Source organism: Azolla caroliniana, unplaced genomic scaffold, assembly GCF_043228905.1.
Source record: "Azolla caroliniana isolate FFs.n. ecotype wild unplaced genomic scaffold, voAzoCaro1.0.p SCAF_11, whole genome shotgun sequence".
Lineage (NCBI taxonomy): Eukaryota > Viridiplantae > Streptophyta > Polypodiopsida > Salviniales > Salviniaceae > Azolla > Azolla caroliniana.
In genome coordinates this window covers 6,878,541-6,950,471 of record NW_028230446.1, presented here as the reverse complement: position 1 = coordinate 6,950,471, position 71,931 = coordinate 6,878,541, and the positions used below count along the sequence as shown (strand labels likewise).

Below are 71,931 nucleotides of genomic sequence, written 5' to 3'. Positions count from 1 at the left end.
CGAATCCGGCTGGCGGCGTTGTTGGAATTAGAAGAAAACCGAATAGCCAGCTTACTACAACTCGAACTGGAGCAAAGGAGGAGAAAAGCTTTCGTGGACCGACACCGGCGTGGCAACGAAAAGGAGTTCGAAGTCGGGAAACCAGTGCTACTATTCCAGACACGGATGGGGAACATGCCGGGAAAGTTGCGGTTCCGGTGGACCGGACCGTTCTGGATCACCAAGGAGTACAATGGGTCGTATCAGCTCGGCACGTTGTCTGGAGATGTCATCGGCAAGTGGGCAAATGGGTTTCGGCCAAAGCCGTATAAGGGAAATATGCCAGCCAACCCGTTCAAGGAAAACCCGGAAATCCGGCAACATGAGGAACCGACACCGACAGACGCTGCTGAAGATATTCGGACCGAGGAAGAACCGACACCGATACTGACAAAGACTATCCCGGAAAACCGACAGAAGGATCCGGTATCCACACGAACTGACCCGAACAAATCGCGGGGGACCAGCAAATGACGTGGTCCAAACAAAGAAAGAGAAAAAAAAGAAAAAAAAAAGAAAAAAGAAAAAAAAGACGTGGGCAAAATCGACGCGAATCATAGTAATGATGGGAGATCACAAGAGGTGGGAGCGCCACCATGCAACGAAGAGGCACCATGCATTAAAGAAGGACGTGCGCGTACTTGCTATTTAAAGCATGGAACGTGGGCACCCACACGCGGCAAACAAGAAAGCACATACTAATTATGGCGGGAGAGGAACATGCGCGGGAAACGAAAAAGGGCGGCTCGAGGCAAAAGCCACTATAAAAGACACAGGCCTGCGAAGGACTCACTGTTTACGAATTTTCCTACATACAGGCGCAGAAGCACAGAAGAGCGATCCGACGCACAACGCACACACAGCCCGATCCCGAACAACAGACAGCAGAAGAAGAATTCGAAACAATGGTACTGTCGGAGGAGGCACGCCAATGGATGAGGGAGAACGGGTTAAAAGGATTGCTGCGGATCGCCGACGCTCCACCACACGGAGAACCAGAGCAGGCGGCAGCATCGATCGATTTATCAGAAATCACGGAAGGAGCGGTGCAGGCGCTCACGGGGATAAAAGCAGGAGGGCTTCAAACAATCGAAAACCCTTCAAGTGAAATCCTGTTTGAATATTTCGGTGAGTATTCTATCAGCAGCAAGGCGTACCGAACACAGGGCGGAGAGAACCTGCTATTCGGAGAAGTGGCCCGCGCCATGATGGAATACGGATTCGTGAATCCTCGTCCCCCGGCCATAGCCAGGTACCGGGCAGCGTTCTTAATAGCAGCATACGAAGGATTACAAGTAGACTGGCTCCATTTCATAACCGAAGGATTGAAGGAGGCCATCAAGAATCTTGTGGAAGGAAAAAAGCCATGGGCCGGGATAGCACAATGGCTAACGGTGTTAGTCCCACCGGTGCTCCCCATCACACAAAAGAAAAGAGGTCGGCAGGAGACGACGCCGAAAAAGGTCACAAAGCGCCGACAGATCTTGGAGAAACACACCCCCGGATGGACCCAGCAAGAAGCAGAACAGCGGGGGGAAGGACCATCCCGACAGCAATAGGAATCGGCAACAAAGGCAAAACCGGCAGGAAAAGGCAAAGGGAAATCGGTCGAGGAGGAACCGGTACCGCGCAAACCAATCAATATAACGTTGCGACGGCCGGAACCGGAACCAGAGGTCTTTATACAAAAGGTCCGTCTGGTAGCCGCACCGGAGGAGGAAGCTGAAACTGAAGACTCATCCGAACCACTGGTAAGACTCCCAGCAAAACAAGGTCGGGAGAGACAGGCGAAAGGACCGGCTCCACCAGTTGACAAAACTCAGGAGAGGGCACAAGGACCACCTCCAGTAGCCGAGGCGGAAGCAGTACCGGAACCCGTACCGAGGGAAGCAGCACCGACACCGGTTGTGCCGGACTTCAGAGAACCGGTCATCCCAGAGAAGAAGTATGAACAAGCGCCGAAGCCAGAGAAAAGGCTCGAAAAACAGCCGGAGTTAAGTGAGCAAGGCCACCCCGACACAGGAAGAACAAAGCCACAATGGCTGAGATGGCTTTCAGAGCAGTTATCGGGAGTAGCGAACCAGTTAGAGGAAGAAGAAACGTGTAGGCAACAGCTGACGCATACAACAACTCAGGAGTTGGTCGCGCTCCGAACACAGATCGAGGAAATGCAAGGGGAGCTGTTGCAGGCAAGGGAAGGAATTCAACAAGCACAAGTTGTCACCGAGCCGGTCGGGACAACAAGGAAGCAACCAGAACCGGAACTGGAACCGGTAGCCTTGCAAACCGGCCCTGAGACCAAAAAAATAATAGAAACCTTACGAGAGGAGTTAAAAGCTCAAGAGGCATTAAGGGAAAAAGAAAGGGAGCAGCGGAAAGCGGTGGAGGAGGACAGACGAAAAATGGAAGGCCGCCTACGGAAAGGCCGAGCCACTAATGACCGACTGCAAGAAGAAAAAGAGAAGCTGCAAAAGGAGAAGGACCGACTGCGTCGACATGCCGAGCAGGAGATAGAACGACTGCACGAAGAACTCCGACAACAGAAGGACCGGGACGATCGGTTAAGAGCTCAGGCAAACTGACGCCTGAAGCAGAAGACGGAGGACTTCGACCGTCTCTACCGAGATCACAAGCAGGCCGAGTCGGACAACAAGAAACGGGCAGCAGACTACGACCGGCAAATAAAGAAGTTGAAAGAACAGCTCAAAGAGACCCGATTAGACCTGGCTAAGGCAATGGATGAGGTCAGTGCCAACAAGGAAGCATTGTCGGCGGAAATAGCCCAAGCGACGGACAGAAGGAAGGAATTAGAGGCGCTAAGGCGGGAAAAGCTGGATCTGACCAAGATCAGGAATGAAGAAAAGGAAAAATCGACCTTCACGATCAGCAAACTGCAAAGTACCTATGAAAAGCAGAAAGCGGATTACGAGGCCCAGGCTCAGATAATGGCCGACATTATAAAACGGGCAAGGAAGGAAAAGCAAGAAGCTTATGCGCATGCTAAGGCGGGGGTCGACCGGATCAAGCTCATCATGTCAGGATGGAGTACCCGAGCTCAGGCAAGCATCAACGAAAGTACGGAAAAGCTATGGAAGGAGTGGTCACAACAGGCAGCCGAGCTGCAGACACTCCGAGCGGATGCCGAGAATCGGAGGAAGACCGGTGACAAGTTCTACAAGATGGATGAAGAAAGTATCGTCGCCATTCGGGAAGAATTGTCGGAGGATTTCTACGCTTTAGCGGAAGAACATCTCAAAGAAATCCGAGGGTTGGTAGAGAGGTTGGATGACGGGCAGCTCGCAACTCAGTTGGAGTTGGAGAGATACGAGCAGGACTGGTTACAACAGGAAGCTAAGGGAAGAACGACGCCAATCACTATTAGTGAGGGAGAGAGACCGGCTAAAGTTGAACCAACCGACACCGAACAACCCCGACGAGGAATACCCGATGAAGAACTTCCGTTCGAAGGAGAAAAAGAAGAGCAGGAGCAGACCGATGCCGGAGAAGAAGAAGAGCTGAGACCGGAAGACACCCGAGCAGAGGAAGGAGGCATATCGAGCCGACCAGTCGAGACTGGAGAAAGCGACACTGGTAACAGAACAGAGCCTGGAACGGAGGGAGAACAGGAAGAACCCGGACGAAGCGGTGAGGAAGCACCGGCACCACAGAATCAAGCAGAGTTGGAGCAACAAATTTTTACGGAACAGCCAACCCAACCGGAGGTCGGAGACCAGGCAGAGTGTGCTCGATATTTTGGAGGAAGAATGAGACCGGGAGTGGATTCGAAGTGCAAGGCACTTTCCCACGGGCGTGCCATGTGTTGGCCGGTCAGAAGAGCAAGGACAAGTGGGAAGGCGAAGTCGGATCGGATAATAGGAAGTAAATAATAGTAGAATTATTATTCGGAGGGACGGATCCGGTACAGTTGTACCGATCTGGATTCGGACCGATTCGGATGTCGGTTGCCTAAGCGCACCGATTGTAACCTTGCCGGATGCCTATAAAAGGATCTGTTGAATTGTAAAGGGTTTGACGGAAGTAATACAATAGTAATTATTGCGTGTTTATCTGTATCTTCGTATTGTTTACCGTCTGTGCTTAATTGTAATCATCTTACGCGTGTAACCTAGCATTCAATCCTTACCACCCCTTTGGAGAAGTGTGGATAGACACCTGTGTTGAGGCTAGTCCGGCCATGCAGACAACAACAAGATGAATACCGGCTCTATTGCGACAGTCAAAGTGCCATCGACCTTGCTAAGAATGCGGCCTACCATTCCCGGACGAAGCATATCCAGCAAAGGTATCACTGGATCCGGGAAAGAGTAGATGACCAGGAGTTCGCGCTGACGAAGATCCACACGGCCGAGAACGGGTCAGATATGCTGACCAAAGTGTTGATACCCGACAAGCTGGATGCATGCCGGAAGAGGATCGGACTGGTAAGACACCTCATGCTAGAGTGAAGGGGGAGTTTATTGGGAGATAGGTCCCTCCGGATGGGAAGGGAGAAGAACAATGCCGATGAACAAACTCGGCCGAGGCCGAATCCAGATGACGAGTACCCGACTACGGAGAGCCGGATGATACAGACCCGGTGAAGACCGGATCAGGAGTACCCGGCTACGGAGAGCCGGATGGTACAGACCCGGTGAAGACCGGATGAGGAGTACCCGGCTACGGAGAGCCGGATGGTACAAACCCGGTGAAGACCGGATGAGGAGTACCCGGCTACGGAGAGCCGGATGGTGCAGACCCGGTGAGAACCGGATGAAGAGACATATTCGTAAATATGTTTTCTGAGAGTCCATCATGGCTATATTTGTAAATAGCCGAAAAGTCATATTAGTATAAAAATGACTTAGGGCAAACTTTTAGTTGTAGTTGTCATTCTTGTTTTGCACGAGATTAGTGCGCGTAATAGTGTATAGAGAGAGAGAGAGAGATAGAGGTCGCTGCCTCAGTTGTAACCGCCGCATGTGGTGAAGACTGTGAGCACGAGGTCGTTGCCTCCGTGAACTCACTGTTGTACATTCTTATATAGTGACAGTTTGCAGCCTGTGGGCTGGCGTGGTTTTTCCCTAGTTTGGGGTTTTCCACGTAAACCTCCTGTGTACTCTTCTCTTCTTTGTGTCGTTTATTATTTCCCGTTTTTTGTGTATGATTCTAAGCTCGGTTGTGGCCGAGCGTTGCGGATAAGGAGCGTTGAGTTCTCGTCACGGATCACCTCGATACCCAAAAACTAATGAAGGTCCCCCATGTCCTTCATATCGAATGCGTCCGACAACTGGGACTTGACGCGGTTGATTTCCGGAAGACGTGGGCCGGTGATGACTAAATCATCAACATAGAGTAAGATACATACCGGACCGTTTGAGCCTTGACAGATGAACAGGGAAGAGTTCGACTTAGAGGCAACAAACCCCATCTTTCGCAACCGGTGCGTGATCTTAGCATTCCAAGCACGGGGGGCTTGCTTCAAGTCGTACAACGACTTCCTCAGCCAGCATACCGCCGACTTGTTCACCTCCGACTGAAATCCGGGGGGCTGAGTGTCATGATATGGCAAGACTCGAACCCATGACCTTATACTATATGGGTCGAGCTCTTGACCATTAGACTATACATTGTAATACATAGAATATTATTTTCATTTATATTTTATTATAGAAAATTGATGTATATTCCAGATTTCTCTGGAACATTCTAGAAACTTCAGGAGTATTCCTTAGAACACTATAAAAGGAGGCACAAGGCATTATTTCGAACCAAATTGGTTCAACGCCAGTCTTAAGCCTCCTAGCTACTGTACATTTTCTTCACATAATATATATCTTTTCTTATCATCACTCTCTCTCTCTCTCTCTCTCTCTCACTCTCTCCCTCCCTCTCACTCACTCTTTCCTTCTCTCGAGAGTTCTTCACCTCTCTTAGTACTAATACTTCTTTTAGTACTAATTCCTTCTCTGTCTTAGTACTGTTCTTGACAATTTGAACCGATTTTCCTACCTTCTGTCTCTCTCATTTCCTACTAATCTCTTATTCCTCTTTTCTTTCATCCCATGGCCACTGTTAGGGCTGAAGAATATCAATCTGTTTTCTCGGAATTTCAATGCTTGAAAGAGAAGTTCCATGCTTTGGAACAAGAAAACCAACGGTTGCTGGGGGATCTTCAGCAAATCTCCTTAGAAAAGCAGCAAACGCAACAACAACATGGGGAACTTGCGTTACGCGTGCAACAACTCGAAGCAACCATCGTAGCGATGCAACAACAAGGGCCCGGAACACAAGGGATTCATAAAGAACCCAAGATTGGCCTTCCCACGAAGTTCGATGGAACACGATCGCAGTTTAGAGGTTTCCTTAACCAAGTACGATTAGTTATTCAAATGCATCCTTACCGGTATCCCACCGATGCATCACGAGTGGGTTTAGTAGGCACATTGTTAAGTGGCTCAGCATTGGCATGGTTCGCTCCACTATTAGAAAAAGAATCCCCGTTACTCAACAATTTTGAAGAGTTTCTAGGTGAGTTTAAAGCATGTTTCGGAGATACTGACAGCATCAGGACCGCAATCAACAAAATTCGGCGATTACGCCAAGGTGACCGTCTAGCCTCTGCATATGCTGCAGATTTTCGCCTACTCGCCGCTGATATCCCTTGGGATGATCAAGCGTTGATGGAGCAATTCCGTTATGGTTTACGCAACGACGCCAAGGATTTACTCTTGACCTTCCCCAAAGAGCCAAAGTCCTTAACAGAAGCAATCAATTGCGCGGTGAGATGTGACAACCGCCTCTTTGAGCGACGTTCGAAACGACAACTACAGATACCGAGGGCAAGATCAGAGCCCACCTATGCCTCAATGGTAGCAAGACCTTTTCCGAGGGAGTCATATAATGCGCCTCCAGCGAATACTCCGACTCCGATGGAGATTGACACTACACGTCGTCGAGGGCCATTATCCGAAGAAGAAAAGCAGTGACGTCGTACAAATCGACTATGTCTTTACTGTGGTGGACCAGGACATTGCCCCCATAGGCCAAGAAGACAGGTAAACCAAATAGTTGCTAGTTCTAATTGTACTAAACCCGAGCCTATTTCAGTAGGGATATCTGATAGTCCTAATAGTACTAATAGCCTAGATCTAGCAAACAGATTTGATGTCCTTAGTCAGTTAGAAGAAGAGTTAAACGACTAAGTCCAGCCAAAATAGGAGCCGTTTGGTTGGACAACCCTAGATCTGTGCAACCCATTAGTGGTTCCATTCCCTCTAAGCAAGTTAGTGATGTGTTCGTAGCCCAAGTAATAGTTAGTACTAAAAGTACCCCTCTAGTACATGTCCTAGCACTCCTAGATTCCGGAGCTAAGTCTTGCTTTATGGATAAGAAATTTGCTCAAGCTCATAAGATATCCCTAAGAAAACTCCAGTGTCCAGCCTCTGTAGTAGTCATTGATGGACGTCCCATTGCTTCTAGAAATATCATAGAAGAGTCAGAGCCCATTAATATTGTCCTAGATAACTTAGCATGTGTAGTATCATTTAATATTATTAGTATCCCAGAACATCCCATAGTTTTAGGATTACCGTGGTTCGAGTTACATAACCCAGACATAGATTGGAGAACAAGAGAAATCCGGTGTCGACAAACCCAAGGGTCAACTCAGAAGATGGCAACCATTTCACTACGTCAGTTGCGTAAAGAAGGGCACAAGGAGAAAATGTTCCTCTTTACAATATCAGTAAACCCCTCCAGCACCACTAAAGAAGGATCCACCGTTCAACTTCCTGAGAAGTATCGTCATTACGTCGATGTGTTCGATAAAGTACAAGCCAACACACTTCCTCATCATCGACCGTACGATTGCCCCATCAATTTACAACCGGGAAAAGAGCCGCCATGGGGACCGATCTACAATTTGTCACCAACCGAGCTGGAAGTCCTTCGGGCCTATATAGAGGAGAATTTGGAAAATGGTTTCATCCGGCATTCGAAATCTCCAACCGGCACGCCCATTTTCTTCGTCAAGAAAAAGGATGGATCGCTTCGTCTTGTTGTAGATTACTGTGGCCTGAATAAGGTTACAATCAGGAATAGGTATGCTCTTCCCCTTATCTCAAGTCTTTTAGAACGGATCAATGGTGCCAGGTTCTTCACGAAGATTGACTTATGGGGAGCATATAACCTCGTACGGATCCGACCAGGAGAAGAATGGAAGACCGCGTTTCGCACCAGATATGGGCACTTTGAGTATAAGGTCATGCCGTTCGGCCTCACTAATGCACCGACAGTCTTCTAGCACATGGCTAATGATATATTCCGAGATCTATTGGATGATTGTTTGATCATCTATTTGGATGATCTACTAGTTTATTCAAAGACCCAAGAAGAACATGATTCTCATGTACTATTAGTACTAAAACGACTTCGAGAACATGGTCTGTATGCAAAGCTGGAAAAATGTAGTTTCGGGTGCAACCAAGTGGAATTTCTCGGCTACATCATTTCGTAAAAAGGCATCTCCATGAACCCAGCTAAGGTCAAAACGGTGGTAGAATGGCAGACTCCACGTTCGGTGCGGGATGTGCAATGCTTCCTAGGCTTTGCCAATTTTTACCGGAAGTTCATACAAGATTACTCAAAGATCGTTCTACCTCTCACACAACTTACCAGGAAGGGACAACCGTTCATTTGGTTTGAAGAAACGGACATGGCTTTCGAGAGTCTTAAAAAGGCATTTACATCGGCTCCAATTCTAGCTCATGTTGATCCGGAAAAACCATTTATTATCGAAGCTGACGCATCGGATTTTGCATTGGGGAGCATTCTATCACAACAGGGGAATGATGAGAAGCTACATCCTGTGGCTTTTCACTCACGCAAGTTTGACGCCGCCGAAATCAACTACGAAATTCATGATAAGAAGCTATTGGCAATAGTGGATTTTTTTATGCAATGGAGGCATTTTCTGGAGGGATCCTCTCATCCGGTCACCGTATTTAGTGACCACAAGAACCTTGCCTACTTTCAGGATGCTCGTGTGTTGAATCGACGTCAAGCTCAGTGGGCCCACTTCCTCACGCGTTTCGACTTCAAAATTACATATCGTCCGGGGAAGCACCAAGGGAAGGCCGATGCATTATCACGACGTTCGTACTTAGCACCCCGTCCTGGCGGGCCAGCTTTTGATAACCAAAAACAAGTCATTTTGGGACCGGCACGACTACAAGCAACAAAGATCTTTGACATGCCCATGGATTCCCGCGTTATCGATACCATACGCAAAGACTTGAAGACAGATGCGTTCGCCCAAGCTATACTAGCACAAATTGATCCATCTCGAGCGTCGTGTTCACAGTCGCAACCACCAGGTACGGACTATCGACAATTCAAATACCATGATGGATTACTCTTCTTTAAAGAACTTTTGTATGTTCCTAATGGTTCTTGCCGCCTTCAAGTAGTACAAAACTGTCATGACACATATACAACTGGGCATTTTGGTAGTACTAAAACACTCCATTTAGTACAACGATCATTCTGGTGGCCCTGTATGCGACAATTTGTCGAGGATTTTGTTCGGACTTGTGATACATGCTGCAGAGCGAAAATGCCAAGGCATCATCCATATGGTTTATTAGAATCATTACCAATTCCAAGCAAGCCGTGGCAATCCATTGCTCTAGACTTCATCACAGATCTTCCAGTCTCTAAGGGGTTCAATGCGATTCTAACGGTGGTCGATCGATATACGAAGATGGCTCATTTCTTGCCATGTACTAAGGAGATCTCCAGTGAAGACACTGCCGAAATTGTCATGCGTGAAGTATGCTGGCATCATGGACTTCCCGATAGTATCATCAGCGACCGTGGACCCCAGTTCGTGTCAAAATTCTGGAAGCACCTTTTTAACATGCTCAAGGTCACTTGTAACCTCTCCTCCAGCTACCACCCACAAACCGACGGCCAAGCCGAACGAACCAATCAAACGCTGGAGCAGTATCTGCGGTGCTTTCTCAGCTATCATCAGGATGACTGGGCAGATATTCTCCACTTCGCCGAATTTTCCTATAACAACTCTATCCACGCATCCACGAAAGTTACACCATTTTATGCTTATACGGGATGTCACCCCCGGTGGTGTGTACTTGAAACCCCAGAGGTGTCCACAAGTCCTTGCGCAGAGGATCGTTTGGAGAGGTTACGCAAGATACAAGCGGATTTATCTACTCATCTCCAACAAGCTCAACAAACACACAAGGTTTATGCGGATCGTCATTGACTCCCATCTAGTTTTAACATTGGAGATCGGGTATGGCTACTCCGATGACACATCAAGACTACTCGCCCATGCGAGAAGTTGGATTATCGGCGATTAGGTCCTTTCCATATTATCGGAAAGATTAATGATGTTGCTTTTCGTCTTGATCTACCTCCACAACTTCGGATACATCCGGTGTTTCATAGTTCTCTCCTCGAACCCTATCAAGAAAGCACCATCCCAGGACGTATTACACAGCCTCCACCCCCGATCGAGCTTGAAGATGGACCTGAGTACGAGGTTGCCGCCATCCTTGATTCCAAGCTTGTTCGCAACAAGCTCTACTATCTAGTCGACTAGCTAGGATATAGTCCCAACGAGCATACTTGGGAACCGATAGAGAATGTCACCAATGCTCGTGCTCTTCTTGAAGACTTCCATCGTCAATATCCAGACAAACCGGGTCCTCAATCCAAACTGAATCGTTACACTCGTCGTTTTAAAGGAGGGATAATGTCATGATATGGCAAGACTCAAACCCATGACCTTATACTACATGGGTCGAGCTCTTGACCATTAGACTATACATTGTAATACATAGAATATTATTTTCATTTATATTTTATTATAGAAAATTGATGTATATTCCAGATTTCTCTGGAACATTCTAGAAACTTCAGGAGTATTCCTTAGAACACTATAAAAGGAGGCACAAGGCATTATTTCGAACCAAATCGGTTCAACGCCAGTCTTAAGCCTCCTAGCTACTGTACATTTTCTTCACATAATATATATCTTTTCTTATCATCACTCTCTGTCTCTCTCTCGATCTCTCTCTCCCTCCCTCTCACTCACTCTTTCCTTCTCTCGAGAGTTCTTCACCTCTCTTAGTACTAATACTTCTTTTAGTACTAATTCCTTCTCTGTCTTAGTATTGTTCCTGACACTGAGTCATAAAGACTTATTCTTCAAGATCTCCTTGAAGGAATGCATTCTTCACATCCATCTGATGAAGATGCCACCCCCTTGTTGCAGCAACCGCCAGTACCACACAAACCATCGTCATCTTTGCTACAGGAGTGAAGGTCTCGTCGTAGTTGATTATGTGGGTTTGCGCATATCCCTTCGCCACGAATTGGGCCTTGTACCGGTTAACTGTACCGTCGGCATTGTACTTTATCTTGTACACCCACTTGCATCCGATCGGTTTACAGTGATGGGGAGGGTCAACCAGGTCCCAAGTTCCGTTGGCATCTAGTGCCCGCATTTCTTCCTCCATAGCGGCACGCCAATTTGCGTCCTTTGTCGCTTCTGCGTAGCTCTCCGGCTCACGCACTTCTGCGACCTTGGTCATGTACGCATAATGATATGCCATGTACTCGTTATACCTGTACCGTTTAACAGGATCCTTCTGGTGGGTGGACCGGCGTAACTCACCGTTACCTGGTATGAGACCCTTCTTGGCTGGTTCGGTCTTCGTTCCCGAAGATCTGCCTATGTCCTTGCCGAAGTCAAATACGCACCGATTTGACTCATTATTATCGGTCTCGAATTCAGGCATCTTCTGCTTCCCTTTCTCTTTGCGTGTGAACCGTCTCCTCGGTTCCTTGCGCGGGGAGAGCACGACAGAGTCTCCATTACTCGCCGTCTCATCATCCGACTGGTTGGACTGATCCAGTCTCTCATTCGGTCCGCTTAACCGGAATGATTCCGGACTCTCATCTTGAGTCCCGGCTTCATCTTTCTCTACCTGGGCCGGTTCAGGCTCACTAGCCCCATCCTCCGACATCGGGTCGGGATCGGAAGTCGGAGTTGGTAAAGAATACCACGATGCCGATTCATCAAACTCGACATCTCGGTGGGGAATGGAAGCCGGTGTTGCTTCCCGAGTTGGCAAGCTTCACAAATATGGGCTCTCCGGTCACTAAACTTTGGCAAACCGAAAATGACTTGTTCCGTTTGCAGGTCTTGAAGCCTTCGGTAGTTGACGTGGTTGATCCGCTTGTGCCACAGGTCGATATCCGACTCGACCTTCTGTCCTTTGGCAAACAGTGTGGTGCCGACGTCATTGGTGTTGAGGATAAACATCCTCCCATCTCTGCGCCCTTGCGCAATAACTTCGCTCTCATCCTCAATGAAGCACCCAAGGTGCGTAAACCGCACCTGCATCTCCTGGTTGACAATCTGTTCGACCGACACCAGGTTCTTCGTGATAGTCGGAACATGTAATACATTCATCAGCTTCCCCCTCTCTCTGACGTGGCTCAAAGGGACTTCTTCGACGTGTATGATCTGGTGGGGAGTGTCGTCTCCGGTTTCGACAACTCCCGGTTGATCTGGCTTCTCCAAAAAGGAGAACCACTCCTCGTGGCTCGTCATGTGGTTCGATGCGCCGGAGTCAATGTACCACACTTCCTCCGATTTGGAAGTGGTCTTCTTCATTGAGTTTGTCTTGTGCTTCATCACCAAGGTTGGCCCCTTACCGTTCTTGGATCCTCCTGATCCGTTTGCGTAGTGTGAGCTTTGCCGTCCTTCCTTACCGGTCTTGCCGGATCCGGATTTGTCCGAATCGGCACGCTTTCTCCAGCACTCGCTTTCCCTGTGGCCCTTTTTGCCACAGTACCAGCATTCCGTAGCGGATTTGTCTTGCCGGCCTCCGGCACCACCTTAACTCCCTCTGCTTGTGGAAGTCCCGGAACTGCTGTCGGCACGCTCACTGTGCCTTCCTTCCTACTCTTGTCGGCCGCCTCCATTGCGTACCGACCTGCCTCGTCCACCATGCCCGCGGGACCGATCCGCTCCCATGTACAACATTTGGCTATCTGGGGATGCACTGGTAGATGCACCGGCGTGGTTCTCCTCTACAAGGAGCATTGACTGTAAGTCGAAAAATGAGGGCATATTCTCCCTTGTACAAACCGCAGTCCGGAAAGCTCCGAACTTGGACGCCAGGCCTCCAAGACAGACCTGCACCATCTCGTCTTCCTCTACGGTGACGTTAATAGAGGCAAGCGAGTCGCAAATCCCTTTGATCCGGGCTGTGTAATCTGCCACCGACATGTTCTTCTGTCGAACATTGCTCAACTCTTGTTTGAGTTGCAGCTTCTGGGCAATGGTGCTTGCGGCGAAAACCTTTTTCAAGTTTCCTCAAGCATCCTTTGGTGTCTTGGCGTCACGAATATGGCTGAGCAGCTGGTCACCTACACTGGACGCGAAGCAGTACATCACCTTGCTTGCCGCCTGTTCCCACACTGGGAAGTCCTTGTGTGTCGTCTCCAGTGCTGAATCGTTCACTCCATCGACATAACTCCAGTAGCAATGCCCAAGCCGGTACTGGTGCATCTTGTATGAACAAGATGCATAGTTGGTTCTGTCAAGCTTCTCCACCGGGAGCGACGTAGCCATACCTCTGTCCATTTCTTCTTTTGTGTCTGTTTTCCGATCTGTTAGGGTTTCCTTCACTAGCGTAGATGTCTGCAGCAGAGGTTCTCAACCCACGCGCTCTGATACCATGTCAAAGATTGCTTGCGGAAGCGTTAGAAAGAACAATACACAAAGAGAGGGAGAGAGTAAGCGGGCGAGACAGAGAGAGAGAGAGAGAGAGAGAGAGAGAGAGAGAGAGTAAGACACACTATTTTTCAAAATTATATGAATACTCTGTGCTTTCTGTCTATGTTACAATGCGCTCATCAACGCTATTTATACAAGTCCACATGGGACTGTTAGAAGTACGGTGTATTTCAATGCTCACACGAGCATCTGACACTAACTACGAGACTATAACTGCCTGGTAGTCTAACCTATACTAGGCTTCTGGTTACGGATTGGATCCGGCATACTGGCTCCCCAGCTCACCGGTCCTTACTACTTACCGGCTCGGTTGCTCACTGGCATACCGATTCATCTCGCTTACCGGCTCAGGCTTATTCAGCCGATCCGGCTCCGGTTGAGCTTGCCGCTCAACAAGATAGGTTGTCTTCTTTAGATGAAGTACTGAGTGTCACTAATAAGTTTTCCGAACTATCCGGTAGAGTACATAGCAGTAGTGTGGCCTGCATAACATCATCTAATGGAAACTTCGCTGAGGCTAACTGATTTACCAGTCCCATAAAAGTACTAATGTGCTCTACAATACTCTCCCCATCTACATACTTTAGTCTCACTATCTTCCTCATCAAGAAAGTTTTATTTAAGGCATTTTTCCTTTCATAGAGGGCAGAGAGTTTATGTCATAACTCGAAGGCATTGGTATCACTTGCTACATGTTATAGGACACTAATGTCTACACATTGTCTTATAGTTTCCACTGCCTTTCTATTTAGAATTTTCCACTCTGATTCTATTACCCCTCTTGGTATATCCTTATTCTCTATAGGCTCATATAAGTCTTTGACTATCAAAAGATCTTCCATTTTCATCTTCCAGTCTGAGTAGTTTTGTGAGTTTAGGACAATCATCCCCGGAAAGCCATTCACACCCCCTTCCATCTAAAACCTATGCTCTTATACCAGTTTGATAAGTTTTCACTCAGACAAGGATTACGAAATAACCTTACACACAAACTGAAAGTAAAGAGTAAAACAAGATTTACGTGGAAAACCTTGATTTCAAGGAAAAACCATGGAACAAAATTTCACTATGATCGAAAGACAGAATACAACCACTGAATAAAAGAACCTGTATTGGTCTGAATGTTCTTTGATACCACGATTTCAGATGAGCATACCAAACCCTAATGCGTAGGTGTCTTTCCTTTTCGAAGCTCCCCTAGGCTTCTCAGTTCTCGTCTTTCTTCCCTTTTGTTCTTCACCCTTTTCTTCACACACACTCAACTTTTTCTATTGCGTTCTCACAGCCACTACTGTGTATATACCCAATCGTTCTCTAAGTCATACTTCTCTTCTGCAACTCATTTTTCGCTCTGCACACTCTCGCGCCTAAAACCCACTCATAATAAAAATACCACTCACTTGAGTTTACTATATGTATATAGCTACACTCACTACTTTTACTCTGGGTCATTTATCCCACATACAAAGGCAGTGAATGCCTCTTAGCATATATGTATGCTAACCCACATACACGTAGATGTGAAGAGAAGTGTGTATATATGTGTATCCACATTTGAGTCCCCTTCAACTCTTGGCACGGTTCGGCTTTTCCGCCGAGCCGTGTCTCGGGTCGGCTGTGCACGGGTTGGCTCCTCGCCATGTCTTGGGTTGATTGTGCACGGGTCGGCTCTTCGGCCGTGCCGTGTCTCGAATCGGCTCTTCGGCCGATTTTGGCTTTTTAGCCGACTCCCTTGTAAGGAGGGACAATTTTACACAACAGACTTGACATTGAGATTTATCACGTCCGTAAGCTAGTGAGACATCTCGACCATTTCCGTTCAACCGGTTCATCATGAAGGCCTTGAGGGGGTGAACTTTGGGATAGATAAAGACTATCAGGCCTGGCCGCCATTCAGCCAGCACTGAACCGAAAACGAATCCCTCTCCTCCATGTCACCACCATCATGTCCAGATGCATAGTGTTCTAGTTAACTCCTATCCGGATCCGGTGATTGCGCACGCACGAGGTGAATTCAATGAAGCTATAACTAATTAACCCAGATGAGGGGAGACCTTCATGTCTAGTTTGATGGGCAAGGTGACCTTGACCCTTACAATTATTGTTGTGTTTACTGGAACAAGGATTTCTAGGTTGAACTAGATAATTGCCGATATATACATGACACACCAGTTCTTTACATGAACTGCCGATGATGGCAGGGTAATAGGCCTTAATCTTCATTGTGCGACTTGAAGTTTGACTACATGGGGGAGTCCCTTGGCCTCATATTTCGGTAGAAAAACTCCATGAGGTAAAGTTGAGGCGCCAAAGAGCCAGGTGAGAGAGATCTACTTAAGAGGGGACCCCAACAAAGGTGCAACTAGGCAACGGGAGGATTCCGAAAAGCCCTTTACTACTTCGGTAAAAAGAACCACTCAAGTTAGGTCACTAAATTCTAAGTGAGCGATGCACGGTGACCTGGTCTCGACGAGATCTCTCAATAATCCTTAATTCGGCGCCCCTTGAGATAGCACTGTCAAAACCAAACTAAGAATGGCCGTAGTGGGCCGAAGGCCCAACTGGCTAGAGAGATCCACTTCAAGACATACGCCATCATGCTTACGGGAGTTGGAGAAACTCAAGTTAAAGAACCTCTGCACACCAACGTCGTGGGTGCCGAACTACCCTAACTAAATCTATTGAACAAACTAGGTCAATCCAAAACATAAATATTACAATCCATATTCCTTACTTTGGACAGAGATCCACCATTCATAGCGGTGGGTAACGTCTAATCGCACCGCCCTACCCCAACTATGTTAGGCTAGATGTTAGATAGCACCCCAGCAAACTAGATTAACTAAGTCTAAGAGGAACTGAGAACGGAGAAATTTCCTTATGGACGAGGCCTTCCTCCTCATGGATAGAGCGAATCTTGACCCTTGAACATAATCCCGGATGAGATCGTTCTTGAAGCGCCAAGGATGATTTTGGAAGTGGTATATGAACCGACATTCAGCAAAATGTCACACGGGTTTTAATAAAGAAAATCGTGTCGTACTACACCCAAAAGGATACGCACCAATTTCAAAGCCGCTATGTGGGCAATTAGGGGAGGCACAAGCAACTGCTATGGCACCATCAATTCGCATATACTAACCGAAATCATAGGGAGAAGGATCAGAGACAATAAATTGATGAGACTTATTTGAAGAACACTACGCACGGGCAAATGCAGATTCAACACCACAAAGGCGGCTTGTTGGCTAGGGCCCCGAAGGTGGCCCGAAAGGTTGCCCACTTTGTTCGCAAAAAAAGAGATGGGGAATAACATATCCCCGATACTGGTGAGTATCTACCATAACGAGCTTGATTGAATGGTGATAGAAAAAATACGGAAATTTAACCGTGGCAGAGAAAGGCCCGTAGAATAGGAAATGCGAAGCGTTTTCTGGAAAACAAATAGCAAGTGGATGAAAATCACCTTCAGGCTAAGGTACGCTCAGGAACAAAGACAAGCTTAACAGGTAGCAAAATTGGAAAGTTGATAAAAACAGACACCCACTACGGTAATGAACGAGAAGGACTTCCGATGACTAAAACATGTTCGTCACGTAGACAATCCTATCATCGGAGTAACCGCTCTATTATCAAAGGCAAAGTAGCCGGAAGCAGAGATGGCAGAACTCTTGAGAGAGCGCCCAGAATGGAAGGGAAAAAAAAATACTCACCCGTGCAGCGAAGAAACCTCATTTCTAGGAACAACCATTAGCCTAAAGGGAACTCGTATCGAGCGGGGCTCTGGGCAAAGAATCAGCTCTATTATATGAAAACCAAGAATTGCGTCCGTCTACATGAAAGCTTCTGTAGATAGAGTAATCACCAAACCGTACAAAATACACATTTCGTCATAAGGGGGGCGAAAACCCAAATCTGTAACGACACTAAAGGGTAACAGCCATGACTAAATCATATAGTATCACAACTACGTTATTATGAGATTTTCTCATTATCATTCTCTCGCAGATAACTGGTCAGATTTATCGTCATGTCCTGGGTTGTTTATTTATTCGAGTCGTGTATGTATTTCGGCAGCCAAGCATAAGTCTAGGCTTTGGAAACCCTTCCCCAAATATAGTTAGCGCCTGACAAACACTATAAATATACCGATCAAAGACAAAGAGTTGGGGATCGACCACTTGTCTAAGCTATAGAAAACAGTGGTATGGAGCGCACCAGAGAGGGCAGTCAGGTTGCACCCCTAATATGCAAATACGAGGAAGGCCAGGAAAGAAATCTTAGATACGTACTTTATACTTTAACAGATCGAAGGTAACCTACCAAATTGCTAAGGTCCTTATCTTAAATACCGCTACCAAATCTTTGAAACAGAGGGGCACAAAGTGTTCGGGGTACAATCTCATATCGAATAACATGGACCCGATGAGGTTTCACACGTTTGTTGGGGAGCAGTGACTTCAAGCGTTGTTCAAATTGCACGGTACATGCCCGCCGCCCGAGGGAGAGATCGGCCCCCGGATGGCAAGATTCCACTTGAATTTTACCGAGAACAATAGAATCATAAGAAATTGACGTATTTCCAAATGTTTGGTCGCTTCCGTTTCGTATATTTGTTATTTTGTATGCTTCGTATAGTTTTCTGTGAATTAGCATTAAAAGGTTCTTTAATAAGCATAAACAAGTCGTGTGGGCAGTACAAGCAAGTTGCGGGTCTTTTTCAATCACTAATTCTTATTTTGCCCAAAATCGTTGTTGGTTCACATTTTATGGCATCGCAGAAATTGATTGTAAGGCTTTAGCTTATTTCAAAGGGTGGCCTAAGGTCACCCCCCTTAAATGAGAGTCCCGCCTCTCTTCATTTAAGCGAGAAAAATGTTCTGCTAGCTGGGTAACATAATGGCAATGTATTAGACTGCAAATCCTGGAATGACGGTTCGACTCCGTCCCTAGCCTATTCTTCTTCCAAGCTCTTTTGCCATTTCTGAGTGAAAAGAATGTTGCTTTAAAGTGGAAAGAAAAGTGCAAAGCATCTTCTTGCCAGTGATTCATCAAGATTGCCACCGGCTTGGTTTAAACTGAAAAGAAAAGTGCGGCTTTGCTTTGCTTTATTGGATTCGCAGATTATGGCCAGAAGATGATATTGCCTTCTTACATGATCCTTCTGAATTTTAGCAACGGAATTTCGAAATTTCCGCATTCAATTCTTTCCACAATCTGAGTCGCAGTAAAGATTATCGTATAATAATCCATGAATATTCAGGCCTTCTTGAAAGTTCAAAAGAATAACTTTGGTAGCCATTTTATTACACTTTTTACCGCTTCTTCTTCTTTCATAGTTTTCTTGCGCTTCATGAAGAAAAGGTGTTTCAAATTGTAGCTTGAATCTTATCGGAAAACTAGCTCTAGACCTTCTTGATGAACAATTATGGATAATATGGTGGAAGTTCCTTGCTTGCTTGCTTGCGGGGAAGAACCAAGGTGGTGGATGAACCCGTTGCTTTATCAGTGCGATGAAGAAGATTAACGCTACTTATCGGCTACGATAAAGTCAGACGACCTGATGGGGGAGTTGGTAGCAAAAGCTAGACAATTGCTAGCGGCCCAACAAGAAAAGAAAAGAAGTGGATTGACGTGGCCACAATCATTCGACCTCCCAATGCTATCTAAGTGGATGCACCTTACCCTTCCATTGGCTATGTGGGGACTAGACCAATGTGATCTCGCCTTGACATTGGCGGTCTGGCTTATGGAGAAGAGGCCAACTGTGGTGTGGCCTTCTCCAACCAAGAGTCACACCAAAATTCAAATATTGCACATGAATTCATCAACCTACCTCGTATGGTAGAAATTTACCAAACACCGAATTTTATCCTGGCTCAGAATGAACGCTAGCGATATGCTTAACACATGCAAGTCGAACGTTGTTTTCGTGAATAGAACAGTTGAAGACAAAGTGGCGAACGGGTGTGTAACGCGTGGGAATCTGCCAAACAGTTTGGGCCGAATCTGAAAGAAACGAAAGCAGCTTTGCTGCTTGCTTGCTTGCTTGTTTGCTACTTTTCGATAAAGTTAAAAAGCATTGTTTGATGAGCCTGCCTAGTATTAGGTAGTTGGTTCGTAAAGGCTGACCAAGCCACAGATGCTTAGCTGATCTTTTTGGACGATCAGCCACACTGGGACTGAGACACCGCCCAAACTCCGTGGGGAGGCAGGAGTGGGGAATATTGGACAATAGGCAAAAGGCCGATCCAGCAATATCGCGTGAGTGAGTGAAAAACATCGCGTTAGCAAGGAAGGGCAATGCCGCTTGTAAAGCTCTTTCGTCGAGTACATGATTATGACAAGACTCGAAGAAGAAGCCCCGACTAACTCCGCGCCAACAACAGTAGTAAGACGGGGGGGGGGGGGGGGGGGCAAGTGTTATTCGGAATTACTGGGCGTAAAGGGCACAGAGCTAGTGAATCAGGTTGAAAGTCAAAGGCGCCAACTCAACTGGCGGAATGCTTTCAAAACCAATTTACTCGAGTGGGATAGAACATGGGTTGGCTCAGACCATGTACCAGAATTTCGAAAATATAGCCCGGTTTCGTCGCTAATGCATGTTATGGGATGATGTTCGTTTGCATATTAAGTGCAATACCCCTGTGTGCACTCAGACTAGATTATGGTAGGATGGGCCCTCTCTCGCTGACAACCCACTGTACGCCCCCAAGTGTTGGAAAGGGATAGAGAATCCAACGGAGCGAGCAAGAATGCTATAGAAGATGACAACAAATTCGCCCCGTCCTTTGTCCCGCCAGATTTTGTACCCCTTACGAAGACTTGGGGACGTACACTGGGTCGTCCACAAGGTAGGGTACATATTACCATCATCTCCTCCAATGCACACATGGATATTTCAGTTCATATGTGAACGAGCATCGTCGCATAACATGTATTGGTGACGACACCGGGCCATGTTTTCGACATTCTGGTCCATGGTCCGAACAACTAGTACTCAGCATTATACTATACTTCCTCCAACACCAACATGTCGTTGTAGTATAGTGGTGAGTATTCCCGCCTGTCACGCGGGTGACCCGGGTTTGATCCCCGGCAACGGCGCGAAGTCCGGGGCAAATCTCCTGTCATCTTCTAGGGCATTCTTTCTCGCTCCGCTGGATTCTCTATCCCTTTTGAACACTTGGGGGCGTACAATGGGTCGTCAGCGAGAGAGGGACTATATTACCATGATCTAGTCTAAGTGCACACATGGGTATTCCAGTTCATATGCAGACGAACATCATCACATAACATGGATTGGCGACGAAACCGGGCTATATTTTCGACATTCCAGTAGGTAGTACAGAGGATATACCCTCCAACACCAGCATGTTGTTGTACTATAGTTGTGAGTATTCTCGCTTGTCACGCGGGTGACCTGGGTTCGATCCCCGGCAACGGCGCGAAAGACGGGGCGAATCTCCTGTCATCTTCTAGGGCATTCTTGCTTGCATCATTGTATTCTCTATCCCTTTGAAACACTTGGGGGCGTATAGTGGGTTGTTAGCGAGCCAAGGCCCATATTACCATGATCTCGTCCGACTGCACACATGGGTATTATAGTTCATATGTGGACGAACATTTTCGCACACATGTATTTGCGACGAAACCGGGCTATGTTGTTGACATTCCGGTACATGGTCCGACCAAGTAGTACAGAGGATACTTCCTCCAACATCAACATGTCGTTGTAGTATAGTGGTGAGTATTCCCGCCTGTCACGTGGGTGACCTGGGTTCAATCCCCAGCAACAGCGCGAAGGGCAGGGCAAATCTCCTGTCATCTTCTAGGCCAATCTTTGCTCGCTCCACCAGATTTTGTACCCCTTACGAAGACTTGGGGGCGTACAGTGGTCGTCAGCGAGGCAGGGTGCATATTACCATGATCTCGTTCAAGTGCACACATGGGTATTCCAGTTCATATGTGAACGAACATCGTCACATAACATGTATTGGCGACGACACCGGGCCATGTTTTCAACATTCCGGTAGATGGTCCAAACAAGTAGTACTCACCACTATACTATACTTCCTCTAACACCAACATGTCGTTTGTAAACGATTACTTGCGGAAGCGTTAGAAAACAGAGAAGGTAGGGAATACACAGAGTACACGGGAGAGACAGAGAGAGCAGAACTTCAAGGCTATATTCAAAAAAAAAAAAAAACCTTTGTACATACAAGTATGCTCAGTAGCATTATTTATACAAGTCTTCATGGGACTAACAGAAGTACCGCGCGCTTCAATGCTCACACGAGTATCTGACACTTACTACGAGACTATAATTGCCTAGTAGTCTACGCTAATACTAGGCTTCCGATTACTGATTCGATCCGGCTAACCGGCTCCCAAGCTCACGGGCTCTGTTGCTAGCCGGTTTGGTTGCTCACAGCTTACCGATCCATCTCGCTTGCCGGGTAAGGCTTATTCAACCCCCTTGCTGCAGCAACCACCAGCACCACACGAACCGTCGTCATCTTCACTTCCGAAGCGAAGGTCTCGTCGTAGTCGATTCCGTGGGTCTACGCGTATCCCTTCGCCACTAATCGGGCTTTATATCGGTTAACAGAACCGTCGGCGTTGTACTTTACCTTGTATATCCACTTGCATCCGATCGGTTTACAGTGACGAGGAGGGTCAACCAGGTCCCATGTCTTGTTGACATCAAGTGCCCGCATTTCTTCCTGCATAGTGGCACGCCAATTGGTGTCCTTGGCCCCTTCTGCGTAGCTCTTCGGCTCACGCTCTTCCGCCACCTTAGTCATGTACGCATAGTGATGCGCCATGTACTTATTGTACCCGTACCGCTTGACGGGATCCTTCTCGCGGGTGGACCAACGTAACTCACCGTTAACCGGTTTGAGACCCTTCTTGGCCGGTTCGGTCTTCGTTGCTGAAGATCCGCCTTTCTCCTTGCTAGAGTCGGATGCACACTGATCTGCCTCATCTTTGCCGGTTTCAAATTGTGGCATCTTCATCTTCCCCTTCTCTTTGCGCGTGAACCGTCGCCTCGGTTCCTTGCGCGGGGAGTGCACGACAGAGTCTCCACTACTCGCTGGTTCCTCATCGGACTGGTCAGATTGACTCAGTCTCTTGTTTGGCCCACTCAACCAGAATGATTCCGGACTCTCATCCTGAGTACACGCTTCATCATCCTCTACCTAGGCCGGTTCAGGCTCACTAGCCTCATCCACCGGCACCGGGTCGGATTCGGAAGTCAGAGCCGGTAAGGAGTACCACGATGCCGATTCATCGAACTACCTTGTCACCAATCCGGTTCTGAATGTAGAAAGTTGTTCAGACTGCCTCCGTCTAGTAGAATTTGGGCATGCTCTTCTCCTCCAGCATTACCCTTTCCGCATCAATAACTGACCGGTTCTTCCTTTCTTTCGGCAACACCGTTCTGTTGCGGTGTGTATCTGCAGCTGAACTCTCGCTGAATTCCCTTTTGCTGCAGATAACTGTTGAATTGGCCACAAAATTACTCTTTTCTGCCATCTGACCGCAGGCATTTGATCCTCCTCTCCGATTCCCGTTCCACCATGCTTTGGAGACTCCGGAAACACTCGAAGACTTCACTCTTCCGTTCAATGAGGTAGATCCATGTGTGCCGCGTATAGTCGTCGATGAAAGAGACGAAATATCGACTCCCGCCAAGAGTAACATTCTGTGCCGGTCCCCACACATCCAAATGGATAAGGTCGAGCTTGTTACGGCTCCGTTTATGTTTGGTGGGGAATGGAAGCCTCCGGTAATTGACGTGGCCTATCCGCTTGTGCCACAGGTCAATGTCTGATTCGACCTTCTGTCCTTTTGCAAACAGAGCAGTGCCGACGTCATTGGTGTCGAGGATAAACATCCTCCCGTCTCTACGCCCTTACGCAATAATATGGCCCTCTTCCTCGATGAAGCACCCGAGGTGCGTAAACCGCACCTGCATCCCTTGGTCGACGATCTGTCCGACGGACACCAGGTTCTTCATGATTGTTGGAACATGTAATACGATCATCAGCTTCCCCTTCTGTTAGACGTGGCACAAAGGGACTTCTCCGACATGCATTCTTGGGTGAGGAGTGTCATCTCCGGTTTCGACTACTCCTAGTTGATCCGGTTTCTCCAAAAAGGAGAACCACTCTTTGTGGTTCGTCATGTGCTTCGATGCACCGGAATCAACATACCACACTTCCTCCGATTTGGAAGTGGTTTTCTTCATCAAGTTCGCCTCGTGCATCATCACCAAGGCTGGCCCGTTGCCGTTCTTGGATCCTCCCGATCCCTTCGCGTAGTGCGAGCTTTCTCAGCCAGCCTTGTCAGCCTTGCCGGATCCGGATTTGTCCGAATCGGCTAGTTTTCTCCAGCACTCACTTTCTTTGTGGCCCTTTTTGCCATAGTACCAGCATTTCGTTGCTGACTTCTCTTGGCTTCTTTCGGTGTCGCCATGACTCCCCCTGCCTGTGGGAGTCCCGGAACCGCTGTCGGCAAGTTCTCTATGCCTTCGTTCTTGCTCTTGCCGGCCACCTCCCTTGCATGCCGACCCGCCTCGTTCACCACGCCCAGGGGACCAATCTGCCTCCATGTACAACATCCGGCTGTCATTGGGTGCGCTAGTTGACGCTCAGGCGTGGTTCTCCTCTACAAGGAGCATCGAATGTAAGTCGAAAAATGACGGCGTATTCTCCCTTGTACACACTGTCGTTCGGAACGCTCTGAACTTAGATGCTAGGTCCCCAAGACAGACCTGTACCATCTCTTCTTCCTCTACGGTAACGTTGATAGAGGCAAGCGAGTCACAGATCTCTTTGATCCGGGCCGTGTAATCCGCCACTGACATGTCCTTCTGTCGGACATTGCTCAACTCCTGTCAGAGTTGTAGCTTCCGGGTTGTAGTGCTCGCGGGGAAAACCTTCTTCAAGTTCCCCCAAGCCTCCTTCGGCGTCTTGACATCTCAGATGTGGCTCAGCAGCTAGTCTCCGACACTGGACGCGAAGTAGTACATCACTCTTCTTGCCTATTGTTCCCACACTAGGAAGTCCTTATGTGTCGCATCAGGTGTTGTTTCATTGGCTCTTTCGACGAAACTCCAGTAACCATGCCCAAGCAGGTACTGGCGCATCTTATATGACCAAGATGCATAGTTGGATCTGTCGAGTTTCTCCACAGGGAGCGAGCTACCCATCCCTCTATCCATCACTTCTTTTTTTGTTGTTTTAGAACCTGTTAGGGTTTGCTTTCAAGCGTTTGTCGGCTGTAGAGGTTCTCAACCCTTGCGCTCTGATACCATGTAAACGATTACTTGTGGAAGCGTTAGAAAATAGAGAAGGTAGGGAATACACAGAGTACACGAGAGAGACAGAGAGAGCAGAACTTCAAGGCTATATTCAAAAACTGAAAAAACACTTTGTACATACAACTATGGTCAATAGCATTATTTATACAACTCCTCGTGGGACTAACAGAAGTACCACACACTTCAATGCTCACACGAGCATCTGACACTTACTACGAGACTATAATTGCCTAGTAGACTACGCTAATACTAGGCTTCCGGTTACTGATTTGATCCGGCTAACCGGCTCCCCAGCTCACCAGCTCTGTTGCTTGCCGGCTCTGTTGCTCATAGCATACCGATCCGTCTCGCTTGCCGGCTAAGGATTATTCAGCTTGCCGCTCAACATCGTTGTAGTATAGTATAGGTTGCGGGTGACCCGGGCTCGATCCCCGAAAACGGCGCGAAGGGCGGGGCAAATCTCCTGTCATCTTCTAGGACATTCTTTCTACCTCCGTTGGATTATCTATCCCTTTCAAACACTTGGGGGCTATATTTTCGACATTCCGGTACATGGTCCGAGCAAGTAGTACAAATGATATATCCTCCAACAGCAACATGTCGTTGTAGTATAGTGGTGAGTATTCCCGCCTGTCACGCGGGTGACCCGGGTTCGATCCCCGGCAACGGCGCGAAGGACGGGGAGAATCTCCTATCATCTTCTAGGGCATTCCTGCTCATTCCGTTGGATTCTCCATCCCTTTCAAACACTTGGTGGCATATAGTGGGTTGTCAGTGAGCGAGGGCCTACACTACCATAATCTCGTCCGAGTGCACACATGGGTATTACAGTTCATATGCGGACGAACATATTCGCAAAACATGTATTTGCGATGAAACCGGGCCATGTTTTCAACATTCCGGTACATTCGAGCAAGTAGTATAAGGGATACTTCTTCCAGCACCAACATCTCGTTGTAGTATAGTGGGGAGTATACACGCCTGTCACGCGGGTGAGCTGGGTTCGATACCCGGCAACGACGTGAAGGGCATGGCAAATCTCATGTCATCTTCGAGGCCAAATCTCATGTCCGTTGGATTCTCTATCCCTTTAAAATAGTGGGTCGTCCGCGAGGGAGGGACTATATTACCATGATCTCGTCCGAGTGCACACTTGGGTATTCCAGTTCGTATGCGGACGAACATCGTCACATAACATGCATTTGCGACGAAACCGGGCTATATTTTCGACATTCCGGTACATGGTCGGAGCAAGTAGTACAGAGGATATATCCTCCAACAACAACATTTCGTTGTAGTATAGTGGTGAGTATTCCCGCCTGTCACGGAGGTAACCCGGGTTCGATCCCCGGCAATGGCGTGAAGGACGGGGAAAATCTCCTGTCATCTTCTAGGGCATTGTTGCTCGCTCTATTGAATTCTCTATCCCTTTCAAACACTTGGGGGCATACAGTGGGTTGTCAATGAGAGAGTGTCCATACTACCATGATCCAATCCGAGTGCACACATGGGTATTGCAGTTCATATGCGGACGAACAGCTTTGCATAACATGTATTTGCGACGAAATCGGGCCATGTTTTCTACATTCCAGTACATGGTCTGAGCCACTAGTACAGAGGATACATTCTCCAACACCGACATGTCGTTGTAGTATAGTGGAGAGTATTCCCTCCTGTCACGCGGGTGACCCGGGTTCGATCCCCGACAACGGTACGAAGGGCGGGGCAAATCTCCTGTCATCTTCTAGGCCATTCTTTCTCTTACCACCAGATTTTATACCCCTTACGACAACCTGGGGGCATATAGTGGGTCGTCAGCGAGGCAGGGTACATATTACCGTGATCTCGTCCAGGTGCACACATGGCTATTCCAGTTCATATGAGAATGAACATCGTCACGTACCATCTATTGGCGACGACACCGGGCCATGTTTTCGAAATTCCGGTACATGATCCGAACAAGTATTACTCACCACTATACTAAACTTCCTCCAACACCAACATGGTGTTGTAGTATAGTGGTGAGTATTCCCGCCTGTCACGCGGGTGACCCGGATTCGATCCCCGGCAACGCAGCGAAAGGCGTGGCATATCTCATGTCATCTTCGAGGGCATTCTTTCTCGGTCCGTTGGATTCTCTATCCCTTAGGGGCGTACAGTGGGTCATCAGCGAGGGAGGGATTATACTACCATGATCTCGTCCAAGTGCACACATGGGTATTCCAGTTTATATGCGGACGAACATCGTCACATAACATGCATTGGCAACGAAACCGGGCTATATTTTTAACATTCCGGTACATGGTCGGAGAAAGTAGTACAGAGGATATATTCTCTAACACCAAGATGTCATTGTAGTATAGTGGTGAGTATTCACGCCTGTCACGCGGGTGACCCGGGTTCAATCCCCAGCAACGACGTGAAGGACGGGGCAAATCTCCTGTCATCCTCTTAGGGCATTGTTGCTCGCTCCGTTGGATTCTCTATCCCTTCCAAACTCTTGGGGGCGTACAATGGGTTTTCAACGAGAGAGGGTCCATACTACCATGATCCAGTCCGAGTGCACACATGGGTATTGCAGTTCATATGCGGACGAACAACTTTGCATAACATGTATTTGCAACGAAACCGGGCCATGTTTTCGACAGCTTTGCATAACCTGTATTTGCGACGAAACCGGGCCATGTTTTCGACATTCCAGTACATGGTCCGAGCCAGTAGTACAGAGGATACTTTCTTACTACACCGACATGTCGTTGTAGTATAGTGGTGAGTATTCCCGCCTGTCACGCGGGTGACCCGGGTTCGATCCCCGGCAACGGCGTGAAGGACGGGGCAAATCTCCTATCACATTCTAGGGCATTGTTGCTCGCTCCGTTGGATTCTCTATCCCTTTCAAACACTTGGGGGTGTACAGTGGGTTGTCAACGAGAGAGGGTCCATACTACCATGATCATGAGCACGAGGTCGTTGCCTCCGTCAACTCACTGTTGTACATTCTAACATAGTGATAGTTTGCAACCTGTGGGCTGCCGTGGTTTTTTCCCTAGTTTGTGATTTTCCACGTAAACATCCTGTGTACTCTTCTCTTCTTCGTGTCGTGCATTCTTTCACCGTTTTCTGTGCATGATTCGAAGCTCGGTTCTGGCCGATCGTTGCGTATAGGGAGCTTGTAGTTCCCGTCATTTGCGACGAAACCGGGCCATGTTTTCGACATTCCAGTACATGGTCCGAGCCAGTAGTACAGAGGATACTTTGTCCAACACCGACATGTCGTTGTAGTATAGTGGTGAGTATTCCCCCCTGTCACGCGGGTGACCCGGGTTCGATCCCGACAACGGTGTGAAGGACGGGGCCAATCTCCTATCATCTTCTAGGCCATTCTTTCTGTTACCGCCAGATTTTATACCCCTTACGAAGACTTGGGGGCATACAGTGGGTCGTCAGTGAGGCAGGGTACATATTACCATGATCTAGTCCAAGTGCACACATGGGTATTCCAGTTCATATGGGAACGAACATCGTCACGTACCATGTATTGGCGACGACACCGGGCCATGTTTTCGACATTCCGGTACATGACATACAAGGGATATACCCTTCTCTAGATTTTCTTATTTGATGATTATCGTAGGAATGCAAAGAGGTTCCTGAGCCTTCATATTGCGATTCAACCTATAGTATAGTGGTGAGTATTCCCGCCTGTCACACGGTTGATCCGGGTTCGTTCCCCGGCAACGGCGCGAAAGGCGTGGCAAATCTTATGTCATCTTCGAGGGCATTCTTTCTCGGTCCGTTCGATTCTCTATCCCTTTACAACACTTAGGGGCATACAGTGGGTCCTCAGTGAGGGAGGGACTATAATACCATGATGTCGTCCGAGTGCAGACATGGGTATTCCAGTTCATATGCGGACGAACATCGTCACATAACATTCATTGGCGACGAAACCGGGCCATGTTTTCGACATTCCGGTACATGATCCGACCAAGTAGTACAGAGGATACTTTCTCCAACACCGACATGTCGTTATAGTATAGTGGTGAGTATTCTCGCTTGTCACGCGGGTTCGATCCCCGGCAACGGCGTGAAGGACGAGGCGAATCTCCTGTCATCTTCTAGGGCATTGTTGCTTGTTCTGTTGGATTCTCTATCCCTTTCAAACACTTGGGGGCATATAGGGGGTTGTCAACGAGAGAGTGTCCATACTACCATGATCCAGTCCGAGTGCACACCTGGGTATTGCAGTTCATATGCGGAGTGGGTTGTCAACGAGAGATGGTCCATACTCCGAACAAGTAGTACTCACCACTATACTACGCTTCCTCCAACACCAACATGTCGTTGTAGTATAGTGGTGAGTATTCCCGCCTGTCACGTGGGTGACCCGGGCTCGATCCCCGGCAACAGCGTGGCAAATCTCATGTCATCTTCGAGGGCATTCTTTCTCGGTCCGTTGGATTCTCTATCCCTTTTAAACACTTAGGGGTGTACAGTGTGGGTCGTCAGAGAGGGAGGGACTATATTACCATGATCTCGTCCGAGTGCACACATGGGTATTCCAGTTCATATGCGGACGAACATCGTCACATAACATTCATTGGCGACGAAACCGGGCCATGTTTTCGACATTCCGGTACATGATCCGACCAAGTAGTACAGAGGATACTTTCTCCAACACCGACATGTCGTTGTAGTATAGTGGTGAGTATTCCCGCCTGTCATGCGGGTGACCTGGGTTCGATCCCCGACAACGGCGTGAAGGACGGGGCAAATCTCCTGTCATCTTCTAGGGCATTGTTGCTCGCTCCGTTGGATTCTCTATCCCTTTTGTAAAAATAATGTGCGGAAGCAAGGATGAAGACCGAACAGAAGGAAGGAAACTCAAGTTTAATGGAGAGCTTGAGCTTACGCAGTATACGCGGGAGAGACAGAGAGAGAGTGAGAGAAAACACAAGAACTATATTCAACCTCTATTCTCGACTCTATACATATGTGTGTTCAATGAACACTTTTATACAATTTCTAGAAGGACTGACCGAAGTACTGACAGTACTTCAATGCTCATTGAGAACTCCTACACTAACTCCCAAATATATTCCTCACGGAATATCTTTCCTAACGGCCTCCCGGTTTACGCACCGATCCGGCCCTACCTACGCACCAGTTTGCGTATCGGTTTACGCATTCGGCCTAACCGATTGTTCCCAACCGATCTGTTCCTCGGCTTCTTCAGCCGATCCGGCCGATGTTGAGCTTGTCTCTCAACACTCCCCTTGAAGCTCAACTTGAGGCTCTTCTGGATCTTTGGGCTCACAGCTTCGGTTCCTCCTGGCTTCACGCCTCGCTTGCGCTCCTCGACCTATTCGACTCCGCGCGCTTCTACCCTTCCGGTCGGCTTGTCTGCTCACGTGGCCCTAATCAGCTCTTCTGTTGTTGCAGTGTTGACGCTTCTCCTGCTTCCTTTTCTTCCGCTTGGGCCTCGGTTGATTCAGCGTATCTGAATCAAACATCCGAACCGACGCGGCTACCTCCGATCAGTTTTCGCTCTCGTCCGAGTTGGTTGTCTCCAACTCGTCTTCGGTCTTCTCGCCCTCGATGGCGTCATCTTCCCCATGCATGGTTGGCTTCAGCTTTCTCCTTTGGCTGCTCCCCTTCTGTCCGCTTCCGGACTTTTCCGCGGGTCTGCCCTCGGCTTCTTCAGCCGATCTGAAGTCGAACTCGACAACTGACTCGGTGTCGCGGTCTCCGCTCCTTTCCTGCTGCCTTGTTTGGTCATTTGGGACTGTTCTCCCCCTCAAGTTTGGCACGTCGAGGTGACGCAATCGGAGCGCACCTGAGAATTGCCGCAACTTGTCGAGACCAAGAGGCTTTGTGAAGATGTCGGTAGTCTGCCGATCCGTCGGAACGTAGTGAAGTTCAACCTCACCGGAAAGGACACGCTCACGGATGAAATGGTAGTGCCCTCAATGTGCTTGGTCCGTGCATGGAAAACGGGGTTTTTCGCGAGCTGGATGTTGCTGAGGTTGTCGCAGTAGATCGTCGTCGGATCTGACACCTCCTCCCTCAGGTCCTTAAGTAGCCGTTTCAACCATATGGCCTCGCATGTCGCGACAACCGCTCCTCGGTACTCAGCTTCGGTGCTCGACAGTGCAACTGTCGGCTGCTTCTTACTGCTCCACGCGATCGCGGCACTCCCGAGAGAGAACGCGTATCCGGACGTGGATCGGCGATCGGCGGCGTTGCCAGCCGAATCAGCGTCGGTGTAGCCGACTAACTGCGCGGCTGCATCGGTTCGATATAGCAGTCCCCGGTCCTTAGTGCCATTGACATACCGAAGTATGCGTTGCGCACACTAAAGGTGCTCCTCGGTAGGTCGCGCCATGAACTGACTGATCACTCCGACCGGATAACAGAGGTCGGGTCGGGTGATGGTCAAGTATATGAGGCTTCCGACAATATGTCGGAACCTCTTCGGGTCGCATGCCTTTCCCGTATCGGGATGAAGCTTGACAGTTCTGTCCAGGGGAGTCGAGACGGACTTACAGTCGGCCATCCTCAATTTGAAGAGCATACTCAGAACGTAATGACGTTGGCTGATCAATATGCCTTCGGGGGTACGGATGACTTCGATCCCTAGGAAATAATGAAGGTCCCGCAAGCTGGACCTGCACGCGGTCGATTTCACCGAGGTCGGCGCTGGTGATGACCAAGTCATCAACATATAGTAAAATACTAACCGGTCCAAGTCGACCTTTCCGGATGAACAGGGAAGAGTCTGATTTTGACGTGACGAAGCCCATCCGACGCAGTTGTTGTGTGATCTTCGCGTTCCAGGCACGCGGGGCTTGCTTCAGTCCGTAAAGGGACTTCTTCAGTCGGCATACTACCAAGGAGTACGTTCCGGAGTGAAATCCGGGGGACTGTACCATGTACACCTGTTCCTCAAGGTCACCTTGCAAGGACGTATTCTTTACATCTATCTGATGTAAGTGCCACCCCTTCATCGCAACTACTGCGAGCAAAACACGGACGGTCGTCATTTTCGCGACCGGCGCAAACGTCTCATCGTAGTCGATGCCGTGTTTTTGCGCGTAGCCCTTTGCCACTAGCCGAGCCTCGTACCGATTGACCGAGCCATTGGTGTTGTACTTGACCTTGTACACCCACATACACCGGATCGGTTTAACCCCTTTTGGTGCGTTAACTAGGTCCCAAGTCTCGTTCTCTGCCAATACGTGCATCTCTTCCTCCATCGCGGCACGCCAATTCGCGTCTTTAGCCGCTTCTGTGTTAGCTCGCCTCGTCCTCCACGTCCACGGGGCCTATCTCCCTCCGTGTACAACATTCTGTTGTCGGTGTGCGTGCTTCTAGATGCACCCGCGTGGTTCTCCTCTACTAGGAGCATTGACTGTAAGTCGAAAAAGGATGGCGTATTTTCTCGGTTACACACAGCCGTTCGGAACGCTCCGAAATTCGACGCCAAACCTCCAAGACAGATCTGGACCATCTCTCTCTCCTCGATGTTGACCTCTATGGAGGCGAGCGAGGCGTAGATATCCTTGATCTTCGAGGTATAGTCCGCCACCGACAAGTCGCGTTGTCGTAGGTTGCTCAACTCCTGTCGGAGCTGAAGCTTCCTAGCTGTGGTGCTCGCGGCGAAAATTGTTGACCGGTCAGAAGAGCAAGGACAAGTGGGAAGGCGGAGTCGGATCGGATAATAGGAACTAAATAATAGTATAATTATTATTCGGAGGGACGGATCCGGTACAGTTGTACCGATCCGGATCCGGACCGATTCGGATGCCGGTTGCCTAAGCCCATCGATTGTAACCTTGCCGGATGCCTATAAAAGGATCCGATGATTTGTAAATGCTTTATGGAAGTAATACAAATATAATTATTGCGTGTTTATCTTCATCTTTGTATTGTTTTACCATCTGTGCTTAGTGTAATCATCTTACGCGTGTAACCTAGCATCCAATCCTTACCACCCCTTTGGAGAAGTGTCGGATAGACACCTGTGTTGAGGCTAGTCCAGCCAGGCAGACAACACTATTTTGGCGACCACGATTCCTGCAAAGTGCAGAGGACAACCGGGGGATGGATGTCTAGACCAAACGATGACCACATCACCGAACGAGGGAGACGATACAACGAAGGCGAGCAAAGACGGGAAGCCCTGCAGCAAGCCGTCGACGAGATTCGGCGAGATCGGTCATTCTCCAGAACTCTTCGAAGAGTCGCAGAAGAAGCACTGCAGTTCCGGGTTCTGCATGTCCCCGACGAAGGCAGTAGCATAACAAGCCTGCAAGAGGCGGAAACGATACTACAGACGCTCGCCGGTGGCCTTACGGGACAACACGGCCGCGTCCACGGCAAAGTTCCTGTACGAGTGCATATGGTGCCGGTATGGATGCCCGATCGAGCTTATAAGTGACCAAGGAGGACACTTTCTCGGGCAGGTAGTAGAAAGCCTGACGTCATTTTACGCGGTGGTACATAAAAGGAGTACTCCCTACTACCCTCAAGCCAATGGACTAGCGGAATCGACGAACAAAACTCTGCAGAACATCCTACGAAAAATTGTCAACGAGAACCGGACCGACTGGGATACGAAATTGCAGAGCGCGCTATGGGCGTACCGAACAACGTACAAAACCAGCATCCGGAAAACCCCGTTCCGACTAGCATTCGGTTTAGAAGCGGTCATGCCGGTAGAGTTCCAGATCCCCAGCTTACGGATCCAGGTAAAGGAGCGCTTAAGTGAGAAGGAGTCCGAACGAATCCGGCTGGCGACGTTGTTGGAATTAGAAGAAAACCGAATAGCCAGCTTACTACAACTCGAACTGGACCAAAGGAGGAGAAAAGCTTTCGTGGACCGACACCGGCGTGGCAACGAAAAGGAGTTCGAAGTCAGGAAACCGGTGCTACTGTTCTAGACACGGATGGGGAACATGCCGGGAAAGTTGTGGTTTCGGTGGACCGGACTGTTCTGGATCACCAAGGAGTACAATGGGTCATATCAGCTCGGCACGTTGTCTAGGGAAGTCATCGGTAAGTGGGCAAATGGGTTTCGGCTAAAGCCGTATAAGGGAAATATGCCAGCCAACCCGTTCAAGCAAGACCCGGAAATCCGGCACGATGAGGAACCTACACCGACAGACGCTACTGCAGATATCCGGACCAAGGAAGAACCGACACCGATACTGACGAAGACTATCCCGGAAAACCGACAGAAGGATCCGGTATCAGCTCGAACCGACCCGAACAAATCGGGGGGGACCAGAAAATGACGTGGTACAAACAAACAGAAAAAAAAAAAAAAAAAAAAATCATAATAATGATGGGGAAATCACAGGAGGTGGGAGCGCCACCATGCAACGAAGAGGCGCCATGAAGTAAAGGAGGACGTGCGCGTACTTCCTATTTAAAGCATAGAACGTGGGCACCGATGTACGAGGTATTACTCACATGCAGCAAGCAAAAAAGGACTTACTAATTATGGCGGGAGATAGACATGCGCGGGAAACGAAAAAGGGCGGCTCGAGGCAAAAGCAACTATATAAGATACAGGCCTGCGAAGGACTTACTTTTTACGAATTTTCCTACACACAGGCGCAGAAGCACAGAAGAGCGATCCAACGCATAGCGCACACACATCCCGATCCCGAACAACAGACAGCAGAAGAAGAATTCGAACCAATGGCACTGTCGGAAGAGGCACGCCAATGGATGATGGAGAATGGGTTAGAAGGATTGTTGCGGATCGCCGACGCTCCACCACACGCAGAACCAGAGCAGGCGACAACATTGATTGATTTATCAGAAATCACGGAAGGAGCGGTGCAGGCGCTCACAGGGATAAAAGGAGGAGGACTTCAAACGATCGAAAACCCTTCAAGTCAAATCCTGTTCAAATATTTCGGTGAGTATTCCATCAGCAGCAAGGCGTACCGAACACAGGGCGGAGAGAACCTGCTGTTCGGAGAAGTGGCCCGCGCCATGATGGAATACGGATTCGTGAATTCTCGTCCCCCGGCCATAGCCAGGTACCGGGCAACGTTCCTAATTGCAATGTACGAAGGATTACAAGTGGACTGGGTCCATTTCATAACCGAAGGATTGAAGGAGGCCATCAAGAACCTTGTGGAAGGAAAAAAGCCATGGGCCGGGATAGCACAATGGCTAACGGTGTTAGTCCCACCATTGCTCCCCATCAAACAAAAGAAAAGAGGTCGGTAGGAGACGACGCCGAAAAGGTCACAAAGCGCCGACATATCCTGGAGAAACACACCCCCGGATAGACCCAGAAAGAAGTAGAACAGCGGGAGGAAGGACCATCCCGACAGCAACAGGAACCGGCAACAAAGGCAAAACCGGCATGAAAAGGTAAAGGAAAACCGGCCGAGGAGGAACTGGTAGCGCTCAAACCAATCAATATAACGCTGCGACGGCCAGAACCGGAACCAGAGGTTTTTATACAAAAGGTCCTTCTGGTAGCCGCACCGGAGGAGGAAGCTGAAGCAGAAGACTCATCCGAACCACTAGTAAGACTCCCAGCAAGACAAGGTCGGGAGAGACGGGCGAGAGGACCGGCTCCACCAGTTGACAAAACTCAGCAGCGGGCGCAAGGACCACCTCCAGTAGCCGAGGCGGAAGTAGTACCGGAACCCGTACCGAGGGAAGCAGTACCGACACTGGTTTTGCCGGACTTCAGAGAACCGGTCATTCCAGAGAAGAGGAATGAACAAGCGCCGGAGCCAGAGAAAAGGCCGGAAAAACACCCTGAGATAAGGAGTAGAAGTGAGCAATGCTACTCCGACACAGGAAGCACAAAGCCACAATGGCTGAGATGGCTTTCGGAGCAGGTATCGCGAGTAGCGGACCAGTTAGAGGAAGAAGAAACGTGTAGGCAACACCTAACGCATACAACAACACATGATTTGGTCGCGCTCCGAACACAGATCCAAGAATTGCAAGGGGAGTTGTTGCAGGTAGCCTTGCAAACCGGCCCTGAGACCGAAAAAATAATAGAAACCTTACGAGAGGAGTTAAAAGCTCAGGAGGCATTAAGGGAAAAAGAAAGGGAGCAGCGGAAAGCGGTGGAGGTCGACAGACGGAAAATTGAAGAAGGCCTCCGGAAAGGCCGAGCCACTAATAACCGACTGCAAGAAGAAAAAAAGAAGCTGCAAAAGGAGAAGGACCGACTGCGTCGACAGGCCGAGCAGGAGATAGAACGACTGCAGGAAGAACTCCGACAACAGAAGGACCAGGACGACCGGTTAAGAGCTCAGGTAAGCAGAAGCCTGAAGCAGAAGACGGCGGACTTCGACCGACTCTACCGAGATCACAAGCAGGCCGAGTCGGACAACAAGAAACGGGCAGCAGACTACGACCGGCAAATAGAGAAGCTGAAAGAACAGCTGAAAGAGACCCGATTAGACCTGGCTAAGACAATGGACGAGGTCAGTGCCAAAATGGAAGCATTGTCGGCGGAAATAACCCAAGCGACGGAGAGAAGGAAGGAATTAGAGGTGCTAAGGCGGGAAAAGCTGGATCTGACCAAGATCAGGAATGAAGAAAAGGAAAGATCGACCTTCACGATCAACAAGCTGCAAAGTGCCTATGAAAAGAAAAAAGCGGATTACGAAGCCCAGGCTCAGATAATGGCCAACATTATAAAACGGGCAAGGAAGGAAAAGCAAGAAGCTTATGCGCATGCTAAGGCGGGGGTGACCGGATCAAGCTCATCATGTCATGTTGGAGTACCCGAGCTCAGGGAAGCATCAACGAAAGTACGGAAAAGCTATGGAAGGAGTGGTCACAACAGGCAGCCGAGCTGCAGACACTCCGAGCTGATGCCGAGAATCGGAGGAAGACCGGTGACAAGTTCTACAAGATGGATGAAGAAAGTATCGTCGCCATTCGGGAAGAATTGTCGGAGGTTTTCTACGCTTTAGCGGAAGAACATCTCAAAGAAATCCGAGGGTTGGTAGAGAGGTTGGATGACGGGCAGCTCGCAACTCAGTTGGAGTTGGAGAAATACGAGCAGGACCGGTTACGACAGGAAGCCAAGGGAAGAACGACGCCAATCACTATGAGTGAGGGAGAGCGACCGGCTGAAGCTGAACCAACCGACACCGAACAACCCCGACAAGGAATACCCGAAGAAGAACTTCCGTTCCAAAAAAATCAAGAAGAGCAGGTGCCGACCGATGTCGGGGAAGACGAAGAGCTGAGACCAGAAAACACCGGAGCAGAGGAAGAAGGCGCACCGAACCGACCAGTCGAGACCGGAGAAAGCGACACTGGTAACAGAACAGAGCCTGGAACGGAGGAAGAACAGGAAGAACCCGGACGGAGTGATGAGGAAGCACCGGCACCACAGAATCAAGCAGAGCCGAAGCAGCAAATTTTTACGAAACAGCCAAACCAACCGGAGGTCGGAGACCAGGCAGGCAAGGAACAGGAATTGGAGGAAGAAGCACCACTTGACACCTTCGAGCGGAGTGTGCTCGATATTTTGGAGGAAGAATGAGGCCGGGAGTGGATTCGAAGTGTAAGGCACTTTCCCACGGGCGTGCCATGTGTTGACCGGTCAGAAGAGCAAGGACAAGTGGGAAGGCGGAGTCGGATCGGATAATAGGAAGTAAATAATAGTATAATTATTATTCGGAGGGACGGATCCAGATCCGGATCCGTCCCGATTTGGATGCCGGTTGCCTAAGCGCACCGATTATAACCTTGCCAGAAGCCTATAAAAGGATCCAATGATTTGTAAATGCTTTACGGAAGTAATTCAAATATAATTATTGCGTGTTTATCTTCATCTTTGTATTGTTTTACCGTCTGTGCTTAGTGTAATCATCTTACGCGTGTAACCTAGCATCCAATCCTTACCACCCCTTTGGAGAAGTGTCGGATAGACACCTGTGTTGAGGCCAGTCCGGCCAGGCAGACAACAAAAATCTTATTCAGATTTTCCCACGCAGCCTTCAGCGTCTTTGCATCCCGAACATAGCTCAATAGTTGTTTGCCCACACACGATGCGAAGCAGTATAATACCCTGCTCGCTGATTGCTCCCACGACGGGAAGTCTCTGTGTGTCGATTCGGGTGCCGCGTCATTAGCTCCTTCAACATAACTCCAGTAGCCGTGCCCGAGCAGGTATTGGTGCATCTTGTAAGACCAAGACACGTAGTTGGTTCTGTCGAGCTTCTCTGTTGGAAGCGAGCTCGCCATGCCTCTATCCATCGTTCTTCTTGTTCTTCTTCGTCAAGCTCTGTCGGCTGCAGAGAGGTTCTCAACCCTCGCGCTCTGATACCATGTAAAAATAACGTGCCGAAGCAAGTATGAAGACCAGAAGGAAGAGGAAGAAAACTCAGGTTTAATGGAGAGCTTGAGCTTACGCAGTATACGCAGGAGAGACAGAGAGAGAGTGAGAGAAAACACAAGAACTATATTCAACCTCTATTCTCGACTCTATACATATGTGTGATCAATGAACACTTTTATACAAGTCCTAGAAGGACTCACCGAAGTACTGACAATACTTCAATGCTCATTGAGAACTCCTACACTAACTCCCAAATATATTCCTCACGGAATATCTTTCCTAACAGCGTCCCGGTTTACGCACCGATCCGGCCCTACATACGCATCGGTCTGCGTACCAGTTTACGCATTCAGCCTAACCGATCAGTCCCAACCGATCCGGTCCTCGGCTTCTTCAGCCGATCCCGCCGATGTTGAGCTTGTCTCTCAACACCTTTCAAACAATTGGGGGCGTACAGTGGGTTGTCAACAAGAGAGGGTCCATACTACCATAATCTAGTCTGAGAGCACACATGGATATTGCAGTTCATAAGCGGAGTGAGTTGTCAACGAGAGAGGGTCCATACTCCGAACAAGTAGTACTCACCACTATACTACACTTCCTCCACCACCAACATGTCGTTGTAGTATAGCGCTGAGTATTCTCTCCTGTCACGCGGGTGACCCGAGTTCGATCCCCGGCAACGGAGTGAAAGGCGTGGCAAATCTCATTCCGTTGGATTCTCTATCCTTTTAAAACACTTAGGGGCGTACAATGGGTCGTCAGCGAGGGAGGGGATATAATACCATGATCATGTCCGACTGCACACATCGGTATTCCAGTTCATATGCGAACGAACATTGTCACATAACATGCATTGGCGACGAAACCGAGCCATGTTTTCGACATTCCGGTACATGATCTGAACAAGTAGTAGAGAAAGGATACTTTCTCCAACACCGACTTGTCGTTATAGTATAGTGGTGAGTATTCCCGCCTGTCACGCGGGTGACCCGGGTTCGATCCACGGAACCAGAGCAAAAGACGTGGCAAATCTCATGTCATCTTCAAGGGCATTCTTTCTCGGTATGTTGGATTCTCTATCCCCTTAAAACACTTAGGGGCGTAAAGTGGGTCGTCAGCGAGGGAGGGACTATATTACCATGATCTCGTCCGAGTGCACACATGGGTATTCCAGTTCATATGCGGACGAACATCGTCACGTACCATGTATTGGCAACGACACCGGGCCATGTTTTCGACATTCCGGTACATGATCCGAACTACTACTCACCACTATACTATACTTTCACCAACACCAACATGTCGTAGTATAGTGGTGAGTATTCCCGCGTGTCACGGGGGTGACCCGGGTTCAATCCCTGGAAATGGCGTGAAGGACGGGGCAAATCTCCTGTCATCTTCTAGGACATTGTTGCTCGCTCCATTGGATTCTCTATCACTTTCAAACGCTTGGGGGCGTACAGTGGGTTGTAAAGGAGAGAGGGTCCATACCACCATGAGGCAGTCCGACTGCACACCTGGGAATTACAGTACATATGCCGAATGGCTTGTTAATGAGAGAGGGTCCCTACTCCAAACAAGTAGTACTCACCACTATACTAATCTTCCTCCAACCCCAACATGTCGTTGTAGTATAGTGGTGAGTATTCCCGCCTGTCACGCGGGTGACCCGGGTTCGATCCCCGGCAACGACGTGAAAGGCGTGGCAAATCTCATGTCATCTTCGAGGGCATTCTTTCTCGGTCCGTTGGATTCTCTATCCCTTTAAAACACTTAGCGGCGTATAGTGGGTCGTCAGCGAGGGAGGGACTATATTACCATGATCTCGTCCGATTGCACACATGGGTATTCCAGTTCATATGCGGACGAACATCGTCACGTACCATGTATTGGTGACGACACCGGGCCATGTTTTCGACATTCCGGTACATGATCCGAACTATTACTCATCACTATACTATATTTTCACCAACACCAACATGTCGTTGTAGTATAGTGGTGAGTATTCTCCCCTCTCACGCGGGTGACCCGGGTTCGATCCCCGGCAACGGCGTGAAGGACGGGGCAAATCTCCTATCAACTTCTAGGGCATTGTTGCTCGCTCCGTTCGATTCTCTATCACTTTCAAATGCTTGGGGGTGTATAATGGGTTGTGAATGAGAGAGGGTCCATACTAGCATGAGGCAGTCCGGGTGCACACCTGGGTGTTGGAGTTCATATGCGGAATGGCTTGTTAACGAGAGAGGGTCCATACTCCAAACAAGTAGTACTCACCACTATAGTACACTTCCTCCAACACCAACATGTCGTTGTAGTATATTGGTGAGTGTTCTCGCCTGTCACGCGGGTGACCCGGGTTCGATCCCCGGAACCAGAGCGAAAGGCGTGGCAAATGTCAAGTCATCTTCGAGGGCATTCTTTCTGGGTATGTTGCATTCTCTATCCCCTTAAAACACTTAGGGGCGTAAAGTGGGTCGTCCGCGAGGGATGGACTATATAACCAAGATCTCGTCCGAGTGCACACATGGGTATTCCAGTTCATATGCGGACGAACATCGTCACGTACCATGTATTGGCGACGACACCGGGCCATGTTTTCGACATTACGGTACATGATCCGAACTAGTACTCACCACTATACTATACTTTAACCAACACCAACATGTCGTTGTAGTATAGTGGTGAGTATTCCCGCCTGTCACGCGGGTGACCCGGGTTCGATCCCCGGCAACGGCGCGAAAGGTGTGGCAAATCTCATGTCATTTTTGAGGGCATATTTTCTTGGTCCGTTGGATTCTCAATCCCTTTAAAACACTTAGGGGCGTACAGTGGGTCGTCAGCGAGGGAGGGACTATATTATCATGATCTTGTCCGAGTGCACACATGGGTATTCCAGTTCATATGCGGACGAACTTGTCACGTACCATGTATTGGCGACGACACCGGGCCATGTTTTCGACATTCCGTTACATGATCCGAACTAGTACTCACTACTATACTATACTTTCGCCAACACCAACATGTCGTTGTAGTATAGTGGTGAGTATTTCCGCCTGTCATGCGGGTGACCCGGGTTCGAGCCCCTGCAACGGCGTGAAGCACGGGGCAAATGTCCTGTCATCTTCTAGGGTATTGTTCCTCGCTCCGTTAGATTCTCTATCACTTTCAAACGCTTGGGGGCGTTTAGTGGGTTGTGAATGAGAGAGGGTCCATACTACCATGAGGCAGTCCGAGTGCACACCTGGGTATTGCAGTTCATATGCGGAATGGCTTGTTAACGAGAGAGGGTCCATAGTCCAAACAAGTAGTACTCACCATTATACTACACTTCTTCCAACCCCAACATGTCGTTGTAGTATAGTGGTGAGTATTCGCGCCTGTCACGCGGGTGACCCAGGTTCGAACCCCGGCAACGGCGCGAAAGCCGTGGCAAGTCTCATGTCATCTTCGAGGGCATTCTTTGTCGGTCCGTTGGATTCTCTATCCCTTTAAAACACTTAGGGGCGTTCAGTGGGTTGTTAGCGAGGGAGGGACTATACTACCATGATCTCGTCCGAGAGGGTCCATAGTCCAAACAAGTAGTACTCACCACTATACTACACTTCTTCCAACACCAACATGTCATTGTAGTATAGTGGTGAGTATTCCCGCCTGTCACGCGAGTGACCCGGGTTCGATCCCCGTCAACAGCGTGAAGGATGGGGCAAATCTCCTGTGATCTTCTAGGGCATTGTTGCTCGCTCCGTTCGATTCTCTATCAGTTTTAAACGCTTGGGGGTGTATAGTGGGTTGTGAATGAGAGAGGGTCCATACTAGCATGAGGCAGTCCAAGTGCACACCTGGGTGTTGGAGTTCATATGCGGAATGGCTTGTTAACGAGAGAGGGTCCATACTCCAAACAAGTAGTACTCACCACTATAATACACTTCCTCCAACACCAACATGTCGTTGTAGTATATTGGTGAGTGTTCTCGCCTGTCACGCGGGTGACCCGGGTTCGATCCCCGGAACCAGAGCGAAAGGCGTGGAAAATGTCAAGTCATCTTCGAGGGCATTCTTTCTCGGTAAGTTGCATTCTCTATTCCCTTAAAACACTTAGGGGCGTAAAGTGGGTCGTATGCGAGGGATGGACTATATTACCAAGATCTCGTCCGAGTGCACACATGAGTATTCTAGTTCATATGCGGACGAACATCGTCACGTACCATGTATTGGCGACGACAGCGGGCCATGTTTTCAACATTACGGTACATGATCCGAACTAATACTCACCACTATACTATACTTTAACCAACACCAACATGTCGTTGTAGTATAGTGGTGAGTATTCCCGCCTGTCACGCGGGTGACCCGGGTTCGATCCCCGGCAACGGCGCGAAAGGTGTGGCAAATCTCATGTCATTTTTGAGGGCATATTTTCTTGGTCCGTTGGATTCTCAATCCCTTTAAAACACTTAGGGGCGTACAGTGGGTCGTCAGCGAGGGAGGGACTATATTACCATGATCTCGTCCGAGTGCACACATGGGTATTCCAGTTCATATGCGGACGAACTTGTCACGTACCATGTATTGGCGACAACACCGGGCCATGTTTTCGACATTCCGGTACATGATCCGAACTAGTACTCACTACTATACTATACTTTCGCCAACACCAACATGTCGTTGTAGTATAGTGGTGAGTATTTCCGCCTGTCACGCGGGTGACCCGGGTTCGATCCCCTGCAACGGCGTGAAGCACGGGGCAAATGTCCTGTCATCTTCTAGGGTATTGTTCCTCGCTCCGTTGGATTCTCTATCACTTTCAAACTCTTGGGGGCGTATAGTGGGTTGTGAATGAGAGAGGGTCCATACTAGCATGAGGCAGTCCGAGTGCACACCTAGGTATTGCAGTTCATATGCGGAATGGCTTGTTAACGAGAGAGGGTCCATAGTTCAAACAAGTAGTACTCACCATTATACTACACTTCTTCAAACACCAACATGTCGTTGTAGTATAGTGGTGAGTATTCCCGCCTGTCACGCGGGTGACCCGGGTTCGAACCCCGGCAACGGCGCGAAAGGCGTGGCAAATCTCATGTCATCTTCGAGGGCATTCTTTGTCGGTCCGTTGGATTCTCTATCCCTTTAAAACACTTAGGGGCGTTCAGTGGGTTGTTAGCTAGGGAGGGACTATACTACCATGATCTCGTTCGAGAGGGTCCATAGTCCAAACAAGTAGGACTCACCAGTATACTACACTTCTTCCAACACCAACATGTCGTTGTAGTATAGTGGTGAGTATTCCCGCCTGTCACGCGAGTGACCCGGGTTCGATCCCCGGCAACGGCGTGAAGGACGGGGCAAATCTCCTGTCATCTTCTAGGGCATTGTAACAGTTGCTCGCTCCGTTCGATTCTCTATCACTTTTAAACGCTTGGGGGTGTATAGTGGGTTGTGAATGAGAGAGGGTCCATATTAGCATGAGGCAGTCCGAGTGCACACCTGGGTGTTGGAGTTCATATGCGGAATGGCTTGTGAACGAAAGAGGGTCCATACTCCAAACAAGTAGTACTCACCACTATAATACACTTCCTCCAACACCAACATGTCGTTGTAGTATATTGGTGAGTGTTCTCGCCTGTCACGCGGGTGACCCGGGTTCGATCCCCGGAACCAGAGCGAAAGGCGTGGAAAATGTCAAGTCATCTTCGAGGGCATTCTTTCTCGGTATGTTGCATTCTCTATTCCCTTAAAACACTTAGGGGCGTAAAGTGGGTCGTATGCGAGGGATGGACTATATTACCAAGATCTCATCCGAGTGCACACATGAGTATTCTAGTTCATATGCGGACGAACATCGTCACGTACCATGTATTGGCGACGACACCGGGCCATGTTTTCGACATTACGGTACATGATCCGAACTAGTACCCACCACTATACTATACCTTCACCAATACCAACATGTCGTTGTAGTATAGTGGTGAGTATTCCCGCCTGTCACGCGGGTGACCCGGGTTCGATCCCCGGCAACGGCGCGAAATGCGTGGCAAATCTCATGTCATCTTCGAGGGCATTCTTTCTCGGTCCGTTGGATTCTCTATCCCTTTAAAACACTTAGGGGCATATAGTGGGTCGTCAGCGAGGGAGGGACTATATTACCATGATCTCGTCCGATTGCACACATGGGTATTCCAGTTCATATGCAGACGAACTTGTCACGTACCATGTATTGGCGACGACACCGGGTCATGTTTTCGACATTCCGGTACATGATCCGAACTAGTACTCACCACTATACTATACTTTCACCAACACCAACATTTCGTTGTAGTATAGTGGTGAGTATTCCCGCCTGTCACGCGGGTGACCCGGGTTCGATCCCCGGCAACGGCGTGAAGGACGGGGCAAATCTCCTGTCATCTTCTAGGGCATTGTTGCTCGCTCCGTTCGATTCTCTATCACTTTCAAATGCTTGGGGGTGTATAGTGGGTTGTGAATGAGAGAGGGTCCATACTAGCATGAGGCAGTCCGGGTGCACACCTGGGTGTTGGAGTTCATATGCGGAATGGCTTGTTAACGAGAGAGGGTCCAGACTCCAAACAAGTAGTACTCACCACTATAATACACTTCCTCCAACACCAACATGTCGTTGTAGTATATTGGTGAGTGTTCTCGCCTGTCACGCGGGTGACCCGGGTTCGATCCCCGGAACCAGAGCAAAAGGCGTGGCAAATGTCAAGTCATTCTTTCTGGGTATGTTGCATTCTCTATCCCCTTAAAACACTTAGGGGTGTAAAGTGGGTCGTCCGCGAGGGATGGACTATATTACCAAGCTCTCGTCCGAGTGCACACATGGGTATTCCAGTTCATATGCGGACGAACATCGTCACATACCATGTATTGGCGACGACACCGGGCCATGTTTTCGACATTACGGTACATGATCCGAACTAGTACTCACCACTATACTATACTTTAACCAACACCAACATGTCGTTGTAGTATAGTGGTGAGTATTCCCGCCTGTCACGCGGGTGACCCGGGTTCGATCCCCGGCAACGGCGCGAAAGGTGTGGTACATCTAATGTCATTTTTGAGGGCATATTTTCTTGGTCCGTTGGATTCTCAATCCCTTTAAAACACTTAGGGGCGTACAGTGGGTCGTCAGCGAGGGAGGGACTATATTATCATGATCTTGTCCGAGTGCACACATGGGTATTCCAGTTCATATGCGGACGAACTTGTCACGTACCATGTATTGGCGACGACATCGGGCCATGTTTTCGACATTCCGGTACATGATCCGAACTAGTACTCACTACTATACTATACTTTCGCCAACACCAACATGTCATTGTAGTATAGTGGTGAGTATTTCCGCCTGTCACGCGGGTGACCCGGGTTCGATCCCCTGCAACGGCGTGAAGCACGGGGCAAATGTCCTGTCATCTTCTATGGTATTGTTCCTCGCTCCGTTGGATTCTCTATCACTTTCAAACGCTTGGGGGCGTTTAGTGGGTTGTGAATGAGAGAGGGTCCATACTACCATGAGGCAGTCCGAGTGCACACCTGGGTATTGCAGTTCATATGCGGAATGGCTTGTTAACGAGACAGGGTCCACCAAACATGTAGTAGTCACGATTATACTACACTTCTTCCAACCCCAACATGTCGTTGTAGTATAGTGGTGAGTATTCCCGCCTGTCACGCGGGTGACCCGGGTTCGAACCCCGGCAACGGCGCGAAAGGCGTGGCAAATCTCATGTCATCTTCGAAGGCATTCTTTGTGAGTCCGTTGGATTCTCTATCCCTTTAAAACACTTAGGGGCGTTCAGTGGGTTATTAGCGAGGTAGGGACTATACTACCATGATCTCGTCCGAGAGGGTCCATAATCCAAACAAGTAGTACTCACCACTATACTACACTTCTTCCAACACAAACATGTCCTTGTAGTATAGTGGTGAGTATTCCCGCCTGTCACGCGAGTGACCCGGGTTCGATCCCCGTCAACAGCGTGAAGGATGGGGCAAATCTCCTGTGATCTTCTAGGGCATTGTTGCTCGCTCCGTTCGATTCTCTATCAGTTTTAAACGCTTGGGGGTGTATAGTGGGTTGTGAATGAGAGAGGGTCCATACTAGCATGAGGCAGTCCGAGTGCACACCTGGGTGTTGGAGTTCATATGCGGAATGGCTTGTTAACGAGAGAGGGTCCATACTCCAAACAAGTAGTACTCACCACTATAATACACTTCCTCCAACACCAACATGTCGTTGTAGTATATTGGTGAGTGTTCTCGCCTGTCACGCGGGTGACCCGGGTTCGATCCCCGGAACCAGAGCAAAAGGCGTGGCAAATGTCAAGTCATTCTTTCTGGGTATGTTGCATTCTCTATCCCCTTAAAACACTTAGGGGTGTAAAGTGGGTCGTCCGCGAGGGATGGACTATATTACCAAGCTCTCGTCCGAGTGCACACATGGGTATTCCAGTTCATATGCGGACGAACATCGTCACATACCATGTATTGGCGACGACACCGGGCCATGTTTTCGACATTACGGTACATGATCCGAACTAGTACTCACCACTATACTATACTTTAACCAACACCAACATGTCGTTGTAGTATAGTGGTGAGTATTCCCGCCTGTCACGCGGGTGACCCGGGTTCGATCCCCGGCAACGGCGCGAAAGGTGTGGTACATCTAATGTCATTTTTGAGGGCATATTTTCTTGGTCCGTTGGATTCTCAATCCCTTTAAAACACTTAGGGGCGTACAGTGGGTCGTCAGCGAGGGAGGGACTATATTATCATGATCTTGTCCGAGTGCACACATGGGTATTCCAGTTCATATGCGGACGAACTTGTCACGTACCATGTATTGGCGACGACATCGGGCCATGTTTTCGACATTCCGGTACATGATCCGAACTAGTACTCACTACTATACTATACTTTCGCCAACACCAACATGTCGTTGTAGTATAGTGGTGAGTATTTCCGCCTGTCACGCGGGTGACCCGGGTTCGATCCCCTGCAACGGCGTGAAGCACGGGGCAAATGTCCTGTCATCTTCTATGGTATTGTTCCTCGCTCCGTTGGATTCTCTATCACTTTCAAACGCTTGGGGGCGTTTAGTGGGTTGTGAATGAGAGAGGGTCCATACTACCATGAGGCAGTCCGAGTGCACACCTGGGTATTGCAGTTCATATGCGGAAGGGCTTGTTAACGAGACAGGGTCCACCAAACATGTAGTACTCACCATTATACTACACTTCTTCCAACCCCAACATGTCGTTGTAGTATAGTGGTGAGTATTCCCGCCTGTCACGCGGGTGACCCGGGTTCGAACCCCGGCAACGGCGCGAAAGGCGTGGCAAATCTCATGTCATCTTCGAAGGCATTCTTTGTGAGTCCGTTGGATTCTCTATCCCTTTAAAACACTTAGGGGCGTTCAGTGGGTTATTAGCGAGGTAGGGACTATACTACCATGATCTCGTCCGAGAGGGTCCATAGTCCAAACAAGTAGTACTCACCACTATACTACACTTCTTCCAACACAAACATGTCCTTGTAGTATAGTGGTGAGTATTCCCGCCTGTCACACGAGTGACCCGGGTTCGATCCCCGTCAACAGCGTGAAGGATGGGGCAAATCTCCTGTGATCTTCTAGGGCATTGTTGCTCGCTCCGTTCGATTCTCTATCAGTTTTAAACGCTTGGGGGTGTATAGTGGGTTGTGAATGAGAGAGGGTCCATACTAGCATGAGGCAGTCCGAGTGCACACCTGGGTGTTGGAGTTCATATGCGGAATGGCTTGTTAACGAGAGAGGGTCCATACTCCAAACAAGTAGTACTCACCACTATAATACACTTCCTCCAACACCAACATGTCGTTGTAGTATATTGGTGAGTGTTCTCGCCTGTGACGCGGGTGACCCGGGTTCGATCCCCGGAACCAGAGCGTAAGGCGTGGAAAATGTCAAGTCATCTTCGAGGGCATTCTTTCTCGGTATGTTGCATTCTCTATTCCCTTAAAACACTTAGGGGCGTAAAGTGGGTCGTATGCGAGGGATGGACTATATTACCAAGATCTCGTCCGAGTGCACACATGAGTATTCTAGTTCATATGCGGACGAACATCGTCACGTACCATGTATTGGCGACGACACCGGGCCATGTTTTTGACATTCTGGTACATGATCCGAACCAGTACTCACCACCATACTATACTTTCACTAACACCAACATGTCGTTGTAGTATAGTGGTGAGTATTCCCGCCTGTCACGCGGGTTACTTGGGTTTGATCCCCGGCAACGGCGCGAAAGGCGTGGCAAAGCTCATGTCATCTTCGAGGGCATTCTTTCTCGGTCTGTTGTATTCTCTATTCCTTTAAAACACTTAGGGGCGTTCAGTGGGTTGTTAGCGAGGGAGGGACTCTATTACCATGATCTCGTGCGAGTGCACACATGGGTATTCTAGTTCATATACGCACGAACATCGTCACATAACAGGCATTGGCGACGAAACCGGGCCATGTTCTCGACATCCCGGCAAATGATCCGAACAAGTAATACAAAGGATACTTTCTTCAACACCCACTTATCATTGTAGTATAGTGGTGAGTATTCCCGCCTGTCACGCAGGTGACCTGGGTTCGATCCCCGGCACCGGCACGAAAGGCGTGGCAAATCTCATGTCATCTTCGAGGGCATTCTTTCTGGGTCTATGGCATTCTCTATCCCTTTCAAACAGTTAGGGGCGTACTGTGGGTCGTCAGCGAGGGAGGGACTATATTACCATGGTCTCGTCTGAGTGCACACATGGGGATTCCAGTTCATATGTGGATGAACATCATCCCGTACCATGTATTGGCGACGACACCGGGCCATGTTTTCGACATTCCGGTACATGATCCGAACAAGTAGTACTCACCACCATACTACATTTCCTTTAACACCAACATGTAGTTGTAGTATAGTGGTGAGTATTCCCGCCTGTCACAAGGGTGACCCGGGTTCGATCCCCGGCAACGGCGTGAAAGGCGTGGGAAATATCATGTCATCTTCGAGGGCATCCTTCCTCGGTCCGTTGGATTCTTTATCCATTTTAAACACTTAGGGGTGTACAGTGGGTCTTCAGCGAGGGAGGGATTATACTACCATGATCTCGTCCGAGTTCACACATGGGTATTCCAATTCATATGCGGACGAACATTGTCACATAACCTGCATTGGAGACGCAACCGGGCTATATTTTCGACATTCCGGGACATGGTCGAAGAAAGTAGTATAGCGGATATATCCTCCAACACCAATATGTAGTTGTAGTATAGTGGTGAGTATTCCCGCCTGCCACGCGGGTAACCCGGGTTCTATCTGCGGCAACGGCGCGAAAGTCGTGGCAAATCTCATGTCATCTTTGAGGGCATTCTTTCTCGGTCCGTTGGATTCTCTATCCCTTTAAAACACTTAGGGGCGTACAGTAGTTCTTCAGCGAGGGAGGGACTATATTACCATGATCTCGTCCGAGTGCACACATGGGTATTCCAATTCATATGCGGACGAACATCGGCGATCACACCGGGCCATGTTTTTGACATTCCGGTACAACATCCGAACTAGTAGTCACCACTATACTATACTTTCACCAACACCAACATGTCGTTGTAGTATAGTGGTGAGTATTCCCGCCTGTCACGCGGGTGACACGGGTTAGATCCCCGGGAACGGCGTGAAGGACGGGGCATATCTCATGTCATCTTCTAGGGCATTGTTGCTCGCTCCGTTGGGTTCTCTATCACTTTCAAATGCTTGGGTGCGTACAATGGGTTGTGAATGAGAGAGGGTCCATACTACAATGAGGCAGTCCGAGTGCACACCTGGGTATTGCAGTACATATGCGTAATGGCTTGTTAAGGAGAGAGGGTCCATACTCCAAACAAGTAGTACTTACCACTATACTACACTTGCTCCAACACCAACATGTCGTTGTAGTATAGTGGTCAGTATTCCCGCCTGTAACGCGGGTCAACCGGGTTCGATCCCCGTCAACGGTGCGAAAGGCGTGGCAAATCTCATGTCATCTTCGAGGGCATTCTTTCTCGGTCTGCTGGATTTCCTTTCCCTTTGAAACACTTAGGGGCGTACGGTGGGTTGTTAGCGAGGGAGGGACTATATTACCATGATCTTGTCCGAGTGCACACATGGGTATTCCAGTTCATATGCGCACGAATATCGTCACATAACATGCATTGGCGACGAAACCGGGCCATGTTTTCGACATTCCGGTACATGATCCAAACAAGTAGTACAAAGGACACTTTCTCCAACACCGACTTATCATTGTAGTATAGTTGTGAGTATTCCCGCCTGTCACGCGGTGGACCTGGGTTCGATCCCCGGCAACGGCACGAAAGGCGTGGCAAATCTCATGTGATCTTCGAGGGCATTCTTTCTTGGTCCATTCCATTCTCTATCCCTTTAACACACTTAGGTGCGTTCTGTGGGTCGTCAGCGACGGAGGGACTATATTACCATGATCTCGTCTGAGTGCACACATGCGGATTCCAGTTCATATGCGAACGAACATCGTCCCGTACCATGTATTGGCGACGATTCCGGGCCATGTTTTCGACATTCCGGTACATTACCCGAACAAGTAGTACTCACCACCATACTACACGTCCTCTAACGCCAACATGTCTTTGTAGTATAGTGGTGAGTATTCCCGCGTGTCACGCGGGTGACCCGGGTTCGATCCCCGGCAACGGCGCGAAAGGCGTGGGAAATATCATGTCATCTTCGAGGGCATTCTTTCTCGGTCCCTTCGATTTTCTATCCCTTTTAAACACTTAGGGGTGTACAGTGGGTCGTCAATGAGGGAGGAACTATACTACCATGATCTCGTCTTAGTGCACACATGGGTATTCCAGTTCATATGCAGACGAACATTGTCACATAACATGCATTGGAGACGCAGCCGGGCTATATTTTCGACATTCCGGGACATGGTCGAAGAAAGTAGTATAGCGGATATATCTTCCAACACCAATATGTAGTTGTAGTATATTGGTGAGTATTCCCGCCTGTCACGGGGGTGACCCGGGTTCGATCCCTGGCAATGGCGCGAAAGGCGTGGCAAATCTCATGTCATCTTCTAGGGCATTCTTTCTCGGTCTGTTGGATTCTTTATTCCTTTAAAACACTTAGGGGCGTACAGTGGGTCGTTAGTGAGGTAGGAACTATATTACCATGATCTCGTCCGAGTGCACACATGGGATTTCCAATTCATATGCGGACCAACATCGTCACGTACCATGTATTGGCGACGACACTGGGGCCATGTTTTCAACATTCCGGTACATGATCCGAACAAGTACGACTCACCACTATACTATACTTCCTCTAACACCAACATATCGTTGTAGTATAGTGGTGACTATTCCCGCCTGTCACACGGGTGACCCGGGTTCGATCCCCGGCAACGGCATGAAGGACGGGCCTAATCTCCTGTCATCTTCTAGGGCATTATTGCTCGCTCCGTACTACCCTGATCCAGTCCGAGTGCACACCTGGGTATTGCAATTCATATGCGGAGTGGGTTGTCTGTGGTCTGCCTTGCCGGACTAGCCTTAACACATGTGTCTATCCGACACTTCTCCAAAGGGGTGGTAAGGATTGGATGCTAGGTTACACACGTAAGATGATTACAATTAAGCATAGACGGTAAACAATACAAAGATACAGATAAACACGCAATAATTACTTTTGTATTACTTCCGTCCAAGCCTTTACAAATCATCGGATCCTTTTATAGGCATCCGGCAAGGTTACAATCGATGCGCTTAGGCAACCGGCATCCGAATCGGGACGGATCCGGATCTGGATCCGTCCCTCCGAATAATAATTATACTATTATTTACTTCCTATTATCCGATCCGACTCCGCCTTCCCACTTGTCCTTGCTCTTCTGACCGGTCAACACATGGCACGCCCGTGGGAAAGTGCCTTGCACTTCGAATCCACTCCCGGCCCTATTCTTCCTCCAAAATATCGAGCACACTCTGCTCGATGGTGTCAAGTGGTGCTTCTTCCTCCTGTTCCTTGCCTGCCTGGTCTCCGACCTCCGGTTGGGTTGGCTGTTCCGTAAAAATTTGCTGCTCCGGCTCTGCTTGATTCTGTGGTGCCGGTGCTTCCTCACAGCTTCGTCCGGGTTCTTCCTGTTCTCCCTCCGTTCCAGGCTCTGTTCTGTTACCAGTGTCGCTTTCTCCGGTCTCGACTGGTCGGCTCGGTACGCCTTCTTCCTCTGCTCTGGTGTCTTCCGGTGTCAACTCTTCTTCTTCTCCGGCATCGGTCTGCTCCTGCTCTTCTTGATTTCCTTCGAACGGAAGTTCTTCTTCGGGTATTCCTTGTCGGGGTTGTTCGGTGTCGGTTGGTTCAACTTCAGCCGGTCACTCTCCCTCACTTATAGTGATTGGCGTCGTTCTTCCCTTGGCTTCCTGTCGTAACCGGTCCTACTCGTATTTCTCCAACTCCAACTGAGTTGCGAGCTGCCCGTCATCCAACCTCTCTACCAACCCTCGGAGTTCTTTGAGATGTTCTTCCGCTAAAGCGTAGAAATCCTCCGACAATTCTTCCCGAATGGTGCCGATACTTTCTTCATCCATCTTGTAGAACTTGTCACCGGTCTTGCTCCGATTCTCGGCATCCGCTCGGAGTGTCTGCAGCTCGGCTGCTTGTTGTGACCACTCCTTCCATAGCTTTTCCGTACTTTCGTTGATGCTTGCCTGAGCTCGGGTACTCCAACCTGACATGATGACCTTGATCCGGTCAACCCCCGCCTTAGCATGCGCATAAGCTTCTTGCTTTTCCTTCCTTGCCCGTTTTATAATGTCGGCCATTATCTGAGCTTGGGCCTCGTAATCTGCTTTCTGCTTTTCATAGGTACTTTGCAGTTTGCTGATCGTGAAGGTCGATCTTTCCTTTTCTTCATTCCTGATCTTAGTCAGATCCAGCTTTTCCTGCCTTAGCGCCTCTAATTCCTTCCTTCTCTCCGTTGCTTGGGTTATTTCCGCCGACAATGCTTCCTTTTTGGCACTGACCTCATCCATTGCCTTAGCCAGATCTAATCGGGTCTCTTTAAGCTGTTCTTTCAGCTTCTCTATTTGCCGATCGTAGTCTGTTGTCCGTTTCTTGTTGTCCGACTCGGTCTGCTTGTGATCTCAGTAGAGATGGTCGAAGTCCTCTGTCTTCTGCTTCAGGCGTCGGTTTGCCTGAGCTCTTAACTGGTCGTCCCGGTCCTTATGTTGTCGGAGTTCTTCTTGCAGTCGTTCTATCTCCTGCTCGGCATGTCGACGCAGTCGATCCTTCTCCTTTTGCAACTTCTCTTTTTCTTCTTGCAGTCGGTCATTAGTGGCTTGGCCTTTCCGGAGGCCTTCTTCCATTTTTCGTCTGTCGTCCTCTGCCGCTTTCCACTGCTCCCTTTCTTTTTCCCTTAATGCCTCCTGAGCCTTTAACTCCTCTTGTAAGGTTTCTATTATTTTTTCGGTCTCAGGGCCGGTTTGCAAGGCTACCGGTTCCGGTTCCGGTTCTGGTTGCTTCCTTGTTGTCCCGACCGGCTCGATGACAACTTGTGCTTGTTGAATTCCTTCCCTTGCCTGCAACAGCTCCCCTTGCATTTCCTCGATCTGTGTTCGGAGCGCGGCCAACTCTTGAGTTGTTGTATGCGTCAGATGTTGCCTACACGTTTCTTCTTCCTCTAACTGGTCCGCTACTCCCGATAAATGCTCCGAAAGCCATCTCAGCCATTGTGGCTTTGTGCTTCCTGTGTCGGGGTGGCCTTGCTCACTTCTACTCCTTAACTCAGGCTGTTTTTCCAGCCTTTTCTTTGGCTCCGGCGCTTGTTCATTCTTCTTCTCTTGAATGACTGGTTCTCTGAAGTCCGGCACAACCGGTGTCGGTGCTGCTTCCCTCGGTACGGGTTCCGGTACTGCTTCCGCCTCGGCTACTGGAGGTGGTCCTTGCGCCCTCTCCTGAGTTTTGTCAACTGGTGGAGCTGGTCCTTTCGCCCGTCTCTCCCGACCTTGTCTTGCTGGGAGTCTTACCAGTGGTTCGGATGAGTCTTCTGTTTCAGCTTCCTCCTCCGGTGCGGCTACCAGACGGACCTTTTGTATAAAGACCTCTGGTTCCGGTTCCGGCCGTCGCAGCGTTATATTGATTGGTTTGAGCACTGCCGGTTCAGCCTCGGCCGATTTCCCTTTGCCTTTTCCTGCCGGTTTTGCCTTTGTTGCCGGTTCCTGTTGCTGTCGGGATGGTCCTTCCCCCCGCTGTTCTGCTTCTTCCTGGGGCCATCCGGGGGTGTGTTTCTCCAGGATATCTCGGCGCTTTGTGACCTTTTTCGGCGTTGTCTCCTGCCGACCTCTGTTCTTCTGTTTGATGGGGAGCACCGGTGGGACTAACACCGTTAGCCATTGTGCTATCCCGGCCCATGGCTTTTTTCCTTCCACAAGATTCTTGATGGCCTCCTTCAATCCTTCGGTTATGAAATGGAGCCAGTCCACTTGTAACCCTTTGTACGCTGCAATTAAGAACGTTTCCCGGTACTTGGCTATGGCCGGGGGACGAGGATTCACGAATCCGTATTCCATCATGGCGCGGGCCACTTCTCCGAACAGCAGGTTCTCTCTGCCCTGTGTTCGGTACGCCTTGCTGCTGATAGAATACTCACCGAAATATTCGAATAGGATTTCACTTGAAGGGTTTTCGATTGTTTGGAGTCCTCCTGCTTTTATCCTCGTGACCGCTTGCACCGCTCCTTCCATGATTTCTGATAAATCAATCGATGCTGCCGCCTGCTCTGGTTCTGCGTGTGGTGGAGCGTCGGCGATCCGCAGCAATCCTTTTAACCCGTTCTCCCTCATCCATTGGCGTGCCTCCTCCAATAGTACCATTGTTTCGAATTCTTCTTCTGTTGTCTGTTGTTCGGGATCGGGTTGGGTGTGCGCTGTGCGTCGGATCGCTCATCTGTGCTTCTGCGCCTGTGTGTAGGAAAATTCGTAAAAAGTAAGTCCTTCGCAGGCCTATGTCTTATAAAGTGGCTTTTGCCTCGAGCCGCCCTCTTTCGTTTCCCGCGCATGTTCATCTCCCGCCATAATTAGTATGTCCTTTCTTGCTTGCCGCGTGTGAGTGCCAATGTTCCCTGCTTTAAATAGCAAGTACGCGCACGTCCTTCTTTACTGCATGGCGCCTCTTCGTGGCATGGTGGCGCTCCCACCTCTTGTGATCTCCCCATCACTACTATGATTCGCGTCGATTTTGCCCACGTCATTTTATTATTATTATTATTATTATTATTTATTTATTTATTTATATTTTTTTTCTTTCTTTCTTTCTTTTTTTTTTTTCTTTGTTTGGACCACGTCATTTTCTGGTCCCCCGCGATTTGTTCGGGTCGGTTCGCGTTGATACCGGATCCTTCTGTCGGTTTTCCGGGATAGTCTTTGTCAGTATCGGTGTCGGTTCTTCCTCGGTCCGAATATCTTCAGCAGTGTCTGTCGGTGTCGGTTCCTCATCTTGCCGGATTTCCGGGTTTTGCTTGAACGGGTTGGCTGGCATATTTCCCTTATACGGCTTTAGCCGAAACCCATTTGCCCACTTACCGATGACATCTCCAGATAACGTGCCGAGCTGATACGACCCATTGTACTCCTTGGTGATCCAGAACGGTCCGGTCCACCGAAACCGGAACTTTCCCCGCATGTTCCCCATCCGTGTCTGGAATAGTAGCACCGGTTTCCCGACTTCGAACTCCTTTTCGTTGCCACGTCGGTGTCGGTCCACGAAAGCTTTTCACCTCCTTTGCTCCAGTTCGAGTTGTAGTAAGCTGGCTATTCGGTTTTCTTTTAATTCCAACAACGTCGCCAGCCGCATTCGTTCGGACTCCTTCTCACTTAAGCGCTCCTTTACCTGGATCCGTAAGCTGGGGATCTGGAACTCTTCAAACGAATAGCTTCGCACAACATATATTTGCGACAAAACTGGGATATATTTTCGACATTCCGGTACATGGTCCGAGCCAGTAGAACAAATGATACTTTCTCCAATACTAACATGTCGTTGTAGTATAGTGGTGAGTATTCCCGCGTGTCACGCGGCTGACCCGGGTTCGATCCCCGGGAACGACGTTAAGGACGGCTCAAATCTCCTGTCATCTTGTAGGCCATTGTTGCTCGCTCTATTGGATTCTCTATCCCTTTCAAACTTTTGGGGGCGTACAGTGGGTTGCCAAGGAGAGAGGGTCCATACTACCCTGCTCCAGTCCGAGTGCACACATGGGTATTGCAGTTCATATGCGAACGAACAGCTTCGCACAACATATATCTGCGACAAAACTGGGATATATTTTCGACATTCCCATACATGGTCCGAGCAAGTAGAACAAATGATACTTTCTCCAACACCAACAGGTCATTGTAGAATAGTGGTAAGTATTCTCGCGTCCCCTCCAACGGTGTGAAGGACGGCTCAAATCTCCTGTCATCTTCTAGGGTATTGTTGCTCGCTCTGTTGGATACTCTATGCCTTTCAAACACTTGGGGGCGTATAGTGGGTTGTCTAGGAGAGAGTGTCCATACTACCATGACCTAATTCAAGTGCACACATGGGTATTGTAGTTCATATGCGGACGAACAGTTTCGCATAACAAATATTTGGGACGAAACCAGGCTATATTATCTACATTCTGGTACTTTCTCCAACACCAACATGTCGTTGTAGTATAGTGGTGAGTATTCCCGCCTGTCACGCGGGTGAGTCGGGTTCGATCCCCTCCAACGGCGTGAAGGACGGCTCAAATCTCCTGTGATCTTCTAGGGCATTGTTGCTCGCCCTGTTGGATTCTCTATCCCTTTCAAACATTTGGGGGCGTATAGTGGGTTGTCAGGGAGACGGGGTTCATACTACCCTGATCTAGTCCGAGTGCACACATGGGGATTGCAGTTCATATGCAAACGAACAGATTCGCACAAGATATATTTGCGACAAGACTGGGATATATTTTCGACGTTCTGGTACATGCTCCGAGCTAGTAGAACAAATAATACTTTCTCCAACACCAACATGTCGTTGTAGTATAGTGGTGAGTATTCCCGCCTGTCACGCGGGTGACCCGGGTTCGATCCCCGGCAACGGCGTGAAGGACGGCTCAAATCTCCTGTCATCTTCTAGGGCATTGTTGCTCGCTCTGTTGGATTCTCTATCCCTTTCAAACATTTGGGGGAGTTCAGTGGGTGGTCAAGGAGACACGGTCCATACTATACAATACACTGATCTAGTCCGAGTGCACACATGGGTATTGCAGTTCATATGCAAACGAACAGTTTCGCACAAGATATATTTGCGACAAGACTGGGATATATTGTCGACGTTCCGGTACATACTCCGAGCTAGAAGAACAAATGATACTTTCTCCAACACCAACATGTCGTTGTAGTATAGAGGTGAGTATTCCCGCCTGTCACGCGGGTGACTCGGGTTCGGTCCCCTCCAACGGCGTGAAGGACGGCTCAAATCTCCTGTCATCTTCTAGGGCATTGTTGCTCGCTCTGTTGGATTCTCTATCCCTTTCAAACATTTGGGGGCGTACAATGGGTTGTCAAGGAGAGAGGGTCCATACTACCCTACTCTAGTCATAGTGCCCACATGGGTATTGGAGTTCATATGCGAACGAACAACTTCGCACAACATATATTTGGGACAGAACTGGGATATATTTTCTACATTCTGGTACATGGTCCTAGCTAGTAGAGCAAATAATACTTTCTACAACGCCAACATGTCGTAGTAGTATAGTGGTGAGTATTCCCGCCTGTCACGCGGGTGACTCGGATTCGATCCCCTCCAACGGCGTGAAGGACGGCTCAAATCTCCTGTCATCTTCTAGTGCATTGTTGCTCGCTCTGTTGGATTCTCTATACCTTTCAAACACTTGGGGGCGTACAGTAGGTTGTCAAGGAGACAGGGTCCATACTACCATGATCTAGTCCTAGTGCACACATGGGTATTGGATTTCATATGCGGACGAACAGCTTCGCATAACATATATTTGGGACGAAACCGGGCTATATTTTCTACATTCCGGTACATGGTCCGAGCCAGTAGTACAAAGGATACTTTCTCCAACGCCAACATGTCGTTGTAGTATAGTGGTGAGTATTCCCGGCTGTCACGCGGGTGACACGGGTTCGATCCCCACCAATGGCGTGAAGGACAGCTCAAATCTCCTGTCATCTTCTAGGGCATTGTTGCTCGCCCTGTTGGATTCTCTATCCCTTTCAAACATTTGGGGGCGTATAGTGGGTTGTCAAGGAGACAGGGTCCATACTACCCTGATCTAGTCCGAGTGCACACATGGGTATTGCAGTTCATATGCGAACGAACAGCTTCGCACAACATATATTTGCGACAAAACTGGGATATATTTTCGACATTTCGGTACATGGTCCTAGCTAGTAGAACAAATAATACTTTCTCCAACACCAACATGTCGTTGTAGTATAGTGGTGAGTATTCCCGGCTGTCACGCGAGTGACTCGGGTTCGATCCCCTCCAACGGCGTGAAGTCAAATCTCCTGTCATCTTCTAGGGCGTTGTTGCTCGCTCTGTTGGATTCTCTATCCCTTTCAAACATTTGGGGGCGTACAATGGGTTGTCAAGGAGAGAGGGTCCATACTACCCTACTCTAGTCATAGTGCCCACATGGGTATTGGAGTTCATATGCGAACGAACAACTTCGCACAACATATATTTGGGACAGAACTGGGATATATTTTCTACATTCTGGTACATGGTCCTAGCTAGTAGAGCAAATAATACTTTCTACAACGCCAACATGTCGTAGTAGTATAGTGGTGAGTATTCCCGCCTGTCACGCGGGTGACTCGGATTCGATCCCCTCCAACGGCGTGAAGGACGGCTCAAATCTCCTGTCATCTTCTAGTGCATTGTTGCTCGCTCTGTTGGATTCTCTATACCTTTCAAACACTTGGGGGCGTACAGTAGGTTGTCAAGGAGACAGGGTCCATACTACCATGATCTAGTCCTAGTGCACACATGGGTATTGGATTTCATATGCGGACGAACAGCTTCGCATAACATATATTTGGGACGAAACCGGGCTATATTTTCTACATTCCGGTACATGGTCCGAGCCAGTAGTACAAAGGATACTTTCTCCAACGCCAACATGTCGTTGTAGTATAGTGGTGAGTATTCCCGGCTGTCACGCGGGTGACACGGGTTCGATCCCCACCAATGGCGTGAAGGACAGCTCAAATCTCCTGTCATCTTCTAGGGCATTGTTGCTCGCCCTGTTGGATTCTCTATCCCTTTCAAACATTTGGGGGCGTATAGTGGGTTGTCAAGGAGACAGGGTCCATACTACCCTGATCTAGTCCGAGTGCACACATGGGTATTGCAGTTCATATGCGAACGAACAGCTTCGCACAACATATATTTGCGACAAAACTGGGATATATTTTCGACATTTCGGTACATGGTCCTAGCTAGTAGAACAAATAATACTTTCTCCAACACCAACATGTCGTTGTAGTATAGTGGTGAGTATTCCCGGCTGTCACGCGAGTGACTCGGGTTCGATCCCCTCCAACGGCGTGAAGTCAAATCTCCTGTCATCTTCTAGGGCGTTGTTGCTCGCTCTGTTGGATTCTCTATCCCTTTCAAACATTTGGGGGCGTACAGTGGGTTGTCAAGGAGAGAGGGTCCATACTACCCTGCTCTAGTCCGAGTGCACACATGGGTATTGCAGTTCATATGCGAACGAATAGTTTCGCACAACATATATTTGCGACAAAACTGGGATATATTTTCGACATTTCGGTACCTGGTCCGAGCCAGTAGTACAAATGATACTTTCTCCAACACCAACATGTCGTTGTAGTATAGTGGTGAGTATTCCCGCCTGTCACGCGGGTGACCCGGGTTCGATCCCCGGCAACGGCGTGAAGGACGGGGCAAATCTCCTATCATCTTCTAGGGCATTGTTGCTCGCTCTGTTGGATTCTCTATGCCTTTGAAACACATGGGGGCGTACAGTGGGTTGTCAAGGAGACAGGGTCCATACTACCATGATATAGTCCTAGTGCACACATGGGTATTGGAGTCATTATGCGGACGAACAGCTTTGCATAACATATATTTGGGACGAAACCGGGCTATGTATTTGGGTACATGGTCCGAGCCAGTAGTACAAAGGATACTTTCTCCAACGCCAACATGTTGTTGTAGTATAGTGGTGAGTATTCCCGCCTGTCACGCGGGTGACTTGGGTTCGATCCCCCCCAACGGCGTGAAGGACGACCAAAATCTCCTGTCATCTTCTAGGGCATTGTTGCTCGCTCTGTTGGATTCTCTATGCCTTTCAAACATTTGGGGGCGTATAGTGGGTTGTCGAGGAGAGGGGGTCCATACTACCCTGCTCTAGTCGGAGTGCACACATGGGTATTGCAGTTCATATGCGAACGAACAGCTTCGCACAATATATATTTGCGACAAAACTGGGATATATTTTCGACATTCCGGTACATGGTCCGAGCCAGTAGTACAAATGATACTTGTTGGCCGATCAGAAGAGCAAGGACAAGTGGGAAGGCGGAGTCGGATCGGATAATAGGAAGTAAATAATAGTAGAATTATTATTCGGAGGGACGAATCCGGTACAGTTGTACTGATCTGGATCTGGACCGATTCGGATGTCGGTTGCCTAAGCGCACCGATTGTAACCCTGCCGGATGCCTATAAAAGGATCCAATGATTTGTAAAGGGTTTGACGAAAGTAATACAATAGTAATTATTGCATGTTTATCTGTATCTTCGTATTGTTACCGTCTGTGCTTAATTGTAATCATGTTACGCGTGTAACCTGGCATCCAATCCTTACCACCCCTTTGAAGAAGTGTCGGATAGACACCTGTGTTGAGGCTAGTCCGGCCAGGCAGACAACACTATTTTGGCGACCACGATTCCTGCAAAGTGCAGAGGACAACCGGGGGATGGATGTCTAGACCAAACGACGACCACATCACCGAACGAGGGAGACGATACACCGAACGCGAGTAACGATCGGAAGCCCTAAAACAAGCCGTCGACGAGATCCGGCGGGATCGGTCATTCTCCAAAACTCTTCGGAGAGTCGCAGAAGAAGCACTGCAGTTCCGGGTTCTGCAAATCCCCGACGAAGGCAGTAGCATAACAAGCCTGCAAGAGGCGGAAACGATACTACAGACGCTCGCCGGGGGCGACGGGGACTCGGAAGCATTCACAACACTTGAGGTGGTGTCGGAAAGCGACGGAAGCGTTGCGTCCCGGTATAAAAGCAGCCACGACACACCAAACAACTGGGAGGCAGAGGGGTCGGAAGACTCAGTAACATCGGAGCCAGAGGAAGAAATAACCCTGGAAGGTGGTGACCGGCAATCGCCGAGGGAGGCTGACCGGATACCGACAACAACCGCGAAGGAACCGAAGGAGCGGATACCGACAACACCCGCGGACGAACCAAAGGACCGGACACCGGCAACACCCGCGGAGGAACCAAAGGTTCTCACACCAACGCCAACAGCGGACAGAGAGCGGAGGAAGCAGGAGAGTCAGTTGGACGACACGATGCCGTACCCATACCTAGAGTACCGGGATGAGGCCGACGCGGAGGCACACGTGTACGCATTCCTCTAAACATGGGAAGCCAACCATGTCTCCCAAAGACTGACGGAGCCCAAAGCCGAACGATCCAAAGTCGCCGAATTCGGCATAACCTTAGAAGGACCGGCGGCCCGATGGCACGCAAAGCACTTACCGGGCAGCTTTGCCACATTCGATGCCTTGAAGGCCAGATTCCTCAGGCTTTTTCACAGACAATTTGAGCAAAGGGAATTGGTCGGGCAGTTCTACACCACCCGGCAGGAAGAAAACGAGACTGTGCCACAATTCATCATTCGGTTTCAGGACCTGCATAGCCAACTGACAAGAGCACCACCCGAAGATGAAGCCAAAGCAGTCTTTTTGGCCGCGCTGAAAGAGCCACTTCGAACAATGTGCGGAGTCCTGGATTTCCAAACCATCACAATGGACCAAGTTATTGATCGGGTTTTAGAAATGGACAAGACTAGCCCCTTCTTGTCGATGGGGATGTTACACCGGGCACTCCCGAAGGAGGAAGACCTGAGGTTCCGATAGGCCTTACAATGCACAACATGCCTAAATTCGGGGCACTCAACAGTAGACTGCACCCTGCGGACACAATGTATGATCTGCAACTCTCGAGCCCATACAACGGACCGATGCGAATATAACCTGTTAAATCGGCAGGCAGCACCGGTTCGACACATAGAACCGCGCAATCAGAACCCGGATGAGGATCGATTCCGGAGAGACGACCACTACCAACGCGAACGCGGTAACAGATACGCTGATAGAAGACGCGATAACTATGACCGAGAGGAGAGACGCAGAGATAGCTACCCCCGGGACCAGTACGACCGAGACGAATCCCCGGAATACAAACGACGCAGAGAAGAGAGGCGACAAGGGAACCGAAATTTCCGACGGAATCAGAAGCGTGGATTTTTCCGAAGAGAGGAACGTCGGGAGGCAGCGAGGAATGACAACCGGGTATCGGTACCGGATAACCGAAAAAACGAAGACGACCGCCGGAGCATACCCACCCTCCAAACCGGGGACAAAGGAGAAACGAGCAACAGTCACAAGGTGTACTGTTATTACTGCCATAAAGAAGCCCACTATAGTAACCAATGCCCAAGCAAAATCAATGACAAGCAGCCGGAAGTCAACATGGTTACAGCCGAAATAACAGAAGTACAGCAGGTCACAACCCGGTCAAAGGGAAAGACCGCCGAGTGGTAAGCCCAGGAGGCAATCAGAAAACAAGCGGCACAATGGATCAAGGAGGCCAATGAACAGAATGCGGCAGAAGTAAGAGACCAAAATATGCCAAAAGACGAAGAAATCATACAGCCAAGAGAAAACCCGACGTGGCAAGCGCTACAGGACTGTCAAATCGTGTTGTCGTTAGCACGACTACTACAGTTGGTGCCAGGGTTTACGGCAGACTTACAGGCATCCGTAAGCAAACCGAAGCCAACGCAAGCACCGGCATTCTTCTCCAACCCGGAGGAAGGACCAGCGGTGGTCGATACAAGTAGCCCGGCGATCACGGCAATCGTAAAAGGAAAGGAAATTGCTGGAACGATTATTGACGGAGGCTCCGGGGTAAATGTCATCAGCCGACAGACATGCAACAACCTGGGCATCCGGGAATGGGAACCATGCCCCTTCTGGTTACGCATGGCGGATACCAGCTCAGTCCGACCGACCGGGCTTATCCGGGATTTGGAAGTAACGATCGGAGGCCACGTATTCCGGATATCGGCCGTGGTGCTGCAAATGAATGTACAAGGCGCGTACCCCCTACTGCTAGGACGACCATGGCTGCGAACGGCGCATATCAAGCAGAGCTGGCAAAAGAACATGATCACATTCCGGCGAGGGAAAACAAAGGTACGAGTACCGACGCACCCACGGGTGATCACCAGTAAGGAAGCAACTCCATTGTATGCGGAAAGCATTAACATGTTGGAGGGATTACCGGACGAGGAAGTCGAACGGTACCTCGAGGAACACCCACGAATCGTCCCACTATTTGAGGTGGATATCACGGCGGCAGTAGAACCGTACATTACGACGCCGGATGAACCGGACCAAGCGGCGATCCGAGAACTGCGACAAGCGCAGGAATCCCTAGAGAGGGAAATGACGATATCCCAGAGAGTAAAAGCATCCCAACTAGAGGAGGTGGACCTCGGCACAGCAAACAAGCCCCGACCGGTAAATGTTGCAAAGGAATTGCCGAAGGAAGAAAAGAAGGCAATGGTAGCATTATTAACAGACTGCAAGGACGTGTTCGCGTGGTCGTACGAAGGCATGCGAGGGCTGGACCCCCAGCTCTATCAGCACCAAATTCACCTAAGTACGGACGCGAAACCGATCGCTCAACGCAGGTACCGGATGAATCCGAATTATGCGGCAAAGGTGAAGGAGGAAATTGATAAGCTCCTCCGGGTCGGATTTATCCGACCAGTCAAGCAGGCAACCTGGCTGAGTCCGATAGTGGTGGTCCCGAAAAAGAACAGCAAAATCCGGGTATGCGTGGACTACCGAAAACTAAATGCCGCAACAGGTCCCGATGCGTTTCCAATACCATTTACGGACGGGGTGTTAGATGCGGTAGCCGGCCACGAAGTTTACAGCTTCCTGGATGGATTTAGCAGCTACAACCAAATACGAATGAACCCGGCCGACCAGGAGAAGACAACGTTTGTGACGGAATGGGGAGTGTTCGTCGCGGTCGTGATGATGTTCGGACTAAAGACGGCTCTAGCGACCTTTCAAAGGATAATAATGGAAATTTTCGGGGAATATATCCCCGGTTTTATGCAGGTCTTCCTTGACGATTTCGCTGTCTACAGCCGGCACGGAGAGCATCTCGATCACCTCCGGCTGTGCTTGGAGAAGTGCCGCGAGTACCGATTGAGCCTGAACCCGGCCAAGTGCGTCTTTGGAGTGGCAAGCGGCAACTTACTAGGGCACGTGGTGAGTAAGGAAGGAATCGCGGTAGATCCGGATAAAGTCAAGGCGATTCTCGAGGCACCAGCACCAAATAACGCAAAGGCTTTAAGCCGGTTCCTGGGCCAAATAAGGTGGCATAGCCGGATGATACGGCACCTCGCAGACTTCGCTACACCGTTACATACCGCCGTACATAGGGTACCCTTCCTATGGGCGGAGACGGAGGAGGAAGCCTACCAAGCGTTGAAGGTTATGCTGTCACAAGCTCCGGTGGTGGAACCGCCGGATTGGAGTAAAAGCTTTCACGTCTTCGTCGACGCGTCGGACGTAGCAATCGGCAGCGTTCTGATGCAACTCAAGGAGCCGAAATGGTACCGACCGGTGTACTACGCAAGCCGGAAACTCTCAAAAGCCGAACGGAATTACTCTACGACGGAACGCGAGGCATTGGGAATGGTGTATAGTGTCACAAAGTGCAGGCATTATCTGCTCGGAAGGAAGTTTTCCTTCCATGTCGACCATTCGGCACTACTCTACCTGGTCTCGAAGGCATCCCTGACAGGAAAAATTGCACGATGGACACTGCTGTTACAGGAATTTGAATTCGACATTTTCCACCGACCCGGGGCGCAGCATGCGGTAGCGGACTACCTAAGCAGACTCGAATCCGGAGAAGCAGGGGACGGCGTCCAGGATGAGTTCCCCGACGCCAAGTTGTTCCAAATCACGACGAAACCGGCAACGGATGCAACGGTAGCCAATGAAGACACGTGGCTAACTGAGATGCATCAGTTCCTGAGCACCGGAGTTCCCCCGGAGAACATGGACCGCGATGAAAGGAAAAGGGTAGCAGTAAGAAGCAGACATTTTTGCTTGGTTGGAGACACCCTCTATCACAAGGGGGCAGATGGCATCTGGAGACGAGCAATGCGGAACGATGAGAAGGATCTAATCCTCAGGGAAGCCCACTGTGGAATTGCCGGCGGGCATTATGCCGGCGACGCAACCGCTCGAAAAATATGGCAGAGCGGACTGTGGTGGCCCACCACCCTAAAAGATGCCGTGAAGTATAGCAGAGAATGCGATTTGTGTCAACGACTGGGCCAACCCACGGAGCAGGCCCGGATGCCACACCACCCGGTTTTTTGCCTTTGGAACCGTTTCAAAAGTGGGGGTTGGACTTTGTCGGTCCCTTCAAGCCACTGGCAATGCGAACCGGAAATCGGTATGTCATAGTGGCGACCGACTATTGCACCAAATGGGTAGAAGCAAAGGCCTTACGGGACAACACGGCCGCGTCCACGACAAAGTTTCTGTACGAGTGCATATGGTGCCGGTATGGATGCCCGATCGAGCTTATAAGTGACCAAGGAGGACATTTTCTCGGGCAGGTAGTAGAAAGCCTGGCGTCATTTTACGCGGTGGTACATAAAAAGAGTACTCCCTACTACCGTCAAGCCAATGGACTAGCGGAATCAACGAACAAAACTCTCCAGGACATCCTACGAAAAATCGTCAACGAGAACCGGACCGACTGGGATACGAAATTGCAAAGCGCGCTATGGGCGTACCGAACAACGTACAAAACCAGCATTCGGACAACCCCGTTCCGACTAGCATTCGGTTTAGAAGCGGTCATGCCGGTAGAGTTCCAGATCCCCAACTTACGGATTCAGGTGAAGGAGCGCTTAAGTGAGAACGAGTGCGAACGAATCCGGCTGGCGACGTTGTTGGAATTAGAAGAAAACCGAATAGCCAGCTTACTACAACTCGAACTGGAGCAAAGGAGGAGAAAAGCTTTCGTGGACCGACACCGGCGTGGCAACGAAAAGGAGTTCGAAGTCGGGAATCCGGTGCTACTATTCCAGACACGGATGGGGAACATGCCGGGAAAGTTGCGGTTTCGATGGACCGGACCGTTCTGGATCACCAAGGAGTACAATGGGTCGTATCAGCTCGGCACGTTGTCTGGAGATGTCATCGGTAAGTGGGCAAATGGGTTTCGGCTAAAGCCGTATAAGGGAAATATGCCAGCGAACCCATTCAAGCAAAACCCGGAAATTCGGCAAGATGAGGAACCGACACCGACAAACGCTGCTGAAGATATTCGGACCGAGGAAGAACCGACACCGATACTGACAAAGACTATCCCAGAAAACCGACAGAAGGATCCGGTATCCACACGAACCGACAGAAGGACGTGTGTGTACTTGCTATTTAAAGCATGGAACGTGGGCACTCACACGCGGCAAACAAGAAAGGACATACTAATTATGACGAGAGAGGAACATGTGCGGGAAACGAAAAAGGGCGACTCGAGGCAAAAGCCACTATATAAGACACAGGCCTGCGAAGGACTCACTTTTTACGAATTTTCCTACATACAGGCGCAGAAGCACAGAAGAGCGATCCGACGCACAGAGCACACACAGCCCGATCCCGAACAACAGGCAGCAGAAGAAGAATTCGAAACAATGGTACTGTCGGAAGAGGCACGCCAATGGATGAGGGAGAACGGTTTAAAAGGATTGTTGCGGATCGCCGACGCTCCACCACACGCAGAACCAGAGCAGGCGGCAGCATCAATCGATTTGTCAGATGTCACGGAAGGAGCGGTGCAGGCGCTCACGGGAATAAAAGCAGGAGGACTTCAAACAATCGAAAACCCTTCAAGTGAGATCCTGTTCGAATATTTCGGTGAGTACTCTATCAGCAGCAAGGCGTACCGAACATAGGGCGGAGAAAACCTGCTGTTCGGAGAAGTGGCCCGCGCCATGATGGAATACGGATTCGTGAATCCCCGTCCCCCGGCCATAGCCAAGTACCGGGTAGCGTTCTTAATAGCAGTGTACGAAGGCTTACAAATAGACTGGCTCCATTTCATAACCGAAGGATTGAAGGAGGCCATCAAGAATCTTGTGGAAGGAAAAAAGCCATGGGCCGGGATAGCACAATGGCTAACGGTGTTAGTCCCACCGGTGCTCCCCATCACACAAAAGAAAAGAGGTCGGCAGGAGACGACGCCGAAAAAGGTCACAAAGCGCCGACAGATCTTGGAGAAACACACCCCCGGATGGACCCAGCAAGAAGCAGAACAGCGGGGGGAAGGACCATCTCGACAGCAACAGGAACAGGCAACAAAGGCAAAACCGGCAGGTAAAGGCAAAGGGAAATCGGCAGAGGAGGAACCGGTAGCGCGCAAACCAATCCATATAACGCTGTGACGGCCGGAACCGGAACCAGAGGACGTTATACAAAAGGTCCGCTTGGTAGCCGCACCGGAGGAGGAAGCTGAAACAGAAGACTCATCCGAACCACTGGTAAGACTCCCAGCAAGACAGGGTCGGGAGAGACGGGCAAAAGGACCGGCTCCACCAGTTGACAAAACTCAGGAGAGGTCGCAAGGACCACCTCCAGTAGCCGAGGCGGAAGAACTACCGGAACCCGTACCAAAGGAAGCAGCACCGACACTGGTTGTGCCGGACTTCAGAGAACCGGTCATCCCAGAGAAGAAGAATGAACAAGCGCCGGAGCCAGAGAAAAGGCCGGAAAAACAGCCTGAGTTAAGTGAGCAAGGCCACCCCGACACAGGAAGAACAAAGCCACAATGGCTGAGATGGCTTTCGGAGCAGTTATTGGGAGTAGCGGACCAGTTAGAGAAAGAAGAAACGTGTAGGCAACAGCTGACGCATACAACAACTCAGGAGTTGGTCGCGCTCCGAACACAGATCGAGGAAATGCAAGGGGAGCTGTTGCAGGCAAGGGAAGGAATTCAACAAGCACAAGTTGTCACCGAGCCGGTCGGGACAACAAGGAAGCAACCAGAACCGGAACCGGTAGCCTTGCAAACCGGCCCTGAGACCGAAAAAATAATAGAAACCTTACGAGAGGAGTTAAAAGCTCAGGAGGCATTAAGGGAAAGAGAAAGGGAGCAGTGGAAATCGATGGAGGACGACAGACGAAAAATGGAAGAAGGCCTCCGGAAAGGTCGAGCCGCTAATGACCGACTGCAAGAAGAAAAAGAGAAGCTGCAAAAGGAGAAGAACCGACTACGTCGACATGCCGAGCAGAAGATAAAACGACTGCAGGAAGAACTCCGACAACAGAAGGACCGGGACGATCGGTTAAGAGCTCAGGCAAACCGACGCCTGAAGCAGAAGACGGAGGACTTCGACCGTCTCTACCGAGATCACAAGTAGGCCGAGTCGGACAACAAGAAACGGGCAGCAGACTACGACCGGCAAATAGAGAAGATGAAAGAACAGCTCAAAGAGACCCGATTAGACCTGGCTAAGGCAATGGATGAGGTCAGTGCCAATAAGGAGGCATTGTCAGCGGAAATAGCCCAAGCGACGGAGAGAAGGAAGGAATTAGAGGCGCTAAGGCGGGAAAAGCTGGATCTGACCAAGATTAGGAATGAAGAAAAGGAAAAATCGACCTTCACGATCAGCAAACTGCAAAGTACCTATGAAAAGCAAAAAACGGATTACGAGGCCCAGGCTCAGATAATGGCCGACATTATAAACCGGGCAAGGAAGGAAAAGCAATAAGCTTATGCGCATGCTAAGGCGGGGGTTGACCGGATCAAGGTCATCATGTCAGGATGGAGTACCCGAGCTCAAGCAAGCATCAACGAAAGTATGGAAAAGCTATGGAAGGAGTGGTCACAACAGGCAGCCGAGCTGCAGACACTCCGAGCGGATGCCGAGAATCAGAGGAAGACCGGTGACAAGTTCTACAAGATGGATGAAGAAAGTATCGTCGCCATTCGGGAAGAATTGTCGGAGGATTTCTACACTTTAGCAGAAGAACACCTCAAAGAAATCCGAGGGTTGGTAGAGAGGTTGGATGACGGGCAGCTCGCAACTCAGTTGGAGTTGGAGAGATACGAGCAGGATCGGTTACGATAGGAAGCTAAGGGAAAAACGAAGCCAATCACGATAAGTGAGGGAGAGCGACCGGCTGAAATTGAACCAACCGACACCGAACAACCCCGACGAGGAATACCCGAAGAAGAACTTCCGATCGAAGGAGAAGAAAAAGAGCAGAAGCAGCCCGATGGCGGAGACCAGAAGAGCTGAGACCAGAAGACACCAGAGCAGAGGAAGAAGGCGTACCGAGCCAACCAGTCGAAACCGGAGAAAGCGACACTGGTAAAAGAACAGAGCCTGGAACAGAGGGAGAACAGGAGGAACCCGGACGAAGCGGTGAGGAAGCACGGCACCACAGAATCAAGCAGAGCCGGAGCAGCAAATTTTTACGGAACAACCCACCCAACCGGAGCTCGGAGACCAGGCAGGCAAGGAACAGGAACAGAAGGAAGAAGCACCACTTGACACCATCGAGCAGAGTGTGCTCGATATTTTGGAGGAAGAATGAGGCCGGGAGTGGATTCGAAGTGCAAGGCACTTTCCCACGGGCGTGCCATGTGTTGGCCGGTCAGAAGAGCAAAGACAAGTGGGAAGGCGGAGTCGGATCGGATAATAGGAAGTAAATAATAGTAGAATTATTATTCGGAGGGACGGATCAGGTACAGTTGTACCGATTCGGATGTCGGTTGCCTAAGCGCACCGATTGTAACCTTGCCGGATGCCTATAAAAGGATCCGATGATTTGTAAAGGGTTTGACGAAAGTAATACAATAGTAATTATTGCGTGTTTATCTGTATCTTCGTATTGTTTACCGTCTGTGCTTAATTGTAATCATCTTACGCGTGTAACCTAGCATCCAATCCTTACCACCCCTTTGGAGAAGTGTCGGATAGACACCTGTGTTGAGGCTAGTACAGCCAGGCAGACAAAAATACTTTCTCCAACACCAACATGTCGTTGTAGTATAGTGGTAAGTATTCCCGCCTGTCACGAGGGTGACCCGGGTTCGATCCCCGGCAACAGCGTGAAGGACAGGGAAAATCTCCTGTCATCTTCTAGGGCATTGTTGCTCGCTCTGTTGGATTCTCTATCCCTTTCAAACACTTGGGGGCGTACAGTGGGTCGTTAAGGAGAGAGGGTCCATACTACCATGATCTAGTCCGAGTGCACACATGGGTATTGCAATTCATATACGGACAAACAGCTTCGCACAACATATATTTGCGACAAAACCGGGATATATTTTCGACATTCCGGTACATGATCCGAGCCAGTAGTATAAATGATACTTTCTCGAACACCAACATGTCGTTGTAGTATAGTGGTAAGTATTCCCGCCTGTCACGAGGGTGACCCGGGTTCGATCCCCGGCAACAGCGTGAAGGACTGGGCAAATCTTCTATCATCTTCTAGGGTATTGTTGCTCGCTCTGTTGGATTCTCTATTCCTTTCAAACACTTGGGGGCTTACAGTAGGTTGTCAAGGAGAGTGGCTCCATACGACCATGATCTAGGTCGAGTGCACACATGGGTATTGGAGTTCATATGCGGACGAACAGCTTCGCATAACATATATTTGTGACGAAACCGGGCTATATTTTCTACATTACGGTACATGGTCCGAGCCAGTAGTACAGAGGATACTTTCTCCAAAGCCAACATGTCGTTGTAATATAGTGGTGAGTATTCCCGCCTGTCACGCAAGTGACCCGTGTTCGATCCCCAGCAACGGCGTGAAGGACGGCTCAAATCTCCTTTCATCTTCTAGGGCATTGTTGCTCGCTTTTTTGGATTCTCTATCACTTTCAAACATTTGGGGGTGTACAGTGGGTTATCACAGAGAGAGGGTCCATACTACCATGATCTAG

The 71,931-nt window shown here is 49.3% G+C and overlaps 13 non-coding genes across 13 annotated transcripts; all 13 read left to right on the top strand.

Moving 5' to 3' along the window:
* The first annotated feature begins 25,804 nt into the window (after positions 1-25,804).
* TRNAD-GUC (transfer RNA aspartic acid (anticodon GUC)) lies at positions 25,805-25,876 on the top strand. Its single transcript has one exon. It is a non-coding gene; the product is annotated as a tRNA-Asp (tRNA).
* A 2,081-nt stretch (positions 25,877-27,957) lies between these two features.
* Positions 27,958-28,029, top strand: TRNAD-GUC (transfer RNA aspartic acid (anticodon GUC)). The gene has a single exon. It is a non-coding gene; the product is annotated as a tRNA-Asp (tRNA).
* A 12,140-nt stretch (positions 28,030-40,169) lies between these two features.
* Positions 40,170-40,241, top strand: TRNAD-GUC (transfer RNA aspartic acid (anticodon GUC)). The gene has a single exon. It is a non-coding gene; the product is annotated as a tRNA-Asp (tRNA).
* Positions 40,242-41,211: 970 nt separating this feature from the next.
* On the top strand, positions 41,212-41,283 carry TRNAD-GUC (transfer RNA aspartic acid (anticodon GUC)). Its single transcript has one exon. It is a non-coding gene; the product is annotated as a tRNA-Asp (tRNA).
* A 1,567-nt stretch (positions 41,284-42,850) lies between these two features.
* On the top strand, positions 42,851-42,922 carry TRNAD-GUC (transfer RNA aspartic acid (anticodon GUC)). The gene has a single exon. It is a non-coding gene; the product is annotated as a tRNA-Asp (tRNA).
* A 610-nt stretch (positions 42,923-43,532) lies between these two features.
* TRNAD-GUC (transfer RNA aspartic acid (anticodon GUC)) lies at positions 43,533-43,604 on the top strand. Its single transcript has one exon. It is a non-coding gene; the product is annotated as a tRNA-Asp (tRNA).
* Positions 43,605-44,495: 891 nt separating this feature from the next.
* TRNAD-GUC (transfer RNA aspartic acid (anticodon GUC)) lies at positions 44,496-44,567 on the top strand. Its single transcript has one exon. It is a non-coding gene; the product is annotated as a tRNA-Asp (tRNA).
* Positions 44,568-45,524: 957 nt separating this feature from the next.
* On the top strand, positions 45,525-45,596 carry TRNAD-GUC (transfer RNA aspartic acid (anticodon GUC)). Its single transcript has one exon. It is a non-coding gene; the product is annotated as a tRNA-Asp (tRNA).
* A 606-nt stretch (positions 45,597-46,202) lies between these two features.
* Positions 46,203-46,274, top strand: TRNAD-GUC (transfer RNA aspartic acid (anticodon GUC)). Its single transcript has one exon. It is a non-coding gene; the product is annotated as a tRNA-Asp (tRNA).
* Positions 46,275-47,147: 873 nt separating this feature from the next.
* On the top strand, positions 47,148-47,219 carry TRNAD-GUC (transfer RNA aspartic acid (anticodon GUC)). The gene has a single exon. It is a non-coding gene; the product is annotated as a tRNA-Asp (tRNA).
* A 606-nt stretch (positions 47,220-47,825) lies between these two features.
* TRNAD-GUC (transfer RNA aspartic acid (anticodon GUC)) lies at positions 47,826-47,897 on the top strand. The gene has a single exon. It is a non-coding gene; the product is annotated as a tRNA-Asp (tRNA).
* Positions 47,898-57,652: 9,755 nt separating this feature from the next.
* Positions 57,653-57,724, top strand: TRNAD-GUC (transfer RNA aspartic acid (anticodon GUC)). Its single transcript has one exon. It is a non-coding gene; the product is annotated as a tRNA-Asp (tRNA).
* A 2,755-nt stretch (positions 57,725-60,479) lies between these two features.
* Positions 60,480-60,551, top strand: TRNAD-GUC (transfer RNA aspartic acid (anticodon GUC)). The gene has a single exon. It is a non-coding gene; the product is annotated as a tRNA-Asp (tRNA).
* The last annotated feature ends 11,380 nt before the right edge of the window (positions 60,552-71,931 follow it).